At 44.1% G+C, this 72089-nt stretch overlaps 1 long non-coding RNA gene across 1 annotated transcript; it reads right to left on the bottom strand.

The window, feature by feature from the left end:
* Positions 1-20341: 20341 nt before the first annotated feature.
* LOC148540559 (uncharacterized) lies at positions 20342-58255 on the bottom strand. The gene is made up of 7 exons (XR_015869581.1): positions 58179-58255; positions 42292-42381; positions 41258-41389; positions 38755-38892; positions 33019-33103; positions 26632-26876; positions 20342-20787 (listed from the first exon to the last, which is right to left on the bottom strand). It is a non-coding gene; the product is annotated as an uncharacterized LOC148540559 (long non-coding RNA).
* Positions 58256-72089: the final 13834 nt, after the last annotated feature.

The raw sequence follows: 72089 nt of genomic DNA, 5'->3' as shown, positions 1-72089 counted from the left end.
GTGTGGCTAACAGCCAGCCCCTGTATAGATGTGTCCCTCTGTATCTAGGAGGTGAGTACATTTAACTGCAATGTAATGATGTGCTAGGCATATATGCTAGTGTTAGGGACCTGCAGAAAAATGGGGTCCCTTGATGCTGGGCTGCAGGCTTAAATGCTTTGATCAAATCATGACAAAAACCCCTTTGTTTTATTTGCTGTACACATATATAGATTTGTAGTATATTATTGTTAGTGCCGATAGCAAAAGTTTTTCTGTTTTGTATACATTTATGGCATTAATATTGCCATGCTGCTGGTACCATGTATGATATGTGTAAAACCGAGCGCGGGCATATTTCTTTTCTGTTTTGTCATAAATTTTTCTCGTTGCAATATCTTGGCAAAATACCCTTCTGATACCCTACTAATCATTTCTTTGGTGGAACTCAGTGTATATTTATACCGAAAGTGTCTTCCACCCGACCTAGTTGTGCGTAACAGTTCATAATTCATAGGCTCACGATCAGCTCTTAGTGAGAAGGTCATCGTCTGATTATTCCCCGTCACCTCCCAACTTCCTGGGTCATTGGAGTTGGTGATGTTTAAACATAAAAGTGATTTATCTACTTGGTACTGGTGGAGTTGAAAATGAGGTGGTTTGATTTAAGAAATTTTCCATCTAGTGCATTCCCTCTTTTTGATTCTAAAATTTCGGAGACATATAATGAGAATGGCACTAATCCTACATTATGCTGTCCTTGGGGCACGTGAGAGCACACCCAACAATCGGTTTGGTTTAAAATTTTGCCCACCATGGTGTGATAGTCCTCTAAAGGATACCCACCCCAATGCTGGTTATACTTAGGTTGACACTGTTGGATGCAATTCTCATCAATTACGAACCCACAGAACTCACACATACAATAATCCTCAGACGATAAACCTTCACACTGTCTCCGAGTTTCCAGAATAACAGATCTCTTAACAATTACTGTACTAAGTTTGGTCAGACACTCCCCTGATTGGCATAGCACTCCTTCTCTCGACTCCACTCCATCAATACTGCCAGTAGCTCCCATCTCCTCTATCGGTCCCCTGTCACAGAAACCAGAAATCCCCGAACAAAACAGGATGATGGAAACTCTGGAAGAGAATACAAAAATGAACACAGCAGACCAGTCCATTGCCGTAGCAAGGACCTACAAATTTCTTTAGTTCAGATATCTCACTGCAACTTTTAACCCTCCCGGAACAAGCTCGCGATCGACAGGTCCACGTTATCTGCCTAGTCTCCACCTTGTATCTCCACCGTTTGGTTGACCTTCTTACAGTGAGTGGAATGGACCCAGGTATCTCTCTCCGCCACCTTCAATAAGGTTGTACTTGTCAGCAACACCTGATACGGGCCTTCCCACCGGTCAAACAACCTGAATGCAAGAAATCTCTGATCATAACAAATTCTCCAGGTTCAACATCATGACAGTTTGTTTCAGGCATATCATGTGACAATAATTTCAGTTTCTGCTGTTGCTGTTTTAACTGTTTACTCATTGTTATAAGATACCTTACAGTTACCTCGTTGTTACCTTTCATATCTTCCTATTTCAAAGGGGGGACAGATTAAGGGGAGGCCTAGGAGTTGTCCTAATACTATGAAGGACAAGTGGTAGTGCTTCTGGCCAACCTAGTCCAGTTTCTGCCATGATTTTACTTAATTTGTTTTTAATAGTCCCATTCATACTCTCCACCTTGGCACTGGCTTGCGGTCGGTAGGGGGTATGAAGTCGACTATTAATACCCATCAGTTTACACATATTTTGGAAAACATCACCTGTGAAATGAGTGCCCCATCACTCTCAATAATTTTAGGGATACTGTATCTGCAAACAAACTCCTGAACAATTTTCTTGGCAGTGAACGCAGCAGTATTAGTGGCAGCTGGATATGCCTCAACCCAATTAGAAAACACAACAGTGCACACTAATACATACTTGAGATTCCTGCAGGGTGGTAATTGGATTAAATCAATTTGTATTACCTGAAAAGGTCCGTCAGTCGGAGGATTGTGGGATGGTTCGGTAGGGATCCTTTTCCCAATGTTTTTCATCAAGCAGGTCAGACAGGACATTGCTCTCTTCTCCGCTTGAAGAAAAACCTGGTGCACACCAGTATGCTCTCACCAATTTGCACATACCTTGCTTTCCCAAATGAGTCAGACCATGCGCTGCCTCAGCCAGGCTTGGGTAGTACACCTTGGGAGCCACTGGCTTACCTTGTCCATCTCTCCAGAGTCCAGAAGACTCTTGCTCACATCCCTTGGACTTCCAGACTGCCTTTTCCTGAATGGAACACAAATTTTGCATCTCAATTAATTTCAGCATGTCAATCGTTTGAAAAGTCATCATTTGTTCAGTTGGTACATTCATTTTTAACCCTGCTGCCCATTTTGCAGCTTCGTCTGCCCTGTTGTTGCCCAGTGACACCGGATCATCCTCAAATGTATAGGCTTTACACTTAATTACCGCCACTGTCTTAGGCAATTGGATTGCTGTCAATAGTCCTTTTATATGTTTGGAATGTGAAATTGGTGTGCCTGCTGCTGTCTTTTCTCAGACGCCAGAGCGCCAAAATCGTGTACTACCCCGAAGGCATACCTAGAGTCAGTGTAGATATTAGCAGATTTACCTTCCGCTAATTCACACGCCCTTTTTAGTGCCACCAGTTCCGCCACTTGGGCCGAGTGTGGTGGGCCTAAAGGTTCGGCCTCTATGACGACCTCGTCATTTACCACAGCATAACCTGTAGATAACTCTCCAGTGTCAGTTTGTCTATGACAACTCCCATCCATGTAAAATGTCACATCTAAATTTTCTAAAGGTGTATCCCGTATGTCAGGTCTTGCAGTAAAGGTTTGATTCAGATATTCCATACAATCATGTGCATCAATATACCTGCAGAACTCACCTTTCACCAGCGACTCACCTCTCTCCATCCTTTGTGCATCATGTTGCACATATGGTAATACGTAGCTGGGTTTAACGTACTGCACCTTTTGATGGTGATGTTTGCAGGTACTATTAAGGCTAGTTCCCATTTTGTGAATCTAGTTGAGACATGTCTGTTTTGGGCAAAGTTTAGCAAAGCAGATACAGCATGGGGAGTATAGACAATCATATCATGGCCTAGTACCACATCCTCACTCTTAATGACCAATAGAGCAGTTGCTGCTACACTTCTTAAACACGTTGGGAGTGATCTTGCCACAGTGTCCAATTGTGCACTGTAGTATGATACGGGCCTACTGGCATCACCATGTTTTTTGTGAGGACACCTGCTGCACAACCATCAGCTTCCGTACAATACAAATCAAAAGGTTTTTTTATAATCAGGTATTCCCAATGCAGGTGCTCTTATCAGACAATCCTTAAGATTAAGGAAAGTCTGCTGATTCCTCTGTGTGTATGACACGATTGGGCTTTGAGGAAGAGACTAAGGCCCTCATTCAGAGGCACTCGCAAGAAGCTAGCACTCGTTCTGAATGAGGGCGGCCGCTTCATTTTTGAAGTGCGGCCTCCTGGTCGTTAGGTAAGCTGTGGGTTACCACCCACAGCTTAACGACCGACCAGGTTGATGGTCGCGATGGTGAACACCATCGCGACCATCGGGGCTTGCGACGAGACTCTAAGGTGGGGTCTTGGCAGCCGCAAGCCCCAGGGAGCTTCCTACTCTGAAAGAGCAGGAAACTCCCCACTGACATCACTGATGATGTCAGTGCGGCCGCCCACAAAATGGTAGGCATTCCTTAAGGAACGCCTCCATTTTGTAAACCACCCCCCCGGCCCACCTACAAAACGGGGCGAGCTGTCAATCAACATCTACAGCCGCCAGTTTTGTAGAGAGCTCCGGTGTGAGTTTCTCTCTCTCTCCGGGGCTTGCGCACGCGCAGTTCGGCCGCTGCACGTGCGCAGGGCTAACTATCGACCCTGTTGTGAGCACATCAGTGCTTGCGACCAGGTCTGAATGAGACCCTAAGTCCTGTAATGGCAAGTCCAAAATAGAAAAACCTGGGATCCACATTCTGCAGTATCCACACATTCACAAGAAGGTACAAATTTGCTGTTGATTCTGCAGCAGTGTCATGTTCTGTATGGCTTGGATTTTGTCATTTGTCAGATGTCGTAACCCCTGGGTTAGGCAGTGTCCCAAGTATTTAACCCTGGACTGGCATGGCTGTAGTTTGTCCTTAGCAACCTTGGGCCTGATTCAGACCCACTTGCGAGCGGCTGTCCGCTCGCAAGTGGGTCGATGTTCTGCACTGAGCATGCGCACGACGGAGGGAGCTCCGTCGTGCGCATGCGCCAGACGCGACGAGCGAAGGAAAGTCCTTCGCTCGTTGTGTCTGATCAAAGGGGGCGTGCTGTCGATGTTGATTGACAGCACGCCCCCTTTGGTAGGCGTGCCGGGGGCGTGCCTCCCTGACGGGGGCGTTCCCACGGGAACGCCTCCCATCAGAAGCCGGCCCACTGACATCACTAGTGATGTCAGTGGGAGTGATTTTGGCTCTGATAGAGCCAAAATCACTCCGGAGCTTGCGGATGAAAACCTCAACCGCAGGCTCCGGCTCGCAATTTCGATGGTCGCGATGGTCTCGACCATCGCGCCATCAAAATGCACGCTCGTATAGCCTGTGGGTGGTGACCCACAGCTATACGAGCGTCCAGAAGGACGCTCCATTTTCATGGAGGCCGGCCCTCATTCAGAGCGTGCGCTCTGCTCAGAGCGTACGGCTCTGAATGAGGGCCCTTGTGTCCTGTTTGCGAGAGATGAAGCAATAAAAGTTTAGTATCATGTAAACATGACATAAACGAATCAGAACATAACAATAAATCATCCACATATTGTATTAGAACAGATCCATTGGCAGGTTGAAAAGATTGTAAACAGTTGTGTAAGGCCTGGGAGAAGATACTGGGGTGGCTGGAATTGTTGACCATTAAACCCAAAAAAGCAAAGGAGGATAAATTTCAGTGGGCCTTTATCTCAGACTTTAATTCCCAGCATAGGGAAATTGAGAGAGTATTTAAAAAGCATTGGTCCATTCTAGAAAGGGACCCCATTTTAGGGGGAGTTACCCCTCGCTAACCAGTCCATATATAAAGGAAAGCAGCAAACCTTTCCACTAAATTAGTACAGAGTGCACATTTATCTTATGAGATTCCGACAACTAATAGGACTGTGGGCTTCCACAGATGTGGATTATGCCTAGGGTGCAGAAATATAAAAAAACCTGGAAAGAAGACATTTTTAAATGTAAACATTAATGGACAAACTTTTAATATATCCGATTTTATAACATGTAACTCCAAAAAATTAATTTATGCCATTGAGTGTAAATGTGGGTTATTCTATATTGGGAGAACAACAAGATGTCTGAAGGTCCGTATAGGAGAACATCTCCAAAATATTAAAAAGGGCTTGGAAACACACTCATTATCAGCCCATTTTAAGAATAGACATGACTGTTCAATTGAGGGGATAAAAAAGTTCTTGGGACTTAGGATAATTAAAGGATCCATTCGATCCAATGATAGTATAGGAGCCATTGCCAGGGAGGAAATGAAGATGATATATCAATATAAAACACTGATCCCTGGTGGTCTGAACCAAGACTTTGAACTTAAATGGTTCCTGTAATCAGGTTCCTTTGACTTAATGTATTTTTACGTGCTGGTTTTATCATATGGTTTTTAAGAAATTATTCAACATTGCTTAAGATGTCCTGGCTTCCCATAGTTCTTTTATTCTAATTTTATTCTAATTTTTATTGCTTTTTTATGCAAATATTGGTATATATGTTTTATATATTTTGTGTATGATTGAATTTAGTTATTATGTATTGTTGATCAACTTTTATATATACGCTTTTAACTGGATACATAATGCTGGAAACAGGGCTACAATATGGATGCCTGGCAAATGGAGACATCATTACATACATTGTGTATTATCCAGCCTGGGAGCGGAGATACGTCAGGCTCTTGTGACGTGACTTCCGGTTTCGCGGCAGTCACGACGGGAGTTGCGTACAATGTCTGCCGGAAACCACGTGTGTACGCTGTGTGTCACGACCAGGGGTGACAGGCTGCTGAGATCGTGGTGCTTACCGCTCCAGGCGCTGTGGCATGGTGTTTCCAGCAGAGGTGCAGGTTCCTGGAGAATAGCGCTGGGTGCTGTGAGTCTCCGCAGACCAAGGGCTTCCATCTGGAGGCAGGTGAGAGGGGCTGAGACTGGCAGAGCTTCCATGCTGTGACCACTGGGCGCGGCCATCTTGGATTTGGGTCACATGCCGTTTCTGGCCAATCAGGTTCAGTCTGGGCTAGGGAGGCTAGCAACCAATCCTGCACTACCTGAGGGTACTAAAGGGCTGTCCAGAGGCTGTTTAGTTGCCAGTGCAACGTCTATCACAGCGTATGCTGTGAGCTAGTTCTCTGTGCTCCTTTGCTCATTTAAAGTGTCAGTACCAGTGTGTTTCTGCAGACTCCCCTCTCAGCCTTGGTGCAGTTTGCTCCTGTTACTACCTGTCTCCTGATCCCGTCTACCTGCTATACCCAGCCTACCCCGGGTCTCTAAGTTCCGCCAGTGTCTCGCAGCCTGGTTCTGATCCCGTCGCGTGCCACTGCTTCATGAGTCATACTCCCCTAAGGCCGGCTGCCTTCAAGTACCAGCAAACAAGTCCTCATTCCTCATCCGACTCCACTCCGGGTCCAAGCGCACGCCAAGCCGTGATGGATTCGGCCAGTGGACAGGATCTGAGGGCCGACTTGCTCCAGGGTATCGCCAGTCGCCTAGAGGGACTAGAGGCGTCTCAGCGCCAAATGGCTCAGTTCCTGCAGGAAATGTCTCTTTGTCAGGATACGCTGCAAGCTTCCCTGGTTACTGTTAATTTGCCTGCCGCCACCAACCAGCCAGCAGCTCCAGCTGTCCCTGTTCCACCTGCACCATCTCATTTGCACCTTCCGACTCCCAATAAGTTTGACGGGAACCCCAAGTTGTGCCGAGGGTTTCTCAACCAGTGTGACGTCCACTTCACACTACAGCCTGCGAACTTTCCATCTCCAAAATCCAAAGTGGCATATATAGTGTCTCTACTGACCGGTTCTGCCCTGGACTGGGTTTCGCCTCTCTGGGAGAGGTCCGACCCGTTACTAGACAACTACTCTGGATTCCTCACGTCCTTCCGGAGGATTTTCGACGAGCTCGGCAGAACAACCTCCGCGGCGACGGAAATCCTGCGACTTCGCCAAGGGAACCGACCAGTCAGTCAGTATATCATTCAATTTCAAACGCTGGCTTCGGAAATAAAATGGAATGAAGAAGCCCTGACTTCCACCTTTTGGAATGGATTGACAGATCGCATAAAAGATGACCTCGCCACTCGTGATCCGCCGGCTACCCTCAATGATCTTATCTCCCTTTGCAATAAAGTGGATTTGCGGTACAGAGAACGCCAGAGTGAAAAAACTAGGGGAGATCGCTTTAGGTTCCGGCCGACCACTACTCCAACCCTCCCTCTGTCTGAACCTGCGGGTGACGAACCCATGCAGATTAACCGGGCCCGCCTCACGGTAGAAGAACGGCAAAGACGCAGACGAGAAAATCTATGCATGTACTGCGGGGAGACCAGTCATATGGTTGCAGCCTGCCCCCGTCATCCAGGAAACTCCCGATCCTAATCTGTGCCGGAGACACCAGGTTAGGAGTGATGTCTCCGTCTCCGTCAAAAAATGAATCTACCCTCTCCATTACTTTTGAGATCTCCACTGGTTCTAATCTCCTCGATTCAGGGGCCGCTGAAAATTTTATCACCGCTGAACTTGTCCAGAGGCTCCGGCTTCCTGTCTCCTCTCTCGACCACACCATCACTCTATCTGCTGTAGATGGCACTCAGATTACCAACGGAATCGTCTCTCAACGTACCCTTCCTGTGCCAGTTCGTATCGGAGCTCTCCACACTGAACTATCCGATTCCTAGTAATTCCCAAAGCCTCCCATGAGGTCATCCTTGGATACCCCTGGTTACGCAAGCACTCCCCCAATATTGATTGGGGCACCATGCAGATCTTGTCCTGGGGAGAAACTTGTCAAGTATCCTGCCTTCCTCAAATCAAACCCGTCAAAGGTAGTTACATTGCAACCGCTACTCCAATTCCCTACCAGTATCGCTCCTTCTCCGATGTCTTCTGTAAGACCGGAGCCGATATTCTGCCTCCTCATCGGGAGTGGGACTGTCCTATTGAGTTGATTCCTGGCAAAGCTCCTCCGCGAGGTCGTACTTACCCACTCTCCCTACCCGAGACTGAAGCCATGTCAGCATACATCCAGGAGAACCTGCAAAAGGGGTTCATTCGACCATCCTCCTCACCGGCAGGGGCAGGATTTTTTTTTGTGTCTAAGAAGGATGGAGGCCTGCGTCCTTGCATCGATTACAGGGGCTTAAACGATATAACCATCAAAAATCGCTACCCGATACCCCTCATTACCGAACTTTTCGATCGAGTAAAAGGTGCTACTATTTTTACCAAGCTGGATTTAAGAGGGGCCTACAATCTCATTAGGATACGAGCCGGGGACGAATGGAAAACAGCATTCAATACTCGAGACGGGCATTTTGAATACCTGGTAATGCCTTTTGGTCTCTGTAACGCTCCTGCTGTGTTCCAAAATTTTGTGAATGAGATCTTTCGGGACTTACTATATATCTCTGTGGTAGTATACCTCGACGATATTCTGATATTCTCCTCCAACATTGTCAGACATCGATCCCAAGTCAAGGAGGTGTTAACTCGCCTACGAAAGAACCACCTGTACTGCAAAGCAGAAAAATGCGTATTTGAAGTTCCCTCAGTTCCCTTTTTAGGTTACATCGTTTCAGGTGCCGGCCTTGAAATGGATCCCCAGAAAGTTCAGGCAATATTGGACTGGTCTCGTCCGAATTCTTTGAAGGCAGTACAAAGATTTTTGGGCTTCGCAAATTATTATCGAAGGTTTATCAAAGGATTTTCCACTCTCATGGCACCCATTTCCGCCCTAACTTGCAAGGGGGCAAATCCATCCCGATGGCCTCCAGAGGCTGAAACTGCCTTTCAACTCTTAAAGCAAGCCTTCATTTCCGCCCCCATGCTGAGACAACCCAACATTAACTACCCATTCTTTCTTGAGGTAGACGCCTCTTCTGAAGCGGTAGGGGCAGTACTATCCCAGAAACTCGAGGATAGCAAGTTTCATCCCTGTGGCTTCTTCTCAAAGAAATTTTCCCAAGCAGAAAAGAATTATCCTATTGGAGAGCAGGAATTATTGGCTGTGAAACTAGCTTTTGAAGAGTGGCGTTATCTTCTTGAGGGCGCGATGTATCCCATCACCGTTTATACAGATCATCGGAATCTCCTATACCTAAAAAATATTCAGTGTCTGAGTTCCCGCCTGGCTCGATGGTCAATATTCTTTTCTCGTTTCAATTTTACTTTAACTTTTCGCCCAGGCTCACTAAATCAAAAAGAAGATGCCCTCTCTCGATCACTCTCCTCCGACACATCTTCCGAAAGTCATAAGGAAACTCCAGTTCTAGACTCCAGAGTATTCGCTACCACTTGCATTCAACCTCCTCCCGGGAAGACATTTGTGGCCTCAGATATGCGCAAGCAGCTTTTGAAGTGGGCTCATACCTCTCATTTTGCCGGACACCCGGGCATACGCAAGACCTTGGAATTCCTGCAACGATCATACTGGTGGCCTGCTATGAAGTCGGAAATTGAAGCTTTTATCGCCTCCTGTCCACAGTGTGCTCAACATAAAACATCCAGACAGGTTCCTGCCGGCACACTCCTACCTCTGTCAGTACCAACCCATCCTTGGACACACCTTTCCATGGACTTTGTAATGGATCTACCTGTTTCTAATGGGTTTACCACCATCTGGGTAGTAGTGGATCGTTTCTCCAAAATGGTTCATTTCGTTCCCCTCAAGAAGTTGCCGTCTGCTCCAGAGTTGGCTCAGTTATTCGTCGACAACATCTTCCGTCTCCATGGACTTCCAACTGAGATTGTTTCTGATAGAGGGGTACAGTTCGTAGCCAGATTTTGGAGAGCTATATGTTCTATCTTTCAAATCAAACTGAATTTTTCAACAGCTTACCATCCTCAGTCTAACGGGTCTACAGAGAGGGTCAATCAAGACCTTGAGACTTTCTTAAGAATTCACATGTCTTCATCACAAGACAACTGGGCGGACACCTTACCCTGGGCCGAATTTGCCCATAACAGCTCCTATCATTCATCAATGGGGCAAACCCCATTCTTTATAGTTTTTGGACTGTATCCCAGAGTACCAGAGTTTCAAGAATTGCCAGTCTTCGATGTACCAGCAGTGACCTCCACCCTACAGAAATTCTCTCAGATTTGGACTCAGGTCCATTCCTCCTTACAAAAAGCCTCTCTTCGATATAAATTAACAGCAGATAAAAAAAGGAGAGCGGTGCCCAACCTAAAAACAGGTGACTTAGTATGGCTATCCACTCGTAATCTTCGCCTTAAAGTGCCGTCTATGAAATTTGCTCCTCGTTTCATCGGTCCTTTTCCCATCGTTCAAGTGATCAATCCAGTAGCCTATAAATTAAAACTTCCGTCCTACCTCAAAATACCAAATTCCTTTCATATTTCCCTGCTGAAACCTCTCATCCTGAATCGCTTTCGCAAGACTCTGCCACGCTCCCCCAAAGTCTTGACTGAGAGGGGTGTAGAGTTCGAGATCAAACAGGTCCTGGACTCTCGTTTTCGTTATGGGCAACTCCAATATCTACTGGATTGGAAAGGTTACGGTCCCGAAGAACGTTGCTGGGTGAAAGCTGAGGATGTCTACGCTCCTCGCCTAGTGCTTAAGTTTCACTCTGAGAATCCTGGTAAACCGAAGAAGTGTCCAGAGGCCACTCCTAAAGGAGGGGGTACTGTCACGACCAGGGGTGACAGGCTGCTGAGATCGCGGCGCTTACCGCTCTGGGCGCTGTGGCATGGTGTTTCCAGCAGAGGTGCAGGTTCCTGGAGAATAGCGCTGGGTGCTGTGAGTCTCCGCAGACCAAGGGCTTCCATCTGGAGGCAGGTGAGAGGGGCTGAGACTGGCAGAGCTTCCATGCTGTGACCACTGGGCGCGACCATCTTGGATTTGGGTCACATGTCGTTTCTGGCCAATCAGGTTCAGTCTGGGCTGGGGAGGCTAGCAACCAATCCTGCACTACCTGAGGGTACTAAAGGGCTGTCCAGAGGCTCTTTAGTTGCCAGTGCAACGTCTATCACAGCGTATGCTGTGAGCTAGTTCTCTGTGCTCCTTTGCTCATTTAAAGTGTCAGTACCAGTGTGTTTCTGCAGACTCCCCTCTCAGCCTTGGTGCAGTTTGCTCCTGTTACTACCTGTCTCCTGATCCCGTCTACCTGCTATACCCAGCCTACCCCGGGTCTCTAAGTTCCGCCAGTGTCTCGCAGCCTGGTTCTGATCCCGTCGCGTGCCACTGCTTCATGAGTCATACTCCCCTAAGGCCGGCTGCCTTCAAGTACCAGCAAACAAGTCCTCATTCCTCATCCGACTCCACTCCGGGTCCAAGCGCACGCCAAGCGGTGACACTGTGTGACCCATGAGAGGACGCTGGTGATACACACGCGGCGGGCGGAAGCCAGAGGGACTTAGTTAAGTGGCGTACAGGATGCGTCACTTCCGGGGGATATCCAGATCAGCAGTTCTATGTGATCTATCACACCTGATTGATTTAACCATTATAAGCTTAGGCTTTTATATGCATGTATAACCAATACATTGATCAGGATCTATAGTAGATTAATTAGAGACACAGGGTATATAAAGCCCTAGTGTGGGTAAGATTCCTCATACCTTGAAAAAGACCTGCAGTTGACAGGTCGAAACGCGTTGGTTAACAGGGATCTTCTACAATATTGGACTTTATTGTTTATTTGTTCCTTTGATGAGGTGGTGGACTCCTTATCATCTCCAGCCATCAGGTTATCCCTATTTTTTACTTTTTTGTTTTCCTATTTGGATTTATGTTATTTTTGTTTTGTATATGTATTACTCATATTAAAAAGCTTTTTAGCCGCACAAATTATTCCTCTTTTTTATGAGGACACATCATATGGGGCTAAATCTCAAGAATCTTCTGGGGGACTATTGAAAGAAACCTTTATACGCAGAACATAACGTCTGTAATACGTAAGTAGGGTACGCATTATTCTACTGCCTTTGCCAATGACGTGTGATTATAGGAGACCTATTTGGAATCACTGAGTGGGCGGGAAGAATAAAGAAACCTTTTTGGGATTTCTATTATATGTTCTGATGTGAGTTGGGGTACGCATTGATTGCATTTGACTAATTGACGGAATTATGCCATCTGCCCTTATGTTTGATACATAATTATTATCTGGAATACTACATTAGACCATTAAGACGGTCTCTCCTGTTTTTGTATTTTTCCCTTTATATGTGCCAACTGGACTAATCCCTGGAGACCCTAAGGACTATCTACAGAAAGTGATTTATGCGGGGACCTTTTCATCTTTTAAAAAAGATTAAGTATCTTTTCTTTTTTGCTCTACATTTGAGATGGATTTTTACCTGAACTAGTAAAGTGATACATTATCTTTTGGGGAGTGTCCAATATATCCCTCACCTCGTGCGCAACTCTCTCTGGGATATCTAGAAATACACCATCAGGGGTACAATATATGACACATCCCATCTTACATAACAAATCCCTTCCCAGTAGGTTAGTAGGAGCCGCTGCTGCCAGGAGGAAAGAATGCCTGGTATGCAATGGCCCGATGGTGACCTCTGTGGATTTAGTTAAAGGATAATGTTGCACTTTACCCGTTACACCCATTGCTGGTACTGTTTCGCTGGTCACCTGTAAATTAGCTGGAGATTTTATCACTGATCTGGTCGCCCCTGTGTCTACAAGAAAAGGATATTTAGCACCAGCTACATCAACCATCATTACCGGTTCTTCCCTAGTACTTCCCGTTAACCTGACTATCTGTAGACTACAGGTATGACCTGACCCCTAGCGCTGACTCTCACTCTCCAATACAGCATTTACAGCCACAAGTGGAGCTGGTGACTGTTGTAGGTTTCCTGTACTCTGTGTATATCACTTATGGGGATATCCAGGTACTCCCTGGTTAGGGGGTCCTACCTTCTTCACCCTACAGTTCCTACTTACATGTCCCACTTGGTTGCAGTTAAAGCACCTTCGTGAGTGGGGTGGGTGAAAGGATTACTGTGTGGGTTGAGCGGAAGGGAAAGATGATGGGTGTGGATAAGGATGTTGAAGGTAATATGGTGGTTGTGGGTAGTATGGGTTTTGAGGCTGTGTGTGATAAGTGGGGTAGGGCTGTGTTTGTGGTGGTGCAGGAGTGGTGAGGACGTGTAGCTGTGCAGGTGCATGTGTGTCTGGTGGCTGTGATGTTATAGTCATTCCTTCTAGAGCTTGAATACTAACAGCTATTAGCTTCTCGCTCTGGGTCTCTCTCTTTTTGAGGATGTTTTTATCATGTTCAATAGCAGATTCTATGACCGTGTGTACAGTAACTCCTCTCCAGCCAGGTAGTGAGGTCTGAACTCGGGTCTTTAGGTTCTCTTTTAGACCATCCATGAGTACAGTGATGATCATTCCCCTGTGATGAGTGCTATCTTTAATATCCTCTATCCCAGTGTACTGGGTGATAGCCTGCAGAGCTCGGTTACAGTAATCCTCTGCAGATTCACTCTCTTTTTGTTTTATGGTTAAAATTTTACTCCAGTTAACTACTACTGGAAAATATACACCCAATTGAGTTATTATGCGGGTAATGTTACCTTGGTTACTCTCGTCTGTTACAAGACCATCTCTATCCAATACGCAATCCGTGATAAACTTTTTCACGTCGGTATTGTGTGGAAGACAAGCCCGTAACACCACTTGCCAATCTTTATTGGTTGGCTCGTGAGCACTACCCAAATTTTTAAAAAATCTTTGGCATTTGGCTAATTCCTTTTTAGGATCAGGGAAATCATTCATTATGGAATTTAGCTCTGCTCTTGTCCAAGGACAATGTATTGCTACCTCCCTTGTGGGCACTACACCGTTCGCATCCACATTCCCATTCGGAACTGTTATTGTCGGATGGGATGCAGGCCGGCCGCACTGCTATTTTTGACCTTGCTACCTGGCTGGGGATTGAGTCTATTATTGCTACGTATGTGATTAAAAACTTCCTCTATGGGTGCAGTGGATGTTAACACTTCCTTTACTATCACTGATGAAGATGGCGGCACCACTTGTGCTTGTTGTGATGGAGCATCTAACATGTGTACAGCATGGGAAATGGCAGACATAACAACAGGTTCATCATCCGCATCATAAACATTTTCTTTGTGATTACTCAAGAGAGGGTACAAGTTACTTGTTACATTTTTATGGGTTTTTACAATGACTGTACCTGCACCCCCATCCGCACAGGGCGGTGGTGGTGCGTGTGAACCACTGGCAATACCTTCCGCAAAGCTACCTTGCTGCACGTGCGCGCTATCTCGCGGCGCACACACACCACAGTTTAGCGCTGCGTGTGCACTCTCCTGTAACGTGCTCTCGACGCTAGTTTGCGTCGTGTGCACACCTTTAAGCCACGCATCCCCCTCCCGATGCCATAATTTTAAACACTCGTTATATTTTACCTTTTTCATTCGAGAATGCACCATACAGGTGCTATCTCGGACATTGTTCAATACCTCCTTATCAAAGCTACCAATTCTGGGGAAAGATCTAACACTCTTCATTGTCATTTTAAATCATACATCACAGTACTTAATCGCATAAGCACCGTACTTAGGGCCTGATTCAGACCCACTCGCGAGCGGAGGGAGCTCCGTCGTGCGCATGCGCCAGACGCGACGAGCGAAGGAAAGTCCTTCGCTCGTTGTGTCCGATCAAAGGGGGCGTGCTGTCAATGTTGATTGACAGCACGCCCCCTTTGGTGGGCGTGCCGGGGTGTGCCGGGGGCGTGCCTCCCTGACGGGGGCGTTCCCACGGGAACGCCTCCCGTCAGAAGCCGGCCCACTGACATCACTAGTGATGTCAGTGGGAGTGATTTTGGCTCTGATAGAGCCAAAATCACTCCGGAGCTTGCGGTTGAAAACCTCAACCGCAGGCTCCGGCTCGCAAATTCGATGGTTGCAATGGTCTCGACCATCGCGGCCATCACAAAGCACGCTCGTATAGCCTGTGGGTGGTGACCCACAGCTATACGAGCGTCCAGGAGGACGCTCCATGAAAATGGAGCCCGGCCCTCATTCAGAGCGTGCGCTCTGCTCAGAGCGTACGGCTCTGAATGAGGGCCTTAGTATGTATAATATGCCATGCTGACCCAAGCGGCGCTTCCAACAGCAGCACATCATCTAACATGTCTACCATTTGCTTGGCTCCCATTCTGGGAGAACCCTAAGCTTTTCAATAGAGATTTAGACTGGTAAAAGACAGTCAAGATACTTTCACTTACCTGCGGACGATATTAACAGGATGCGCCCACACACCTATGGAAGAATAACCAGGCTGCTTCCACGCACCTAATCCCTTTTTGACTACCTTTCAACTGCTAGCATGTAGGCATTCCAAATACACCTACCCTTTTCAGTGATTTCGTCCACCCTCTGCTCAGTTCACAGTCACAATCACAATTTAGCCAAAACTGTGCGGTTCAATTACAATACTCAAATAACCCTAACTGATCACTGAATACTGCAACCACACTGAAAGCCGAAACTACAACAAAGACAACAACTACACCTGCTTATGTGTATAGACTGCGGTATCCACTACCGAGCCACTAGGCCGACACCAGGCACCTAGCACTTAGGGTCCTACGATACCCTTAACTAGGGAACATGTTACCCCTACCAACAAATATTCACTGTTACACACCCTTTTCTTGTGCAGAAAAATACACATTTTCCCAGACTATGGCAACACTGATCAATGTATTTACAACAATGCTATCTATCAATATCACCGTGCACTCTCAACGGCTTTGTTTAAAACATGTGGCAGCAATACAGGAAATACGTATACGCTATTGTGCTCACTAGTCGCATTCACAATAATACGACTACTCCACAAAACTTATTATTACCCTTACGCTATTGTGCGACTTCCCCTTTTAAACATAAAAATCTATCAATGAAGGAAAACAAACTTTTTCCTTCCTTGTCCCTGGATTCTTAATCAGCGCTCCTTAAGCCACAATAACGGGTAGCGTACTCTCGGCAACAAAGTGGTAGCAGATTTTTGAAGGCACAATGCGTTCTCCTGCTATGGCGCCTCCACCCTTTTGCTGAGAGTTCGCTGAGTTACCAAGTGACTGGTAGTGTGATTCACACTGCAAGCCCCCAACTATGGATTCCTACCTACTGGTATGGATTCCTACCTACCTATACCATCTAAAATTGTCGCTATTTAGCGTAATGAGTCGCACAAGAAATAAAGGCTTTCAGACTTTGAGTGTGGTCCCAAAGCACAAAATTTTTTAATTCAATATAAAAACAGATGGTTACACACTGTGATCTAAATACAATTAGCGCAAATAAATCATACAGACCCAAGGTACAGTTGTTACATACACACGCGCTCTGGACCCAGATACCGGCATCAATATAGAAACCTCCGTCAACAGCAAGGCAAGACTGGTATCCAAGTTTAGAGAGCCCACATATATACTCTTACAAGGATAGGCAATACAATAGAACAGTTTGGCATGATTCCATTGGTTCTTCTTCCTGGTTCTTCTGTTACAGTATAGTTCATAGGTCAATTCAAATGGACACAAACCAGCCTCCAACAGCCCTTTGTGTCCTTTTTCCCGCTGCATACTAAATCTAAGCTGGTTACATTACAGAGTACATTTTAATGTTTAACTCTCTATAGTCCATAGTTTGCAGACACATCTTGCGATCTTCTCACCGATGGTACCGGAAATCTGCAAAGACACAGTGGATCAGTACAACACCAAACACGGTCTGCTTACCATGTACTAAACCTTAGATATCAAATTACATTTATTTCACAACATTAATAATACTGAATAAACCTTGAATATTACACTTTAATACTAGGGAACCTTTTATGTAAGTGTGCAGTGTGTAAGTATTGGGGTTTTGGCAAAAGATGCTAGTTAGCGTTGTGCGACTACGTGTTTGTGGAGTACACCATGGTACATGTTTTGCAGGGTTAATCATTTTATATGTTTTAGTGACTGTCTGTATTTATATGGTGAGGACTTTCAACTTCTTTCTATTGCGTGGGAATCGCACAACGCTAAATAATAGCATCGCCGTATGTACTTATAATGGGCGGGCGGCCAGTCACAAAATAGAATCTCATTGCCATTCGCAAAATGGTGTCGCGCAGATTTAATTTTAAACAGATCTTGTCTCAGCCAATTATCCGGCTTCGACAGGTAGTTCCTGTCATTCACCCTGCAATGGGTCTGCGTAGCCTCTGCGATCGCAGTCCCGATCGCAGTGGCTGTTTAGCGCACTGCGATGCATATGTATCAGTGATCCTTGCTGAATGAGGCCCTTTATTCATACGGGTTGTTTCAGCCAAGGTAAAAAAAAAGAAAAAAAAAAAACATAAAAAAGAAGAGTCTTTGGTTGGGGCACACTTTTTGCAATAAATTACTGTGAAATTGTTGTAATTAGGATTTTAAAATATAACCTTTTGTTAATTCTCCATATAAAATAATGGGGTAACCTAACTAGAATATGTGTAAATAATTGGTTCTAGTCACCCCTAAATATACAAATAATAAATATAAGTTTACTCAATTCAATACATCTAAAAAATAAAAAGTGAAAATCATAGGTAATAATGCTGATTATCACTTAATTCTATTTTTATCAGATAATGACAATAAAGCATCAGGTGTTGAGATCAATTAAATATTATAACAGCATTAGACATCTGATGGTGTAAATAAATTCTCAGATACTACAGTACAATTCCAGCAATGAATCAGTTTCTCATAACGTGCCAAAAAATGCACATACCCAATGACTCACGCACATCTCACATACGACGATATTTCTTAGACAAGACCAGAAGCACTGGTATATTACATATTATGCAGAAAGAACCGAGTAATCACCATGCATATACTGTAACCCTTTCTGCACCAGAGGCTATTTTATCCTCCTTGCATAAATAAGACAATAAGGCAATCAGACAAAATTTGCATATCAGAGTACAAGTTATCATCATCAGCATAAACATACATTTGCCTCTTGCCTGCTAATAGAATCTTCCTTACATAGGGAAAACAACAAAAGTTAGAGGATAATACAGTAGGTGGGTGTGTTCAAAACAGAGATCACTCATTAGCCTTTTTCCAAGGTAGAAATCCTAGCATGTATAATGATGATTGACACAAAAACACATTTACCCTTATCCTCAGCCCTTATGATCTCCTTAAGAGGCAGATCAGCAGCTGTTTGAGGATACCAATCAAGAATGTTCACTAAAGGTGCATACACACGTAACGATTCTTTGAACGATTTGTCGTTAACGACGTCGTTACTGTTCAAACCGTTCAAAAACAGTTTCTGAGTTAGAACGATAATCATATAAGCGCGCTCCCGTTTGTAGTTTATCGTCCATTTCAGACTGTCCAACATAACGATTTTCATTAAGGGAAGGAACATTTTTCGTTCATCGTTGTAAAAATCGTTCATTACACTTCAAAAATTTGTTTACTTTTTCAAGGGAAAATCTGACAGAAAATCGTTGGTTACAAAATCGTTACGTGTGTATGCAGCTTTAGACATTAGTGTTTTAGCCCCTGTATTGGGATGTACGGTTAATAAAATCCTGTTATGTTTTTGGGTATTCATTTATCCATGTAACTTCTAAAATTGTTGTTTATAGGCAAATATTATAGCTTGGAAGGTTCAGAGATAGACCCATAAGTCAATACAGAATGTGATATTAAGGCAGTCCAGGACATAATCATATACAGTAAAGTACAGCATAGAGGTACCGATCCCTTCTGCTTTTCACAGTCTTCAGAGAGCGGACTGTGAAAGAGAGAACTCAGGGACAGTAGCCAATGGAAAGAGAGATAAGTGTGTGGATGCCCAACCTGTCGCGGTGTTAGGTGGCCCCTGTTGCTTTCGCATTGTAGGAGCCAGATTCACTGCCGGAAGTTACACTCGCAAACTGAAAGAAGATACCTAGCTGGTAAGATTGCTTGTGAGTCACTGCTGGTTTCTTTTGCCAGACATGCAGCAAGGAGCCGAGTGTTGCAAAGACAGGACGCACATTTCACCACTGCTGGGCTTGATCACCTGTAACCTGGCTTGGTATCAAATTGGTAAATCTATGTACCATGCGTCAGCCAATCACAGCATCATGAGGTTGATTGATTGTATTATGGTCCTATCAGATGACTGGTAGTTAAAAAACCTGAATAATTTTATTCATTACACAATTATGGAGTATATTAACCCTGCTTTATCTATAATTGTATTAACAAAGCATGGTAGCAGTATTGTATATTGAATATTAACGTACTGCTTCTAATATATCCCTCCAAGAAATGTTAAAAGCTGATCAGTAATTATTGCAGGTAGATAACGAGCTACAATTATTATTATTATCCTTTATTTATATGGCGCCACTAGGGTTCCGCAGTGCCATACATAAACAAATGAGCACACAAGAAAACAGTTATTAACAGTACAAACAATACAGGACAGATACATGATTTATACATTGCTGCATAACACTTAAATAAGCAGCATGGTGTCAGCAACCAAGGGTTGTCTGCTGTTGTAATTTAAAGTATAATTAAGTGAAGGAGAAGCACATGAGTGGGCCTGCTCGTTAGAGCTTACATTCTAAAGGGGAGGGGGCAGACAAACAGGGGTGACACAGATGGGCTGGATACAAGGGTCACAGTAATATAACATCTATGGAAAGGTTAGTCTAAACTTAAGAGGAAAAGACAATGAGTTGAGCAAAACTGCACCAAGCCTCATGATTTGGGGGCCACAACCAAGGTCCATTTGTGGGGTCATCTTGCTGCGTCGTTCGTTATGGCATTGTTGAATTTGTAAATAAACCTTTTAGTACATTCCTGCCTATAACCTCTAAGATTCACCTGCCTAGAACCTCTAAGACAAAACCTGCCTATAAACCTCTAAACACAACGCTAATTGCGTACGCAGTATGACCGCAAATAAAGACAGGAGTGGAATCTGTGGTTCCAACGCACAAGTATTATTCAGGTAAAAGTACAGCCAGTTACACGCAATCTATACATACATAATTTAGGCGTAAAAGGAAATAATACAGACCAAGTACAGTCTGGACCCAGAGATAGACTTCTGACTAGATATCCTCAGTTCACCCAAAATTCAGCATGAACTGCCAAACCAGTGTTCGGACACATATATTTATTCCCCCCCAGACTGAAACAGGACAAAGGGAGAACTTCCTGCTGATCTCATTGGTTCCCAGAGGAGAAGCATATGTAACGACACATTTAACAGGTTGTTTCAAATAGACTTTCCCTGCCTCTAACAGCTGGAGTCTTTCTGGTAACGCCTCCTTTAGCATTCTAACAGTTGAATCTAAAATATACATTTTGGTTGCTTGTAGGTTCTGCGGTCCATAACTCGAGAATGCATAATGCGATCTCCTCACCGATAGCACCGGGAAACTGTGGAAAGAGTATGCATCAGAACAACTCCAAGAATTACATGTTTATCTTGTATAATTCCTTAGTTAACAAATATCTTTATTTCTTAGCATTTAAACTAACTGAACCTTCTTGAATCATACATTTTGATGCTTATGGAACCTTATGTGCGAATATGTAGTGTGTGGGTATTTGGGGTTTGGTATAAGGACGCTAGTTATTAATGGGTGAGATTTAAGTGCATAATCTCTCATACACGAAGTGAACATCCAGCAGTGTGGATGGCTGAGGGTTGTAGTTCTACATGCCCTCTGTCAGCAGGCCCCCACCTGTTGTGTGTTCAAAGGAAAACAAAACCTCTTTTGTTCTCACAGACTCTTGTGTGAAATGCAAATGTATTATCACCTCAAACTGTGGGATTTGGGGCCATCCTGTCTAGGATTCAGGCAAATCCAAATGTGTAGATATTATATTACAATTGCCACAACTATACTTTATCTGCATCCAGGGATTCCCAATTTGTATGTAAAAATACCCATTGTCTCTTCTTATTTACTTTTACTCAGAAAGCTGGTTTTTCCCGTTGCCCTTGGTAGGTTAACAAAAAAATTGCCATCTGTTCTTAGCTCCTGAGTTATAACTTGAATTAATGCTGACCACAAAAATGGTGTCTTGCGATCTCATTTCCAAAATGGAGTCTTGCGGCCATTCGCAAGATGGCGTCGCTGCGATTAAATTTTAAACTGAACTTGTCTCACTCAATTATTCAGCTTCGACAGCATAGTTGGAGTGGATGAACAAATTGCATGGGGAGATAAGGAGGGATGCCAGCAGCATTGGGGATCCAGGTGCAGGCACAATTCATAGGCGTGGTGGAAATGTGGCGGTAGATAAAACAGTCCTTAATAGCAGAAATTGCTGATTTGTTAATTTCTCCTTCTGTTCTCCTCCTGTTTAACTCCTGAATGACTCCGGCTTCAATTTAAATATTCTATTTACATTTTAAACTAAGCAATTAAAATCTAAGCACTGTTGCTAGAGCAGCCTCGGCTATGGCAGCCTAATAGTAACTACAAGCATAATATCAAAATGTGCACATAGACAAGCAGTATGTATGTTTAGCAAAGAATAAATACATAATTAAATAAATAACTAGATTGTAAGTAAGATAAAATCAATGCATATAAGAGAAGGAAGTAAATAGTGCAATCATGACCTTCCTGCTCTGTATATAAAAAAGCGGCTGTAACACTAAAGTAGCGTTTCGTATGCAGATACACCGGTAGTTGCACACAGAACATAAACATGCTGCATATAATTTTAGTCAGCAGAAGCTGCTTGTGCAAATCACTGTGCAAATGAGACACATTTGAAGGTAAAAAGTCACACGAAAATACGCTTCATGCTACCGAGTCACACGGAGCTGCCATGTTGTGACTTGTAGCACATGGATGATAGATGTATGTGGACACATCTGTATGTTATTAGACTCCTCAAAATACCCATTATATGCCATTAGACACCATCCATATATGCCCATTTACCTTTGCGACTGGGACCCATGTAGATAGGTGGTAAAGCATAGTTACCTTGTCGGCCCATTACTGGAGTGCCGTATGTGACCCCCACACTCAGGTCATGTAACAGGCATGCAGGTCCAACTTACAGCACAAAGACTCGATCCTGCTTCCAGCCGAAAGCCAGCCAGTTGCTATGCCACTTAAAAGTGTTCCACATGGCAGGGGTTGCCAACCCCTGATCAAGTCCATCATGAAATATATAAAGCAGCAATTATAGGAGGCAACTCGAGCAACTGCACATATCACTCAGAATTATGGATGAGTAACATTGCTCATTTTGCGACCACAACAAAGTGATCAATGTTGTGGTCACAATATGCTATTATAGATGATTCAACGGCACATCAATAATACACGAGTTGTCATCCCTAGAGCATCAGTTTGCATAATTTTTCTGTTATTATTTGAAGAATGACGTCACAATATGGTGTCCTTTTACAAAGCTTTGGGCTTGCCCTACTATCACATCTCATATTGCTTATTGCAGGTATAGTTTATTAAACTGATGACAAATGGTAAAAAACTGAGTAAGTTCAGCCCAGACAGCATCATCTATGTGCAGCATGGAGCATCAAGAAATAGCAGTTTCTATGGAAACGTAACGTCTTACTAGCCTGTGATGTTAAATTGATCAGCTACTACATACATGCACACAGGCCTGATTCTGAGTCACACGCAGTGCCTATATTCATGTTTTTTAACTTTGTGTTTAAGTTACTAAAAAGTCATACAGGCATGTGTCCCACAGTGTATATGCACAGAGGTGCAGTAGTAAAGACGCGCAGTATACGAAGTGCTTTGGAAATGTGCTGGGCGGAAACTGAGAGGTGCCTATTCAGATGCAAAAATGGTCCATCTTATGAACATGTTATGGGAGTGCCGCGGGCCTGTTGCTGAAGTGTTTGCGTACTTAGATGCTTAGTCGATCACATTGGAGACCATAGTCTGACAGAGAATTTGCGTCTAGCATGGGGCTGTAACAAGGTTCATGGCAGTGGCGGAACTCCCGGAGACAATGGAGTCATTTGCCGCCGGGCGTCAGCCCTGAAGGGGGCACCTGGCTCCATTGTCCCCGGGAGCTGCATGGAGAAGGAGCGCCGCTGATCGGTGCTCCACCTCCATTCGCGTAACTACGGAGGGTGCAAGGGGTGCGGTCGCACCCCTGAATGTGTTACCAGCGGGCGCCCGGCTCCTATCCTCCTGGCGGTAGCTGGAGGACGGAGCTCCCTCCGTCTTCCGGGTCCCGCAGCGCACTATGGGAGTGACGTCATAACGTTACTCCCATAGTCCCGAGTAGCAGACGCCGGGGATGGACGGCAGCAGCACTGGAGCGGGGATAAAGGTAAGTGTTTGTTTTTTTGTGTGTGCGCGCGCGGTGGGGGCCATCACTACTGGGGGCAACTACAGGGGCCTCACTACTGGGGGCAACTACAGGGGCTCACTACTGGGGGCAACTACAGGGGCCTACTACTGGGGGCAACTACAGGGGCCTACTACCGGGGGCAACTACAGGGGCCTACTACCGGGGGCAACCACAGGGGCTCACTACCGGGGGCAACTACAGGGGCCTACTACTGGGGGCAACTACAGGGGCCTACTACTGGGGGCAACTACAGGGGCCTACTACTGGGGGCAACTACAAGGGCCTCACTACTGGGGGTAACTACAGGGGCCTCACTACTGGGGGCAACTACAGGGGCCTACTACTGGGGCAACTACAGGGGCTCACTACTGGGGGCAACTACAGGGGCCTCACTACTGGGGGTAACTACAGGGGCCTCACTACTGGGGGCAACTACAGGGGCCTCACTACTGGGGGCAACTACAGGGTCCTCACTACTGGGGGCAACTACAGTGGCCTACTACTGGGGCAACTACAGGGGCTCACTACTGGGGGCAACTACAGGGGCCTCACTACTGGGGGTAACTACAGGGGCCTCACTACTGGGGGTAACTACAGGGGCCTCACTATTGGGGGCAATTACAGGGGCCTCACTACTGGGGGCAACTACAGGGGCCTCACTACTGGGGGCAACTACAGGGGCCTCACTACTGGGAGCAACTACAGGGTGCTCACTACTGGGGCAACTACAGGGGCCTCACTACTGGGGGCAACTACAGGGGCCTCACTATTGGGGGTAACTACAGGGGCCTCACTATTGGGGGTAACTACAGGGGCCTCACTACTGGGGGCAACTACAGGGGCCTCACTACTGGGAGCAACTACAGGGGCCTCACTACTGAGGGCAACTACAGGGGCCTCACTACTGGGGGCAACTACAGGGGCCTCACTACTGGGGGCAACTACAGGGGCCTCACTACTGGGGGCAACTACAGGGGCCTCACTACTGGGGGCAACTACAAGGGGCCTCACTACTGGATGTACTGCATAGAGGGACCATTACTGGGGAGCACTACATAGGCGGACTACTACTGGGGGCATTATATAAAAGGAACTGCATAAGGGGGGCGGCGGCAGCTGGGGCTGGCAAAGGTGCTGGGGGGTGGTACATTTTAGTTTGGGGGGGCACCAACATTTATCTTGCCTCCGGGCACCTGGGATGAAGTTACGCCACTGGTTCATGGGTGCAACCAATGGTTGCGACTAAAGACGCACCAATCTGTATTTCATAGTCTAAAGATGCTGAAAGTGGGCATCTCAGTCCTTGCACAGTCCGACACACAGCTGTATAACAGGGAAGGGCCTGTAGCGGTATTAGCATAAAGTCGCATACGCAAGACTCAGTACAGTACATACAGTACATATTGGGGATCAGCTACACATGCAATAAATGTATTGATGTCCAGTGGGACACATCTTCAGGTGCCTTGGTCCAAAACCGAGATACATTTGCATTAGGTGTACGTCAGGCTTAGGTAGTGTTTTTACTTGTGCCCCATGAAAGCATACAGATAGCACAGATGTGACATGACAGTGTTAATAGTAAATTACAATATAAGTGTCATGTACTGTACAGTGGTGCAAGTAGAAAAAAATTTCTTAGTGGTCCTTTATGCGCATGCCAAAGGCACGTGTGGAAAAAAAATGGGTGTGGCCACTTGAAATGGGGGCATGTCATGATACCACTGAAGACACTGAAGCTCCCTGGGCAGACAGTGGAAGATAAAAGTATACTAGGAGAGCAAGCAGATAGAGTAAACAGTTTAATAGTCAAATGACAGTATAATGATTAGTCAAAACAGAAATATTTAAGTCTGCAATGTAAGGGCATGTAAGCATATAAATATGTAAAATGGTATAAACACTGGTATTATCACAATATGGAATTAGTTCATATACATACCCCTAAAATTCCAGATGGAAATCCAAACTACATTAGATAAGTTAAAAAGCAACAAAAATAACAAATTGTTGAAAGGGGATCTGCTTGTAGCAATCCAATTGTAACCAATAAAAGAGCTCTTAATTAAAACAGCTGTATCTTGTAATGAGAAAAAAAATAATTTTCATGATCCCACGCCACTGATCAACTCAATACTTGTATAGTGGTTTGATAGTAGTGCCAAACAATAATTTGTTTAGTTGATGGATTTATAAGAGCCGTAACTTGCAGTATTCGAATGAACAGTAAGTCAGTAGCAATTTATGCATTCGGTATGATTTACCGGCAGCGGCAGCCCGACAGAGGAGGAAATCCTGATTGTCCTAAAGGTAAGTATAAACTAACCTAATTCTATCCCCTAACCCTCCTTTAGGGTGCCTAACCCTAACCTCCCCCCCCTGCACCTACCCCTAATCCCCCCACTAAGTGCCTAAACCTATCCCCCCCTTTCCCGCCGCCTAAACCTAAGTCCCCAGGGAGGGTGCCTAACCCTAACCTCCCGCCGGGGGTGCATAACCCTAACCCCCCCTTCCCCTACCCTGACCCTAACCTCCCGGGGGGGTACCTAATCCTAAATCCCCCCCGGGAGCTCTAAACCTAACCCTCCCCCCACGGCCGTCCGCGCTCGGCATCCCTTCGAACGGAATGCCGGGCGCCGGTCTCCTGGCATCGGTAAAATGACAGGCATCTAGATTTAGACTCCTGTCATTTAACCCTCGCCGGGATTAAGCAGTCGGGAAGCCGGTGGTCGGCATTGCGTCCGCCGGCTTCCTGAACGTATACCGCAATTTATATAGCAATACCCTGCAATAATGGCATCAGGCTATAGAAGATGTTAAGAGCAACCGTGTAGCTAGCAGGGAGCTGCTATAAGTCTTGATCAGAGACTGTGCAATCCGCGCTGCAGTATGAAAGCCTGTAGCTGGCAAGGCATTACTCACACGTGGGTGGCAGTGTAGAGATGGCCGGTGTACAGCGGTTGGGAGCAGGTATACAATGAAACCAGAACAGCTGTATATCTTTAGTCCAGTCCTTTCAACAAACTCCGTAGAAGAGGTAGACTAACGTGTTTCTCAGCTGCACTCCAATAGCCGTTTCATCAGTAGCAGTAATCATCAACCTCGTTCATGGGGTTTTAGTACCTTATGTACTAATTGCGCTTGCATGAAAAAGGTGTGAGTTAACCCTTTAGGGAATAGTAAAAAATGGAGAGCAAAGTAAAAGACACACTAATAAAGAAAAACATAGCTGGCATTATATACATTCATTTATTTTGAAACCTAGTGATGGATAAAGGAGAATATTCATACATCATTTTAAAAACAGCACAATAAAAGTATTACAATAAGAAGTGAATATATAAATACATGCATATAAGGACATGTGTAAAAATATATCTATTGATATACAAAAGCACATTGAAACAAAATATGGTTAATAGGGACACACATGATGTATCATAGAAGTGCAAGTATTAGCAGTATATGGAGTGCAGTAAAAAAAAAAAATAGATACATTGTGGTGCAAATGATGAACATTCAGTTATAGATGAGTGATAAGCCAGTGATATAGCCCCGTCAGTGATATATATTTAGACTGAATGACAGTGGAGCATCAGACGACATCACAAAACAGTGCTTTAACATTGGAGTATCTTCATTGACAGTGTGCCTAACCTAGGTGGGGAGGGGGACAAGAGAAGGGGAGGAGAGACTTATGTCTTGCCTGTTAAGTCTTTTTCTTCGACTCCATAGGGCAGTGATTTTCAACCTTTTTCAACTCGAGGCACACTACGCAAGATTTTAAAATTGCCAAGGCACACCATCCATACGGCATGCGCAACCTATGAAAAAACATACATATTGGCTCCCACATAAAAAAAACACACCCACTGGCCTCCACAGGAATAAAACATACTACATTGGCCTCCACAGGAATAAAACATTCTACATTGGCCTCCACAGGAATAAAACATACTACATTGGCCTCCACAGGAATAAAACATACTACATTGGCTTTCACAGGAATAAAACACACTACATTGGCCTCCACATGAATAACACATACTACATTGGCCTCCACAGAAATAAAACGCACATACATTGGCCCTAAAGAAATAACAAACACATAAATTGGCCCCCACAGGAATAAAACGCACATACATTGGCCTTCACAGGAATAAAACACACATACATTGGCCCCCACAGGAATAAAATGCACATACATTGGCCTCCACAGGAATAAAATGCACATACATTGGTCCCCATGGGAAAAAAAAAATAACATTGGCTGCCCTCCACAGAAACAAATAAAGACATTGCTGACCACACAGAAAAAAATATAAACCACATTGCTTCCCACAAAAAATAAAACCATTAGCTGGCCCCCAAAGAAAAAACCCTCATTGCTCCCCCAAAAAACAAATCACACTGGCTACCTCATAAAATATAAATTTACATTTTTCTAGACCTACCTGTCCCGCATCAGCTGCCCCACAGTGCAAAGCAGTCTGTCAGCTGCTTGTGGAGCAGTCAGCGGTGTCCATTAAGGGCTGGCCAGAGGAGCTCAGTGGCAGCACTGCCCGGACCGCAGTTCTTTAATGTGACCGGCGGCTCTCGCACTGCAGCACACTTCACAACCATTAAAAACCTCTGCCATAGGGGACACAGGGTCTGGACACCAAACAGTTAAATACAAATAGCCCAGGCTCCTCACCACTATACCCCTCCCCCAGACAGAGGCCCTCAGTTTCTAGTTTGCAAGCCCACGGCAGAAGCGAGGCAGGGGAGAAGAGAAGGAAGGCCGGAAGACATACAGAGCCATCCATCCCATGGAGAGCACAGTCGGATCGGTCACCAAGGAAACACACCCCAGCAGACAGGTGCGTCAGAGTGGGTGCACTATGCCCCTTATAGAGTTGAAGAAAAAGACTTAACAGGTAAGACATAAGTCTCCTTTTCTTTTTTGTCCACTAGGGGACACAGGGATGTCCCAAAGGTGTCCCTTATGAGTGGGATGCACCTGAGCTACAGTGAGCACAGAACGCCCGAAGGCGGCGTCCGAGGATGCAAAAGTATCAAAAGCATAAACCCTGATGAAGGTATGAGCAGACGACAATTTGGCAGCCCTACAGAGCTGTTCTGCAGAAGCCACACAGCGTGCTACCCAAGAAGTTCCAACTGACCATGTGGAATGTGCTGTCACCACGGCAGGGACAGAACGGTTCAGCAGGGAGTAAGCGTGGAGAATGGTGAGGCGCAGCCACCAGGCCAAGGTTTGTTTCTAAGCCGGCCAGCCCATCTTAAAACCATCATACAGAATAAAGAAAGAGTCTGACTTATGGACATAAATCCGGAGGGCCCTCACCACATCCAACGAAGCTTCTGGTTGAGAAGAATTTGTAGTCTGGAATGCAGGAACAACAATCTCCTGATTAATGTGGAAATGGGATACCACTTTGGGAAGGTAGCCCAGGCGAGTCTGCAACACAGCCCAGTCTGAATGGAAAACCAGAAATGGGGAGCGACTTGAAATAGCGCTCAAATCAGACACCCGCTGGGCAGATGTGATGGCTAGTAGAAAAGCAGTCTTCCACGTAAGCCAGCGCAAATCCACCAACTGTAACGGCTCAAAAGGAGCCGACTGCAGAGCTCGGAGAACCAAAGAAAGGACCCAAGGAGCCACAAATGTTAGCTGAACATGGAGAACTCCTTGGCAGGAGCCTCAACAGCAGGGAGAGACATAACTCCTGAGAAAGAAGTCGAGTCTGAGCCTTGAGGTTCGGGCGAGACTTGATCCATCTTTTCAGAATGAGACCTTGGAGAGGCCTGGGAGTGAAACTGACCCTACTCCACCATATCGAACGTTGAGACCAACGACCCCAGAATCTGCATGCACGAGCGTACGGACACCAGATGCTGACTGAGAAAGTTCGTATTCTGGTCTGTAAGGGCAAAATCTTTTCTTGAGGGATGAATACTCGATGAGCTCTGGAATCCAACACTGCTCCTAGGTGGAGCATCTCCTGGGACAGAGATAGCGTGGATTTCTTCCAATGGATTATCCATCCGTGACACTGTAGAAGCTCTACAGGCAGATGGATGTGCTTTTTGAGAACTGTTGGAGATTGCACCAGTAGAAGCAAGTTGTCCAGGTATGGTAAAATTCTGACGCCCCTTCTGTGCAGATGTGCTGCTATCACTGCCATGACCTTCATGAATACACGAGGGGCCGTGGACAGACCAAAAGGCAATGCTTGAAACTGGTAGTGACGGGTTTGGATAGCAAACCTGAGAAATTGTTGGCCTGGGAGTGAAACTGACCCTACTCCACCATATCGAACGTTGAGACCAACGACCCCAGAATCTGCATGCACGAGTGTACGGACACCAGATGCTGACTGAGAAAGTTCGTATTCTGGTCTGTAAGGGCAAAATCTTTTCTCGAGGGATGAATACTCGATGAGCTCTGGAATCCAACACTGCTCCTAGGTGGAGCATCTCCTGGGACAGAGATAGCATGGATTTCTTCCAATGGATTATCCATCCGTGACACTGTAGAAGCTCTACAGGCAGATGGATGTGCTTTTTGAGAACTGTTGGAGATTGCACCAGTAGAAGCAAGTTGTCCCTGGTATGGTAAAATTCTGACGCCCCTTCTGTGCAGATGTGCTGCTATCACTGCCATGACCTTCATGAATACACGAGGGGCCGTGGACAGACCAAAAGGCAATGCTTGAAACTGGTAGTGACTGGTTTGGATAGCAAACCTGAGAAATTGTTGGAAAGTGGGTCGTATAGGGATATGCAAATATGCATCCTGTATATCAGATTCCATAAAGTCTCCCAGTTCAATGGCTAGAATGATGGACCGAAGGTACTCCAATGCGAATCTGGGAATCCAAAGGAATTTGTTCATGTGTTTCAATTAAGGATGGGTTGAAAGGAGCCGTCCGGCTTCTAAACCGGAAATAGATTGACGTAAAAGCCTACCCCTCTCTGGGATGGGGGAATTGGAATGATGACCTCTGAGGCCAAGAGAGAGCGAATAGACACCTCAAGAGCTTCAGCCTGTTCTGGCTGTGTAGGCAGGCCGGTGGAAAAGAACTGGGAATGTGGACTCTGTCGAAAATTGAGAGCGAAGCCCTGAGACACGACACCTCTGACCCAAGCATCTGTTGTGGTCTGCATCCACACTGCCAAAAAACGAAGAAGCCGGCCTCCCACTCAGAAGTCCCCTGGAGAGAGTCCCGCCCCATCATGTGGCAGACTTGTCTGCCGGCTTGGCAGCTGGATGTCTAGTGGACCAGGGTTGCTTACCTCTGGGCTTGGAGCTTTTAGAAGCAGAAACCTGGCTTCTGGGAAATGACTGACCTCTGTCCGTGCCCTGAGGACAAAAGGAATGAAATGTTGAAGTCTTGGATCTCGGAGTGGTAACCTATGGTAAGAAAGCAGATCTAGAATCTGCTAATGTAGTCACTATCTTGTCCAATTCTGGACCAAACAAGACATCACCTGAATAGGGAAGGGCTTCCAGAGCCTTCTTCTATTCCGTGTCCACCTTCCAGGTGCGCAGCCAGAGTGCTCTTCTGGCTGCTACTGCTGAAGCAGAAATCTTCTAAGTTAAAATTTCGGAATCTATGGCTGCTTGGGAGTGATAAGAAGCTGCTTCTCTCATGTGCGTAACCATAGTAACTAAGTCACCTCTGTGTGCACCTGAGGTAAGACCTTCCTCCAAAGTGTCTGCCTAGTGGTCCACAGCTTTAGCCACCCAAGTCGATGCAAGGCCTGGACGAGCCAGAGCCCCTGCATTAACATTAATGGTCCTTAAGAAATTTTCCAGTTTCCTGTCCATGGGATCTTTAAGAGATGTTGTGTTAGGGATAGGTAGAAGGGATGACCTAATAAGCCAAGTGATGTGTATTCACCAGGGAAGGAGACTCCCACTTAGCACTATACGCTGCAGGGAGAGGGTAAAAGGTAACAATATGCTTGGAAACCTGAAAGCATCTGCTAGGTTGAGTCCACGCCTCTGCTAGGAGGTCTTCTAGCTATGCAGACGGATGACGGAAATTCCGCCACTATCTTTTTCTGTCATTTAAAAGACAAGTGCCTTGGATCTGGGATGTTGCTCTGAGTCCTCCACTAGAAGGATAGCTTTGACAGCCCTAATGAGAGCCTCTACGTCTACTGGAGACATAGCTTCCTCAAGGACAGAAGACGTCTCCACATCAGATGCATTGGAAGCACTAGCCTCACCATCAGAAGAAACTTCTGAATCCGAACCTCCGCCAGATATTGGAGTGGAGTTTTGCGTGAAGTAGGCCTATGCCTAGGAGCCCTATCCTTATCAAGCATCTGCTGAAAGGATATGGATATCTGAGTCAACCCTTGCACTGACTGGTCAAAAGTCTGCATCCAGGGTGGCTCTATGTCCCAGGAGAGTGCCAGCTGTGGCTTGCGGCTCCAGTGTAGTGGAGACCACGACTAACGTCACTGACCCAGTTGCCAGTGCTGCAGTCTCCGGTGCTGGTGCGGTGGAGTAGCAGTGGAGGAGTCCTATAGGACGCCTGCCACTGCACACTCAGTAAACACACTTACATAAAAATAAAATAAAATGAGCTATAGGGGACCACCTAAAGCAGCCCCCCCAAAATCTGGTGCCCAGCTCCTACCAGCATCATACTCAAAACTGAGGGCCTCTGTCTGGGGGCAGGGTACAGAGGAGAGGAGTCTGGGCTTTGAGGGTATTTGTATTTAACGGTTTGGTGCCCAGACTCTCCTCTCCAGGCTTTACACAAAGTGTCATCCCTGTGCCCCCTAGTGGAGGAAGAACAAAAAACCCGTATCCCAGTGCGGGACCAGATCCTTTAGCCCTTAGGGACCTAAGGTGTCAAATGGAAAATATGGGAAATATTAGATGTTATTTCATTTGACTGTGTCATTCATATCATGTTAAGTTAGAGTATGTAATTTAAAATTCCAAAAAGCATTTCTTCTGCATAGCAAACTATATATATCTCCACCTCTAAATGTAGATTTGATCTTCTCAATGGCCTTAATGTTTAAACCTGTAATATCATTTTTCTGACAAGTAGCTAAATGATGTGATAAGCTAAGGGTGCTGTGATAAGGGCCACTTCTTATGGCCCTAAAGAATGTTACGTCTGTGTTCTAAAAACCTAATGTGGAGGCTACGGGGTAAATATACTAAGGTTGAATTACATTGAATGCGGCTAAATCACACGTTAAATGCATATTCCAAATTCACTAAAGGTTAAACTCTGATGACTTTGCTCCATTCGATATCTAAAACTCTGCTGACAATACCTGTAACTTGGCCGGTAACATGTTTTCGGACACATAGAGCATCGGAAACAACTCGGCAGCAGTTTGCCATAGAAAGCAATAGGACCTGCAAATTTACTAAGAATTAAAATTTGTTTTAATGGATGAAATATAGTGCAAATCACTCGCAAAACACACAAAAAATAACTCAAACAGAACACCTTTTTCTATTCCAGTTTAATATCTGAGCCTACACAGATGCATGCATGGATCAAGTAGATCCGTGATACATGCATCTGTGTATAAATAAATAAACACAGAAGCATGGACGGGATCAGTGAGATCCGTCTGTGCTTCAGTTATAAAAAAATTAAAACCTGTGTAAATTAGAAAAAAAAAAGGTGTGACCCCCCTCCCCCCCAAAAAAAACAACCAGCTCTCCAGGCCTGTGCTGATAGCCAGGGGTGTCGGGGATAACCCTAGGGTGCCCTGGAGAGGGGGACCCCTTTATTGGGGGGGGAGGTCCCAGCTCCCCAGGGATCCCAGGCCTGGGCTGACTAGCGGTCAGGGGTAATGCTTTGGCGTGGGACCCGGTGAAACGGTTTCCCTGGCTGTGGCATTACCCCCCCCACTAGAAACAGTCCGGTGCTAGTTCTAGAATTTACAGGTGAACCCTGTGCATTTTTCCCCCTGTGTTATCAGAACCAGGACCGGCTCAGAGCCCAGTGCTGGATGCACTTAATACAGGGGGACCCCTACGTCATTTGTCCCCTGTATTTAGCACAACCAATACTGGGTCTCCAAAGCCCGGTGCTAGTTGTAATTTTAGGGAGGGAGCCACATTGTTTTTTTTTTTAATTTTAGAAACGGACTTGGATGGTGTAATGTCCCTTTGTGTAAAAAGAAAGCTGGGGGCCAGTTTATGTTTCAAAGTCAATACTTTTCTAAAAAAAAATAACCCATCCTCTCTTAGGTAGAAACGGTTCCAAAATTTATTGTACTGAAGAAGAGATGAGTTTCTCACAATAATTCTACTAATATCATTTTCAGATTAATTATATTGTGTAATGAAAGCAAGAGATCGATCTGTATTATGCAAAGGTACACATGTATTCTTTGACTTCACAGTTTGCCCTCATGACATTGGGTTAAATAGTAGTGATGATGTAGAACACAAAGAATCTTCTTTTAGAGCAGGGGTGGGCAATAAGCAGCCCTCCAGCTGTTGTTGAACTACAAATCCCAGCATGCATTGCAACATTTTTAGCATGGCCAAATAGCAAAACTGTGGCAGGGCATGCTGGTATCTGTCATTTTACAACATCTGAGGAGCCGCTTATTGCCCACCCATATTTTAGAGCTTTATTTATGAGTAGGATAACACTGTCTCACAAACGCAGAGTACATAACTTTACTTTGTGTGTTTAAAGCCAAATCAGTGGAGCAGTTTCTTCTGAGACAATGGAATTGTCCTTTAGGTATATTATTTTTCTAAGGCCTGTGATGGCTACTCGTATAATGTAGGCATTTATGACAGACCACCTCCTTAGTATAAGTAGCAGAATTCATTTTCCCATCAATAATGGAAACTGTGATGTCAAGATAGTAAATACTTGTCGTGCTAAAGGTGTTTGTAAATTTAAGACCAAAAATGTTACAATTCAAATAATTAACAAACATCCCCATTCCAAATAAAAAATAAATCAACGTATCTGCCATAGAGGACCAGATTCGCCCCAAAATCACCAGTGCAAATATAGTGTTATTCGAACAGACCAATATATAGATTGGCATTACTGGGGACAAATCTGATCCACATGCCTGTAAATTAAACTGTGCATCAAATAAAAAGAAATTGTGTTTCAAAATGAATCTAATAGAAAATAAAATAAAGTTACGTGAGGCCTCTCCTACTTCTAAATCCAAGCTCAAGTAATGATTAACGGCCAATAAACCAAATATGTGTGGTATATTGGTATATAAATACTCAACATCGCAAGTTAATAGTATATAAAAGCCCTTACAATCGACGGTCTCTAATTTTTGTAAAACGTGTGTAGATCCCCTGATGTAAGAAAGGAGAGATGTCACGTAACCCTGTAAATGTGTATCCACATAGGCGGATATATTTGTGATGGGCGTCCTGGTGGAAAACATAGTGTTTTGTGTACTTGTGGTAGGTGATAATAGATAGGAATCACTGGATGTGAGACAAACAGAAATTGTAAGTCCTCTTCCGAAATAGCATTGAGTTCAAAAGCTGAATCTAATAGAAGTTTAAGTACAGTGCTTCTTGAAACATGGAAGTAGGATTGGCTGAAAGTTTGGAATAAAAATTAGTATTCTCTGTCTATGGTCCTCTAATAAAAAATCTTCAATATTCTGAATAACTATGTTTCAGCCTTTGTCTGTGCTTTCTAATAATACATTAAACAAATAAGGATAATTAAGGATAAAAGTAAGTCTTTCTGATTTGGTGAGGCTCTCTCTGTAAAAGTGACTACCTGATCTAGCACATAGATTTTTAAAATCTCATCGTGGTAGTGAAAAAACTCTTAATAAATGATCATCTGTGTTGTAAGGGATCAAAATCATGGGCTTTGGAGCAGAGGGGGAGCAAAGGGAGCGACCGGCCCCTCAAACGGTTGAAAGGCGTTAGTGGCTGCAAACGGTCAGGGGCTGTTCTTTATAGCAATAGGCTACACGGCCCCTGCACCGCACGGAGGAGGAGGCGTAATGTGCAATCAAATTCAGATGCTTTTTTGAAAGATATTACCAGGTTTATTAATATCAAAAATCTTTATTTCTGAATCTTTCATATCACCATTTTCCGATAGACGTGATTCTAGGCTCTGAAGAGACCGCTGATCCTCTTCATTTAGAAGAATGAGAGAACCTTCAAGTTTTTGTTTGCATAGATTTCATGGCAAAATACCTTTTCCGACTCAAGGCCTGATTTATCATACTCACAACGAGTGGTAAAACTCATTGCGTATGATAAATGATGCTTCAGCCAATCAGCTCCCAACTGTCATTTTTTAAACAGATGACAGTTAGGAGCTGATTGGCTGGAACACCATTATCATATGTAACAAGTTTTATCACTCATTGCAAGTGATAAAACTTGTTGATAAATAAGGCCCGCAGTGTTTAAACATACTTACTGAGATCCACAAACAGATTAAATAGATTTGGCTTAGCATGAAGAGCGAATTTGAATCCTCTAATACGTAAAGAGTTTCCTGTGGCATTCAGTTTTTTTTGTATGACAAATTAAAAATATTCTTAGGGGTTAATTCCATTTAACTTTTTTATTGCATTTATTGACTCGTCTCCTACCCCTAAACTCTCATTTCTTCTTCTTTTTGATGTAAACAGAGGCCTGTGGCTCCCTCTCGTTACATTGGAAGCAAATCTTAGGGAGAAAGATTTCTCTCCTCTATAAAAGAAGAATCTGATGAATATTTGTTCCTAGTGCGACCCTGTGTCTCACTTTTATCCTTCTTGGTGTATCTAGTGAGAGTCTCTTCTCTTTCACTGAGGGATTTGTATTTATTTGGATGTTCAAAATCGCTCCATGATTTTCTCCTGGTTATCCCAATTTTTTGTTGGGGTGTTTGTTTTTCCATATAATAATCATTATTATACTGCTTCCTATGGGAACTGTGCAGTTGTCTTTGTTCTCTTGGGGTGCGATATGCAGTAGGATGCATTTGAATTAAATCTCCTTGATGTCGTAAAAGGTGTATAGCTCCTTTTTTTTGTGATAGGGTGGCGTCTTATTGCATCTATTAAAGGTGCGTACCTGATCTCTATCGTAATCATTTCTATCTCTAGATAATTTATTATCGTTAAATTGGATCAAAGATTTCTCAAAATCTTCAATCTTTCTATTTAAGCTGGACATCCACTATACAATTTTCTGTCAGATATCTGTCCAATCTGGCTGGTTGGAATGAAAACCTGGTAATGTATGGGAGCAAATGACAGTCGATCATATGGTTTCAAATACTGAAAAAAAGGACAAAACAATTTGTTCAAAATAGTTAAATTTGTGTGTTTTAACCAATTTGTCTGAACGACCATTTCTGGCTATTTTCCAGTGTTTGTGAGCAAATGGACGATTGTCATTTGCTCCCATACATTACCAGGTTTTCATTCCAACCAGCCAGATTGGACAGATATCTGGCAGATAATTGTATAGCTTTAGTTTCAAATCTCTATTCTCAAAATCTTGATGTTTAGAGAAGGCTAAAACTGCTTGTTGTATTTTCTCATTCTGATTTTGAATGAGACCAACCTTATGTTCTCTATGTTTTATAAGTAGCTGCATAAGTGTTTTGGAACAATGATCTAGTGCTGTGTTCCAATCTTCTCTAAAGGAAAGGTCATCCTTAAAGGAGAATGATTTAAAAATTATAAGGCCTTTATTATTATTTATTTATTAACAGTTTCTTATATAGCGCAGCAAATTTCATTGCGCTTTACAATTTGAATCACCATTAACATTATACTGGGTTGTAAAAGACATACATACATACATAAAAGACATACATAAGGGTAAGAGGGCCCTGCTCGCAAGCTTACAATCTATAGGGAAATAGGTGTTGATACACAAGGATAGGTGCTACATATTGCAAATTGATCCAGCCCGATTGCAGATGTTCTTGGTGGGCTGTATAATCCAATCATACTGGAAAGTTGGCCTAGGGTTAGGAGGATGTTAAATTGAAGAGAGAGAATATGTGATAGGTGTTTACTATAAGAAGAGAGTATTAGATAGGGAGCTATAAAAGGTTAAGTGGGCGGTCCTGGAATCTGATAAGCTTGTCTGAAGAGGTAAGTTTTCAGAGAACGCTTGAATGTTTGGAAACTAGTAGAAAGTCTTATTGTGCGTGGGAGGGCATTCCACAGGGTGGGTGCAGCCCGAAAAAAGTCCTGTAACCATGCACGTGTACAAGTAATGCGCGGGGATGAGAGACGCAGATCTTGTGCAGAGCGGAGATGTCGGGTTGGAAGATATTTTGAGATAAGTGAAGAGGTGTATGTTGGTGTAGTTTGGTTAATAGCTTTATGTGTGAGTGTAAGTATTTTAAATTGAATATGATAGAAGACCGGCAGCCAATGGAGGGACTGACAGAGTGGATCAGCAGACACTGAACGTTCGGTGAGAAAGATCAACCTCGCAGCTGCATTCAAAATGTATTGTAGTGGGGAGAGCCTGTTGCGGAAAATAAAGAGTGCGTGTATTAGAGTTTTTGCAGTGTCTTGTGTAAGATATGGTCGAATTTTGGCTATGTTTTTTAGATGTATGTAACAGGATTTAGAGACAGATTGAATGTGGGGAACAAAAGACAATTCAGAGTCAAGGATGACACCTAGGCAGCGAGCTTGTGGGGTGGGGTTGATTGTCGAGTTGTCAACAGTAATAGAGATATCAAGTTGGTAATTACTATTGGCCGGTGGAAATATAATTAATTCTGTTTTGGATATATTAAGTTTGAGGTGACCATTGGGGGGGTTAGGCACCCTGCGGGATACTTAGGTTTGGGGTGTGGAGAAGAGGGGTTAGGCACCAATGGGGGGGTAGGTTTAGGCACCCCCCCAGGTAGGTTAGGGTTAGGCACCACAAAAGGAGGGTTATGGGGGTTGTGGTAGAGGGGAGGGATAGTATACTTGCCAGCCAGTCAGGTTTCTGTCCTAGCCGGGCTTCCAGGGTTTCCGGGCATCAGCCACCGGTATTTCATACGGATTCCCCACATAATGCTTTCCCCTTACCACATGCTGTCTTTGGCTGCGGTCCAGGGTGAGCAGCTGGGAGGCGAAGGCAGGTCCATCCTGTGCATGCGTCGCCTGCTGAGGTCAGGGGAGACTGCAGTGGCTGCTAGGACTTCAAGGTAGCGTCGGGTGCCGGGACTGCGGATAAAAGACAGGGCGGTAACCAACTTCTCTGCCCGCTTTGTGACAGTGTTCAGATTACGCTATCCTGAGAAGGTGAATCTGAACACAAGTAGAGATGCGATTCATTCACAGAGTGGGGGTGCCTCTGGAGAAGTAATGAATTCCTCCGCGATAACCCACTCATAGTGCTTCCCCCCCCCCCAACACCCATATCTCACAAAGTGTTTCCTCCTCCCCCCTAGGCAGCCAGGGCACTCCCAGGCTACACTTACCTATAACAACACTTGATAGAAAGCGAAAGGCACCCAGGGCTGTCTTCTGTGTTCATCACAGACTCAGAGAGAGTCCTGCTTCCTGGCTGTTGGCTCCTCTGAGTCTGCAACTCTGCATGCAGCTGCTGCTGAGCATGCTGAAGTGATATCCTGTCTTGTCTGCCGCTGCCGTGGACTGTACAGGGCTAAGGTGAAGGCAAGGCTGCCTGTTAACTCCTCGGATCTCTTAGCCAGTGATTTGAAGAGTCTGAAGCATAAAGTTAAAATTACAGTATTTTAGACCCCTCGGATCACCAGCTGAGATCTCCGAGGAGTCATCAGACAGCCCTGCCCCCCACCCCAGTGCTTAGCCTGTACAGGCCCTGGCGACAGACTGATGCTGATGCTGGATGGTTCCCCTATGCTCATGGCCGCCCCTGCATGTGTGTGCAGTATGTGACTGCAGACAGCTGGAGGCCCTCCCAGGGCTAAATTGGTCCGGCCCAAAGTGCAGATGGCACCCTGCCTGCAGCCCAGCCCACCCCTGCCTCTTGGCGTGCCATGTCCTGTGTGATTCTGCTTGCGCCGAACGTCTTTCTTTGTGGTTGTTTCAGCCAAAAATGTATCTTAGTCGAAATGAGATGCGCCAAGAGACTGTGCTGATTAATTTGATATGCAACACTCTTATATCTGTGTGCGACTGAGTCTGAACATGTATACGAAATGCTACAATGCAGTGGTCGCAGCTTTTTTCCACGCAAAGTTACTTTGTGCTTCGTTTACAGATTCAGTCACACACAGATATCTAAGTATTGCATATCAAATAATTAATGCAGTCTCCTGGTGAATCTTAGTCACACCACATTGTGACAAAGATGCATTTTCGGCCAAAAAAAGACGCTAGGTGCAAAAGCAGAGTCGCCTGGGACCTGGCAGCTTACTCGCGCCACATGGCATATTGAGGCTAGATGAGGATACATCAGTACTTACCAGACAGCATGTAGATGTCTGTAACTCCTGATCCATTACTGTGTTCCGCCATCCCTAGCCATAGGACCTGCAGTCTCTGTGACATATTCTCACACAGTACCCTAGCCCCCACCCCTTATGCAGTCCAGACCACTTACAGACGCACCCTCTCATACAAACTAGTAACACCTAACAACATATGCCTGGCGCAAATTCAACTGTTTTTGACCTGGATGTCTCTGAATGAACACACATATTTTTCCTAAGCACATATATATTCAGCTCAAAAATTAACCACGCAGGGTTTCTAGAGAAAGAAATGACAGTCCTATAACATTTATTAGAGAATTGTGTATACAAATTCTTCCACATGGAGTACAAGGTTGCATGTATGTCAATATACAATGAGGAAAGATGTAACGCGGTAAGGTAATAGTGGATTTAATTACTAAATTAAAACACGTAAATGTTACATAAAAGAACAAATTCTTTAGTGATTTAAAGACTTTATTTAATAAAAGGCCAGTTGTATAATAATCAAAGTATTAAAGAGAGGTGTAACAGGAGAGGGAGGTGAGCAGGGGAAGTGTCCTATTATTTCTCATCTCTAATGGTGCATACACACGGTCAGATTTTTCCTTCAGATATGAACGATAACGATTTAAAAATCGTTCAGTCGTTCATATCTGATGGAAAATCGTTCATATCTGACATGCCTGAACGATGGACGATCAACGATGCGAGTTCCCGTTTGTCAGATAACGATTTCTGACATCTGATGTGTTTGCAGTCAGACTTGGACGATTCCATTCATTTTAATGCAGTCAAAAATCGTTCAATCGTTCATCTGAGAAATCTGACAAGTCTGACAAATCTGACCGTGTGTATGCTCCATTAGATGTGAGAAAGTAAATGACAGGAGAATACATGAAGCTGCCAACCACAATATCAGTAATTTTCACATGCTTTGCTGCTAGAGGGAATAGATGTCGCCCCTACATTATATTACATCATGTTTCTCTCCATTACTAAAGATTTTATGTACTGTACAGTACAGTAACTGTCATCATATATAATGCTACAGATCTGTTTCATGCAGACCTTTTATAACTTCATGACTCCTATTTTATACATATATATTAGAAATTAGAATTACTCACCCTGTCACCATTAACAAGACGTTTAGTAAGATTATATCCATCCAAAGTGACATTGGGAAGACGGGCTCCGGCTCCGTACAACTGCTAATGTGGGCAGGATGTCCAGGGTGCTGGCCAGCTCAGAGGTCACTCCTAGACATCATTACAGATGTAGCTTTGAAAAATGTAGATTTTGGAAAAACAATATAGACACAAAGGAAAATTCAGAGATAAAACACTTCTGGATTATGGACCTGATTCATTACCGATCGCAACTGCGATTACGCATGCAGACGGCCAATTTTTGTAGTATGCGCATGCGTACACATCGCAGCGTGCAAAGGCTCCACTGCAATTGGACTGTGATCGCAGTGAATATGCAGACCCATCGCAGAGTGATTGACAGGAAGTGACCGTTTGGGGGGTGGTGACGGTGGGGTGGTCAGCGAAACGCAGGCATGACAGTGCTTTTGAACGCCGTTCCAGAGGCGTGCATAAATTAGCCACTGCAATGCCTTACGCACCTTGGGCTTTCACTGCGTGCAATAAGGTTAGCAATTCCTGAGTAAGGTCAGACCTTCTGCAAGTGTGCATGAGGCTGCAATTGTACTCAATTTTCCTGATTGTTTCGCAGACTTGCAAAGTATAACGGATGTGTGTAAGGTGAAGTGGGCGTCCTTATGTTAGTCTGCGACAGCATTGCGATTGCAATCATTAACAAATTTTACATTAACAGTGGGACTGTGTGCCTAATAACAGCTTTGATCGCAATAGCGTACCGTAATGAATCAGGCCCTATATTATTTTGCTGTTTTTATGACTACGGTATATTTTTTATCTATTAATCCCTATGCTGAGCTATGTAGAGCAAATACTTAGTTTCAAAATCATAATTAATAGCAAATGTAAAATCAAGGGCTAATGTTATACTAGAAAGAAACAGAAAATATGTACTAAATAAAAAAAGTACAGTCATGCATAAAGTATATGAATGCTATACCATGATTACTAAGATACAATTTAACTAGAACTTTGTGAAAATACATTGATGTTACCTGGTTGTATCTTCCCTTCCCAGTACAGTATAACAGGGACTCGGCCTCATTCGTAACTTGTACTTTTGTCACATTTCAGGAGTCCAGAGCCTGGTATTGAGAAAATCCAATCATTAAAATCATATAATTTTACACTGCACTTCAAAAAAACAGACCAAAAGTAAAGCCCCCCATACACCAGTGACTGACTGTCACAATTCTGTGATCCCCAGATTACAGGGTCGGAGGATTGGTGAAATCCAACATATTGGTGATTTGCAAATCGATAACATGTAGAATTTCAGCTATCTTCCGACGAATGGAGGATCTAGTAATCTTTCGGTAGATTTATGGGCCCCTTAAGTCTGATCGACAATTACCATTACTAATGATTGTGATCTCAGCTGCTAAATACCTGCTTCTCCACAGCACACTCCTGGTTTTCCTCATATGATTCTATACAGTTTATTTATTAAAATGATGCCATGTGAAAACTCTGCTGTAACGCATAGCAATCATTAATTTGCTTGCTGTCATTTTAGTGCAGTATGTAGTGCAGGATGTAATATAAAAGTAATGTGAACGATTTTATTAAAAAGCCCTTACCACTGAATAATTACAAATGATTTTTTGGCAATAAAATCTAAATTTTGTTCATTATTTATGATATTTTATTTCTGTGGTGCCACAAGGTGTCTGCAACGCTATTCAGAGGGTAACAACACAATTATACATTAATACTGTATAAAAAATAGATAAGTGAAGCTGAAGCTGTTTTTTTTTGTGCTGGGGCTCAAACTGTTCTGTACTTTTTTGTGGGTGTAATGGTCAATTTTATGCTTTACTCTGTGGTCACAAAGTAGATGTACGTCACAGTATAAGGCAGGGCTTGACAAATTTTTCTAAAATCTAGGAGCCAGAAAGTGTAGGGGCCAGACCACCGTCCCAATATAATATAAAAAATATATATTTTTATAATATATTTTCCCCAAACCAATAAGGACATGTAATCATTGGACTAATTAAGCTATTTGGAAACTTCCAATTAGCCTAATTACACAGGTGTACGAAATTTAAGGTATTGAAAGCTTTTTTAATAATACTTTTATATTTTTAATTATACTCCTGTGTACATCAAAAAATAGTATATTAAAATAAATTACATCATATTTACCTATAAGGGTTTTACATACATTTTTAAGAAAAAAAAAGTAGTTTAATTGTTTTTGACATATTTATTGTGAAATAAGAAGTTTAGATGATATCACTGCGTTATTGGGGCCCATTTATCAAAGTGAATTTGAGGTAAATTCCCCGAAAACACCTGTTTCGGGGGTTTACCTCAAATACTAAGTATCCCCCGGATGTATGAAGAAGGGACCGCAGCAGGTATCTCCGATACCTAACAGAAAAACTTTTGCTATCGGCGCTAACAATAATATACTGCAAATTTATGTGTGTGCAGCAAATAAAACAAAGGGGATTTTGTCATGATTTGATCAAAGCATTTAAGCCTGCAGCCCAGCATCAAGGGACCCCATTTTTCTGCAGGTCCCTAACACTAGCATACACACCCAGCACATCATTACATTGCAGTTAAATGTACTCACCTCCTAGATACAGAGGGACACATCTATACAGGGCTGGCTGTTAGCCACACCCAACTAGGCTTTTTATAGCCTTAATTGAAAGCTGCCATGATAGCACAAGGCAAAATTTTGAAACAAAACAGAAAAGAAATATGCCCGCGCTCGGTTTTTTGTATCTAGGAGGTGAGTACATTTAACTGCAATGTAATGATGTGCTGGGCATGTATGCTAGTGTTAGGGACCTGCAGAAAATGGGGTCCCTTGATGCTGGGCTGCAGGCTTAAATGCTTTGATCAAATCATGACAAAATCCCCTTTGTTTTATTTGCTGCACACACATGAATTTGCAGTATATTATTGTTAGCGCCGATAGCAAAAGTTTTTCTGTTTTGTATACATATATGGCATTAATATTGCCATGCTGCTGGTACCATGTATGATATGGGTAAAACCGAGCGCGGGCATATTTCTTTTGTTTTATCTCCGATACCTGCTGCGATCCCTCCATTGCCGCTAGCAGCCGCCTCCCCCATAGGTTTTTTATGGGGGATGTGATGCTGCCAAATGTATCAATATCGGGAATGCGAAGCATTTCCGATATTGGCCCCAGCAGCTAACGCTATCTGAAGATAGTCTATGGGGACTTACCGCATATCAGCCGGCAGAGGGATCTTCCAGATCCCTCCGCCGGCAATGGGCGCCGCTCATGTGCAGTCCGCGGGACTGCGCATGCGCAGAAGTCCTGACTGCCCTCCGGAGACATCGCAGGGAAAGGCTCTTTTCGGAGCCCGTCTCCCTGCATGTCCCGGATAATACATCCGGCAGATAGGATCGCATTTTGCAATGCGATCAGGGGCGGTACTGCATATCCTGATCGCATTGCAAAATGCGATCATTAATAAATGGGCCCCTTTGTCTTAATTACATAATAAAATAACAATAAAATGAAACAATAATAGAAACAAAACCATATTTATTGAAAAAATCATTAATATCTTGTTTTTTTGTCTTCAAACTTCATTTTGTCGCTTTTTGCTTTTAAGCTTTTTCTGTGTCGTCTCTGTGTATCATCCAGCAGTAGTCAGCCATTATGCTGATGTCCCAACGACCCTGGTATCTTCTTTCTACATCTTTAACGTCTTGGTGGAACCGTTCACCTTGTTCCTCACTGTAGTCTCTGAGATTATTCGGGAAATGCTCAATATGGGAATTTAAAAAATTTACCTTTAAACTCATACTGCAGCCAGGGTTTCTGTAACTATTAAGCATTTCCCAGACAATTTCTTTGTAGTTTGGATCCTTAACATTGCCTAAAATTTTTGAAATCACTTGTTTGAACGAAGTCCACGCTGAACGTTCCACAATATTCATTACACGCCCAAAATGTTCATCCGTTATTAACTTTCTAATGTCAGGACCTGTAAAAATGCCTTCCAGTTTAACACCGGATAGGTTAGGGAATTTGGTGCTAAGATATTTGAAAGTTTCACCATCTTTAGGCAGTGCTTTCATCAGTGTGTACTGTATATGTACTGTGTGTGTGTAGTGTGTACTGTGTGTCTGTGGTGGTAGGTAAGGGTTAAATGTGCCAGACAGGGCAAAACTGTGTTGCATCTGTTGTATTTGGTTGCACCTTCGCCAGCTCACCTTGTAGTTGTAGTTGCTGTGTGTGTGCAATGTTCCTTTAGACAGTATGGGGTTTAGGCCCTTTGTAAATTTCAGCTCCAGGCCCATGTGGACCTTAATCGGGCACTGGGCGATGGGATGTTTTATGACGAGAACTGAATTGCAACGTTCTATACTACCGACTGAATTTATTTAAGACAATGTTTTATAATAAATGTAGTCAGAATACATGTATTACTTTAAAGAATATGAAAAAAAATGACATACATTTGCAGAAAAACGTGATGTGATATGCAAAATCGGGAGTCATTTTCGTGTTCAGAAGCCAAAAATCTATAAGTATCACAAAAATTTGTTAAAAAAGCTTTTTCATAGCAGACCTGTGTTATTCATTAGGGGAGTGTCCAGGGGGTTCTGAATCAAGTCCTGATATCTTTAACTCAAAATAAGGATTTTCCCTGATTGGTATTAAAATATGTGAATGTATTAATATTCATGTTTATCTATTAAAATATAAAGGATGCCAGTGTTAGCCTTCTCACCCACTCCCCTATTCCAGCAATATGCAGCCTCCTCCTCTACCCTCATGCCAGCCACCTCACTCACATCCATAATGCCAGCTTCAGCCTCCTTACCACTTCTATATTCAAGCAGTATGCAGCCTCCTCTCCCTTCATGCCAGCCTCCACTCCCCTATACCAGTATGAGCCTCATCACCTAGTCCTCATTCCTGCAGCCTCCTCCTCTCCCAATACCATCTTCCACATCCACTCCCCTTATGCCAGCACCAGCCTCATCACCCACTTCTCTATTCCAGCAATATGCAACCTCCTCCTCTCCCTTCGTGCCAGCCTCTACACCCACTTCCCTATGCGTGCCTCAGCCTCCTCACCCAGTCCCCTCATTCCTATAGCCTCTTCTCCCCTTATGCCAGCCTCCACACCCACTTCCCTATTCCATTCTCAGCCTCCTCACCACTTCCCTTATTACTGCAGCATCCTCCACACCTCTCATGTCAGCCTCCTCACACATTAACCCTACCCTTATTCCAGTCTCAGCATACTCATTCACCCCCCCCTTTTCCAGCAGCATCCCTGCTCTTCCCTAATCTGCCAGTCAGCCTCCTCACCCACTCCCCGGCTCATGGCAGCCTTTGCCATCTCAACCACTCCCCACAGCAGCCAGGCTCCTCTCCCCAGACTCAGTCTCCAAGTCCTCTCCTCCTTCTGCTGGTCAGTTGTTGGCACCTAATTCTCTCAGGCCTATCAGGTGCGGTGTCCTTCTGTGATTGTGGCTTTCTGGGCGTCTTTACCCGTGGGGGCTGCATGGTTAGGCGTCCAGACCGCGATGCTCCTCATGGTGACCGCATCTACCTCCCTCCCTCCTGTCTGTCCCGGTGGCTGCATGCCAGTTGCTGCTGCTGGGCTCCTCTACACTGCACAATGTCATGTGCGTGCAGAGAGCCATTTAAAGATCACCTGCTGTAGGCGGATCTGGGCTAATCAATCATAGCCGCATGGACTGACAGCCGTCAGCCTCCTCCTGTCGGCAGCGGCAATATATAGTAAAAAAACATATATTCTCCACTAGGGCTGACGAGGATCTGCTTCTTCCCATCCTAGATTATCTGGTCGCCAGCTAGCAAAATCTGGTCGACATGGCGACCTGGCCCCCGGGATTTGTCGAGCCCTGGTATAAGGCATTTTTGAAAAGGGTCAGACTAGCTCAGCAGTTCGGGTACTCCTTTGTGGACTGGAAATGGAGGATAACCAATATGGTAATATACAGGCGCTCGTTAGGGCTGTTGTTCTAAAGCAGCTGCTAAGTAACAGGAGTAGTCAACTCCAAACAATTTAGAAAATATACAAAAGATAGCAGTACTTTAATGAAAATGTTTTTACCAAGTAAAATGCATAGATTACACCATAACAATAGATATGTTCTGCAAGAATGGTTCAATATTTAATAACAATAAAAGGTATAGGTTCTTGATAATGAATGGGGATGAACACTGATGCATTTCACTGCTGTCCTGTGCAGCTTTATCACCCGAATCAGGTAATCATTTGTGGAGGTTCGATTTAATTAGGGGTACCAAAAAAATGACCAACACTACCTGCAAGGGTATATGTATTTTTAAGAGGACATTATAAAAACTGTAATTTACATCTAAGATATTTTTGTTGGGACCAGTGCCCAGGGCTGAAGGGAGGGTTGTGTGAGTGCTGTCGGCATGACCGGTGACAGAAATCTTGTGACCCGTTACACGGATATCTCTGGGGGCTTCCCTCCCTTAACCTTCCCCGACCCCTCCTTCACCTGACCCACACATCCCTCCCAATTCATGTATCACCAATACACATATATACAAATAGATAGATATAGATGCATGTAGGCTACATGCATCTCTATCTATCTATATCAATGTTTTTCCCAAAATACATGTTAGCCCCAATTAAACAATTGTTCTAGTTGTTTGGATCCCCGCATATTTTCCGGGGTTCATTTCTTTATTTAAATTTGCTTACGCATGTCACTGCATCAAGCCTATCATAACTCTCAAGAGATTTCTGGCCCTGTCGAACACATGACTCATACACTAACCAATAGAATTGGTCCTGTTAATTTCCAAAATACATTAGCCAATCAAATTTTTTTTTGGTGCTTTATTAAAATTAATTTTTTAAAAATACACCATTGCCATCATGAGAGCTGCCGCATTCACCAGGCGCGAGCTGCTGGTGCTCACGGAGGTGATGGACAGGCGGATCACCAGGCAGCCTCCACCCATCACAAATCCACGAAAGCGTTCCGCATATGCGGAGGTACGTCGCCACCTGCGCTCCTTCGGCTCACGCCGACATATCGGCCAGCTGGAGCGCAGGTGGTCGGACCTGCACCGGCGGACGCCCCGCTTGCTGGCATGCTTTCGCATGCAGATCGCGGAAAGTACGTTTTATGGACTGTGGTTTTCATGTTTATCTTGTGGGCCCTAACTGCGTGTGCATGTTTTCATGTCTGTCCGATTTATTCATTGTACTCATATCTGCATGTGCATGTTTTCATGTCTGTCCGATTTATTCATTGTACTCATATCTGCATGTGCATGTTTTCATGTCTGTCCGATTTATTCATTGTACTCATATCTGCATGTGCATGTTTTCATGTCTGTCCGATTTATTCATTGTACTCATATCTGCATGTGCATGTTTTCATGTCTGTCCGATTTATTCATTGTACTCATATCTGCATGTGCATGTTTTCATGTTTGTCCTATTTATTCATTGTACTCATATCTGCATGGCCATGTTTTCATGTCTGTCCGATTTATTCATTGTACTTATATCTGCATGGCCATGTTTTCCTATTTGTGTTGTCTTAAATGTTTTGTTTTTTTTTGATTCATGTTGAAACTAACCACAATTTTCTTAACATCTTTTAGGGGCACAGCAAAGACTACGGCATCATCGGCAGACAAGACGCCGGTCACGGCCCCTCTCGCCAACCCCCAATTCCTCAATTACCCCCTCCTCCCCAGACCCTGTGGCCGAGATTTCGGGGCTACTTCCCCTCCAGCCCAATTCCCCCTCTCCTCCAACCACCCCTCCTCCAAATACCCCCTCCCAGGATTCAGCCAACACCCTGCCCCTAGGTTTGGGGAATGTAGCCACCTCCGAGGAGGTCGAGGGAGTGGCTTCTCGCTCTGGCGTTTTGGCGAACGGTATGTTTTTGGTGTTTTTTTTTGCCACCACAAACTGATTGTATGTAATCATGTGTCGTCCCCTTTTTTGTGGGCTTTTTGTCGCCTTTTTGTTTTTTTTGGGGTTGTCTTTACCTGTTCCTGCTGATTTCACCATACACATATCACACCTGTGGGCATTTTTTTGGGCCCTTGTATTTTTGGCCGACAACATTTTGAGGTGCTGGGTTTTATCCGTGTAATGATGGTTTTTTTCACAAGCTTTTAAGTTTTGGTTTGCTTGTTTTTTGTTGTTTTTGAATGTGGCTTCATTATTGATGTATTAATCCCCAAACTTTTGTCACCCACAGAGGAACAGAGGCGTCGGGCTGAAATCTGTCAGTGTGTGGCCCATATGCGGGAGCAAGTCAACGGGCTGCTGCAGGGCCTTGACCATCTGGCGGTCCTCCTTAGGAATTAGTTTTTTTTGTGTTTTTTTTTTAATTTGTTTAAAAATAAATCAATTTTAATTAACGCTCTGTCTCATGCGTTTTTTGTAAATCAAAGATTCTTTACACTGACATAAGTAGACTCTTCAAGCAAGGATTGCCAATTATTCTCACTAAAGATTGTGTGTTGTATTTTGAAGGCAAACAGGCACAAGAAACACCTACCAGTACCAATGTCATTTTTCTTTTTTGGGGTGGGCAACATTATAGTTTACAACATTTTACAGGTTCCTATTTGGTGTGCAAGCTGCTTAGGCCGATCTTATGAAGCCAACTGATTGTACAGGATTCCTTGGTGTGTTGGTTTGTACCCCGAAAACATATTACATTTTAGCTCAACTTGCTTCATTACTGGGTGGGGTTAGGCAAATGTAACGTTTGTGAGCCTGGTTACACTTGCTTCTAACGTGCCCAAAAAGGAACCAAATTACACTCTCAAAAAATTTATTCACAACATAAATCAAAAAACAAAGTGGTCACTCACAAACAAAACACACAGTGATAATCAGAAATACACCACATACCAAAAACAGGAAACAAACACACAACAAATCAAGAACTGGTTGATGAAGGTCCATGCCCACATGATTCCACAAATATGGCATTGCAATATGGATTACATAATATATTCCACAAGTTTCCACATAAAGGTTTTTGAAGGGTAGCAAGAAGTAGTCATCGTGGGAGTGCCAAAGATTATGCAAACAAACAGAAGATGGGGAAAAAATTAATTAAAAAAAAGATGAACGCAAACAAATCGTAACACATTGGGTATAAACACTGTTGTTTGGTCAATAATTACCTAAAAAATCTGGCCACCACATCATCGCGTATGGCCCCCCCACATACTGACCTCCGACCAACCTCAGGGGGGCCATCCTCAGGTAAGGCATCCTCTGGCTGCATTGGGACACCACTCCTTATGGCGATGTTGTGAAATATCCCACACAGGACCACAATTTTCGAAACCATATCTGGCAAATACATGAGCTCGCCACCAGAGCGGTGGAGGCATCTGAATCGGCCTTTTAAAAGGCCGATACAGCGCTCCACCACTTGCCTGGTGGCTGTAAGTGCGGTATTAAACTCACTTTGTGGGCCTGGTGTGGGAGCCAAATAAGGAGTGAGCAGCCAGGGCATGCAAGGGTAGCCACTGTCTCCTGTGAAAAAGAATAGACAACATCAGGATCACTGTGTATCAAGCTTTACATTGTTATGTACTAAAGGACTCCACTTACCCAGAAGCCACGCATCACCAGCTTGTAGGTTGGTTCATTTGTGCCATATCCCTGATTGCCGGATGACGAAGGAGTCATGTGCACTTCCTGGTAATTTTGCATTCAGGGACAGGATCTGGAGGGAGGCATCACATACCACCATTACATTCAGGGAGTGATAGTGTTTACGGTTGCGAAATATGGCCTCCAGCCGTGCTGGAGGCTGAAGTGGTATGTGAGTACCATCCACAACCCCTATGATGTGTGGGAAGCCAGCTATTTGGTAAAAATTGGCCTTGGCCACACTAAGGGCACCCATATCCAAAGGCATTTTAATAAAATGATGGAGGTGCTTGAAAAGTGCCTCCATCACTGCCCTCAGGATCCTGGAAAAGGAGGATTGTGAGATGCCCGCCACTATTCCCACCGTTGTTTGAAACGATCCTGAGGCACAGAAATGTAACACCGCCATAAATTGCGTAAGTGGTGGTATTGCTGTAGGACTGTCAATTTGCCGCTCAAGATCACTCTCTATTAATGAGAGAGTGTCTATGATGATTTTGGGAGGAAGACGGTAGCGTCTTAAAACCTCATCATCAGGCATTCCAAAAAGGGTGACACGTGTTCGAAATATCTGGGGCCTTGCACGCCTACGATGCCTACGCCTGGGACGAGATTGAGGTTGGTCGGCTTCCGGGAGCATGGCCAAAACAATCCGACCCAGATCAACCTGAAATGGCAAGATTTGAATGTAAGGCTTCTTACCCACCCGAAAATAATATTAAAACAACTTAGCTTGATGATACCATCCATTGCTGCTTTACATGCCGGGGTATTGTCATGATACGTCCAAACTGTAAATATTCCCAATATTTAAAAAAATCTGTTTAGTCTGTGCATTTATGTTTGTAAATTTGGTGCAAGACAAAACATAAAATAGGCGAAACACACATTTGGCCAACGAGCAAAACGACATTGCACACAGTATGTCAAATTGGGTTCCAATGTAAGCAAAAAATGCTAAAGGGAAAACACAAACAAATTTACAGGATGAATAAGCATTTAAAAATGCGCAAATTAGTTCGCCAATACAAGTCACTATACAAACAGATAAAAATGCGCTAATTAGTTCGCCAATACAAGTCACTATACAAACAGATAAAAATGCGCTAATTAGTTCGCCAATACAAGTCACTATACAAACAGATAAAAATGCGCTAATTAGTTCGCCAATACAAGTCACTATACAAACAGATAAAAATGCGCTAATTAGTTCGCAAATAGAAGTAAACAAATGGACTTACCAAGAGCTAATATATAAGATTCCCGATCAAAAGGTCTTTGGGGCCGAAACAAATAAAAACCTAACAGAGAGGAAATTAGGAAAAAAAAAACTTTAGAAAAATATGAAAAAGAAGGAGACACAAATTGAACCAAAGTTAGACTTCCCAAAACTTACCAAATCAAGAAACGAGGCCAAAAAAAACACCAACAAAAAAGCGTCCGGAAAATAAAAACGCAACTATAGCAAACAAAATAAACTCCCAACAACGCCAAATCCAAAATCCGCAAACCAGAAACTCCGACCAAGGTATCCTCCAACAATCCAAAAACGCCACCTCGACTCGAGACACACCAAGCCATAAATAGTGTTTAGTTTCCCGCACAAATTAAGGAGGGATCATAGGAATGCACAATCAATGATGTGGCCGCAAAATAAGGACGCATGTATAAATACGTCACGAAACACAATTAAAATTCTGGTGTATTTCTTGTTTGGAGCTCAGACATGGCTACAGACCAGGGAAACAATGGCCAACAGTCAGGCGGTAAGTATTTCATGCATTTTGTCTCAATGATTAATTTGAAACATAATATTGGGCAAGTTGTAAAGTTAAAAAAAAGAAAAGGCAGCCACAATTCACAAGAAAGGAGATGGAGGTTTTGATACAGAAGTGTGTGGACATCCTGCCACAGGCAGACAGGAATATGAGTACAAGCCAGAAGTGGAGAATGTGGGAAGAGGTAGCCGTTGCTGTCAATAGGGTGGGTGATTATGTCCGTCTAGCCCGGGATGTCAAACGGCGGTAAGTAAACACTTACCCCCCCCTAAAAACAAACCCCATTTTAAACAAAAGGATAATGGTTCCAATTTTAACCCACAGATGGGGCGACTTCAAATATCGCCTAAAGCAAAAACTGGCGGACAGGGCTAGGCATGCAAGGGGGACAGGTGGGGGTCCCACCCCTGTGTAATTGGAGTTGACCGATTTAGAAGAGCTGGCACAGGGGTGTGTGCAGCCTGTGGAGGTGTTTGGCGTGTCCAACATGGATACGGACATGCCAGACTTTGCGGCTCCTCATGTTGTCCCAGGTAAATATTGTGATGTCACCAACTCTGAAATGTTATTTTGCCAATATGTAGATTCTAATGTGACTCTTTTCTCATTTTTCCAACAGAGACACAGGCGGATGAGTCTGCTCCAGAGGGGAGCCTTGGCCGCAGAATTTCTGCTGGCTCTGCAGGGGAGGAACCAGTACATCCGGCTGAGGACCTTGCAGAAGCCAGTCCAGGGCAATCCCCCTCGCAGGCAGTGGCCCTCCTCACAGAACTCAATTTCAAATCGGATTTCCATACGGAGATTCTGCAGAGGATGGACGCCAGTCTGATACGGGTGGCTGAGGCCCTGGAGCAAAATGCGGCGGCCAACGTGACCATTGGTCAGGCCCTGGTGGAAAATACCAGGGCCAACATCCGCATCGCCAATGCCCTGGAGCAGCTCGTTCGCCAGCACATGGTGGAGCCGACCTCCCTTCCTGCCGGAACATCAGGATCCTCCACCTCTGGCACAACATCAGCCAATCCTCCAAATGTGCCTAGCCCTGTGCCTAGTCCAGAGGCCACAACATCTGCCTCTGGACAGGCCAGCCCGATGACATCCCGGACCGGGTCTGGCGCCCTCCCTCCCCCAGCCAAACAGGTGAAAAAACGGTGACAGCAATGGCTACTTTTCCCACACTCCTTCTGTGCTTGGCTCATATTCCTTTCTGGACAAAACTTCCCTCTCCTTTCTTGTGAATTGTTTTTAATTTTGTGTTTTACGTTTCATCAAACTTTTCTGTTGGCCCAATTATTGTAACTTTGGGAATGAACCCTGCAAAAAATCTTTTTCTACAATCTGTTTTTTATTTTAGTTTTTGTTGGAGCAATAAAATTCAAAAAAAAGTCTGAAATTGTATTCTCACATTATTGTCAAAATGGGTTACATTTAATCCTGGGCCAAAAGGCAAAAACGTGCAAAAACAACATTTTACATTAATTAACAAAAAGGGCTCTTTAAGGAACGTTTAAAAATTTACAACGATGCAAATTCACCAGGCCAAAAGAAAAAGGTAAAAACAAAAAAAAAATGATGACATTATTGTTACAATAGGCCCAAACCAACAAATTGAGGCCAAAATAAACCCTCCAAAATGTACGCAAATTGATTGTGTAATCCTGACATTAGCAGCTATGATTTCCACCTGCGTACGCTTTGTGCTAACCCAAAAAACTGCTTTCAAAACACATACCAAGCCGGTTTTCAATCCAACACTAATTGCTGTTCTGACCACCCGCGATTAATCGCTGCAACATCGTGGAGTGCCGGGACGGAGGAGAAGGCCTACGCCAATGTGGTAGAGTAATCCAGACCCTAAGCTGTGCGAGCATTTTGAAGGGAAAGAGGATCATCCAGTGACGTATGAGTCGGTCCGAACACATTTTACGTTCGCATCTGCTAATGTATGTACGCCCCAAAAACGCCTCGCCGCGCCTGCGTTTTTCCATCTCCACCCCCGTCAACACCCAAAAACGCCCTGTTCTGTCAATCACATTGGACATGTCACTTCCTGTACGCTATTGTACGAGCGAGTCAAAATAAGCTCGCAATCTGCCGTACGCACATGAACAGTGTTACATCGACGCATGCGCGGTTAGTCAACATCGGAACGCAACAAGCGTACTGCTGTTAACGAACGGCTCTGAATGAGGGCCAAAATCTCTTGGCTTTAGGAGCATACTTATCAACAGTCTGCCTGCAGACAAGATCACTTTATACCAGTTCTACAATTGTAACTGCTCCCTTCTAACATCAGTAACTAACACATTGTCACAGGTGAAGATGAAGAGGGTGTTGTTCTGCATCCCCATTTCCCTCACAGACTCAAGCAGTTTCCCCACTGTTCCATGAAATTCCTCTATGAAAGAGGTTGATAATCTGTTTATGCCATTACCCAAGAGAAAGAAGTGGTCAGGAAGAAAGCAGAATAGAAAGGACCAGATGATCTGAACCAGAAGAAGAAACAAGGAGGTTTCACAGCCTGTTGGGGAAATCAGGAAGAAAGAGCCAAAAACTGCTGAGTGTTATAAGGAAGTTAAAGTCAAAGAAGAAAGAATTCAGCAACAAATGAAACTCTTACATATACACTGGGGAGGAGAGAAATTGAGCACACTGGAGTAGCTGTGGGAACAGTAAGTAATTTCTGACTAGAAATATGAAACACACTGACAGTACAGCTAAAATAGGGCATCCTACAGTACAAGTATAGTTGCAGCAACAGTAGACCCAACCAATTTACAGGATTAAGGGTGTGAATCTGAGTCAGACGCAGCGGCGATGTCGGATGCAGTGGTTCGATGTTTTCCACCTGCACATGCATCTGAATCACAGCACACAAGACCCGATTCTGTTGGAACAGAGTCGCAGAAAAATCTAGACGCACAGTACCAGAAATGTAAGAGGCATTCCTGGACAGTGACTGGGAGGTAACAGTGGTGTAGCTAAAAAGTTGCATCTTAGGGAATCCCGCAAGCATGTTGCAGGCATGTGGCTGAAATTGGTTGCGTACAGAGACGCACAAAGGTTCACAAAGGAGGCCATACTCAGATGGAGAAACTGCACCATACACCAGACGGTAATGCAGAGTCTATGGAGGCTGCAAGAGAGCCTCTCAGTCCTTGCACATTCTGTCGCATAGATGTACACCAGGGAAGGGCTTTGTAGCGGCATTAGCATAAAGTCGCAGACACAACTGAGGCAAAAGACACAAGGTCAGAATCAGGCTCTAAATTTCAGAACTGGAAGCACAGAAGAGAAGATGAACAGTATGAGTAATAGTTGGAAAAACTGATGAGAAAATGGGCAGTGGCTAATCGTGTGCATGGGAAGTGATATACACCTCACCAACAGTAAGTTGAAAGCAGATTTACTTTAAAATAATCTTACCACTGGCACTAACATGAAATAAAGCTATTGTATGTTAAAAAGGGTTGGGTATGAAATCCCGGCTGTTGGGATGCCGCTGTTCAGAATACCGACAGCCAGAATCCCGACACCCATAGAATGGCACGTAAGCATTTTCCCTACCCCTACCCTAACCCTCCCTCACCGGTGCCTAAACCTAACCCCCCCTTCCTAGTGCCTAAACCTAACCTCCCTCTCCCCTCCCCCTAAACCTAAGACTCCTCCCCAGTGCCTAAACCTAACCTTTCCCCCTAGTGCCTAAATCTAACCTCCCCCTCCCCGCACGGTAATCCTAACACTCCCTCCTCGGTGCCTAACCCTAACCGTCACCCTAATGCCTAACCCTAACCTCGCTAGCTAATGCTAACCTCCCCCTAACACCCTGATACTTACCTTCGGGATGCCGATGGTCGGGATACTGGTGCCGGGATTCCGACCTGTCAGGATTTCGGCGCCTGTATTTGTACTGTCTGCAGCCCGCACGCCGGGATGCTGACTGCATCCCATTAAAAAGTCTTAGTTTACTGGGTGGAGACCCTTTACAACTATGGGATAAAGTAACTCACTGTTCAAGACCATTCTGGTTTATTAATTTTAACATCTATCATTCTCTCCATTTGGTATACCATTAATTTTAATTACAGTAGATTCGTCCTCCTTACCAGTCGGTAATCCAGCTGCCAATTCATTTAATTTACTAATCACATCAAGGACATTAGTCTGGTATATGAATGCCTTGCTAAATTGTTCAGTAAAGCTCACCGATTGCTGCAGGATCCTTTCATCAGTGAACGCAGGCATAGGAGACTCTCCTAAGGTACATGACCCATAGCAATGTATGCTTGGGGAAAACAGGGGCAGTGCAGAAATGCATGTAAAAATAATATGTATACATATAAAGCGTTGCACTAATAGCATTCATTTAGCTTTGTTAGTAGTATGTTCCTAAGTAATTTGTATCATCACTAGCACTCTCTCTCTCTCTTTTTCTGGGGCCTATTTATTAATTATGCTGATAATTATAATTCTATAATGTTTTATCAATGTTTATTATGGCAATAGCAAATTAAAGTTTACCCGAATGTATTAGAAAATGACATCCAGGGATGGGGCCTGTCCCTGTGATGTGTAAAAGTAAAGTGATAGATAATGAGATACAATTAGATACATGCTGATTTGGGGGGGCTTACCTTGCTACTGCACATGTGCGGTCATCATACCTCACTTGTGTGAGCAGCCATTGCCAGGGTAACTTTTGCAGTGTGTAGCCTATAAGCTACAATGGCTAACAACATCTAAAGATGGCATTTGCTACTGGAGCCAATTCCGGAATTCAAAATTTCACACTACAGTATGCCTCCACAGAAACCTGTTACAATTAGAAATGGAGGAACAAGAGCAATTATCTTTCTGCTAATTGCTGCGGTATCCCTTACATACATCAGGGAAATGCTTACATTTTAGACTATACAAGGGAGCTGAGGGGGCGGGGGGGCTGATCTAGTTACGGTCCACCACCGTCCCCCTGTCTCTTTCTTACCTGTCAGCAGCCCGTGTCTCAAGCCCAGAACACGCTGCTGTGTGCTGGGCTGCAGTGGAGCCAGGGAGGCTGCTGCCACTGAGCTGCAGCAGCAGTCTCCTCTGCCTGTGCAGGGGAGGGAGTGATCACACTGATTGCGCCCCCCTGGATCTGCCCCTGGCTGAGGGTCTCACAGTGCCCTCTTCCTCAGCGCTGTAAAGAATTTTGTAACTTTTTTTCTAAGATGGTATCGATTCCTACCTATCTATACACTCTAAAATTGTCGCTACTTAGCGTTATGAGTCGCACAATAGAAATAATTGCTTTCAGACGTTGACTGTGGTTCCAAAGCACAAAAAGATGTTGTTTGGCAAACTCTAATCTGTTTTTGAGGCTCACCAATGGTTTACATCTTGTGGTGAACCCTCTATATTCACTCTTGTGAAGTCTTCTATGATTGTTGACTTTGACACATATACACTTACCTCCTGGAGAGTGTTCTTGATTTGGCCAACTGTTATGAAGGGGTTTTTCTTCACCAGGGAAATAATTCTTCTGTCATCCACCACAGTTGTTTTCCGTGGTCTTCCGGGTCTTTTGGTGTTGCTGAGCTCTCCGGTGCGTTCTTTCTTTTTAAGAATGTTCCAAACAGTTGATTTGGCCACACCTAATGTTTTTGCTATCTCACTGATGGGTTTGTTTTGATTTTTCAGCCTAATGATGGCTTGCTTCACTGATAGTAACAGCTCTTTGGATCTCATATTGAGAGTCGACAGCAACTGATTCCAAATGTCACACCTAGAATCAACTCCAGACCTTTTACCTGCTTAATTGATAATTAAATAACTAGGGAATAGCCCACACCTGTCCATGCAATAGCTTTTGAGTTGATAGTCCCATTACTTTTGGCCCCTTAAAAAATGGGAGGCACATATAGAAACCGTTGTAATTCCTACACCGTTCACCTGATTTGAATGTAATTACCCTCAAATTAAATCTGAAAGTCTGCAGTTAAAGCACATCTTGTTTGTTTCATTTCAAAGCCATTGTGGTGGTGAATAGAGGCCAAAATATGAAAATTCTGCCAATGTCCCAATAGTTATGCACCTGACTGTAGTTTCAGAGAGCCTGCATATATACTCTAATAGAGATAGTCAATACAATAGAACAGGTTGGCATGATTCCATTGGTTCTTCTTTCTGGTTCTTCTGTTACAGTACACTTCATAGGTCAAGTCGTATGGTCACATTCCAACCTCCATCAGCTCTTTGTGTCCATTTTCTCACTGCATAACAAAGTAGACTGGCTGCATTACAGGAAACATTTCAATCCCTAACTCTCTTATGATCCATAACTTGCAGACACATGTTGCGCTTTCTTCCCCGATGGAACCGGAAATCTGCAAAGACAGTGGTTTAGAATGACACCAAACATGGTCTGCTTATCATGCACTAAACCGTAGATATCAAATAACATGTATTTCACAACATTACTGATAATGAATAAAACCTTAAATATTAACTTTAATGCAAGGGAACCTTTTTATGTAAGTGTGTAGAGTGTAAGTATTGGGGTATTAAGAAAAGATACTAGTTAGCGCTGTGCGATTACGTGTTTTGTGGAGTACATGGTACGTGTTTTGCAGTGCTGATCATATAATGTTTTAGTAACTATCTGTATTTATATAATGAGGACTTTTAACATCTTTCTATTGTGTGGTAATCGCACGACGCTAAATAATAGCATCGCCGTATGTGCTTATAATGTGTGAGATTCGCTAAAATGGCGCTGGGCGGCTAATTGCAAAATGGCGTCTTCCAGCCATTCACAAAATGGCATAGTGCAGATTTACTTTTAAACAGATTCTGTCCCAATTTTCCGGCTTCGACAGTCCACCCTTTGATAGCAAACAACATGCTATCACACTCTGATTTTACAATTAATTTAATTTAGGCTTACATTATGACATATTATTTAGTATTATATTATGGGATGGCTCAAGGTGGTTCTTAAACCATCAATAATGTGTCTCTAGGAGGGGACATAAAACTACCCTTATACGCACACCGCTGATCTTGGGAGATTATGGGAAAGATGTGGGGATGCACCAATCCTATAAAGGAAGTCTTGAAGGAGATAGGGACTTACATGATTTAAGATTTTTTAAAATAACATTTTAATAACACATTTCATACATGTCTAAATCTTATACATCATATGGTGGTACCTTCTAGTTCAGGGTTGTACATTTACCTCAGTATTCATATTGTTACTACTGACCACATTCATAATTTCACTCTTTCGGTTTACCTTATCTTTACATGTTCCACATTTCAACACAGCAGGAACACACTTGACACATAAGTCAATTACTATGATGATAACCAGTATGAGGATCAGGAGTTTACCTATACTCGCAATCATTTCCTGGACCCACTCTCCTAGACCTGAGAACCATTTCACTGGGTTCAACCATGAAACCCATTCTTCTACCTTCTCCTCTACTTCAGCCACTGAAGCATTATGGTACTTCCGAAATTCCCATTTCAGCTGCAGAATTTCATCCATCTTCCGGTCTATCACCTCCTTGCAGTCACTAGTATCATTTGTAATGTATGTGCAACACTTTACACCAAATTGGGTGGCCAAAGTTACGCAATACCTTCCAGTGACAGCTGTTAAATAATTTAAAACTAATCTGTGTTGCACCAGTTCTTTCTTGTAGGCCTGCAACTCCTTACCTGTGTACCTAAATGTGTCATCATACATCTCGGTGATATTATCTATTAATTTAGCAAGATCTTGGATATATCTAAAATTTAGTATACCCCGAGCAATCCTGGTGGGATCCAATGCTACCAAAACTTGAAAGCCAGTTGTCTTACTAAGTAACTGTGTAGCTTTATGTACGTCACCAGGTATCATATTTCTTTTGTCTCTGTGTTCGTACTGTGTGTGAAGATATGGTGATGGTGTGTTTTTATGAATACCAAGCATTTCACCATGTGTAAGGGTCATAACCCCAGGAATTACTCTTCCCAGATAACACAAACCTTCGGAACTCGGAGAGAGCCACTTATACGCTTTTCTTCCACATATAAAATATACATCATCAGGGAGAACATAAGGAATAGAATGCATCATGATCATCCAGCACATTTCCCTAACAAATGATCCTATCTCAGGTTCTCCCATCTGGCTAATACATGTTTCTGGTTGTATAACCCTAGCACAGTACCCTTCTGGTACTCTGCCAACCATTTCTTTGGTATTACTTAGTGTATATTTATACCAGAAGTGTCTTTCACCCGACCTAATTGTGCGCAACAGTTCATAATTCATAGGCTCATGATCAGCTCTTAGTGAGAAGGTCATATCTGGTTATTCCCCATCACCTCCCAACTTCCTGGGTCATTGGAGTTGGTGATGTTCAAACATAAAAGTGTTTTATCTACTTGGTACTGGTGGAGTTTAAAATGGGGTGGTCTGGAGTTAAGAAATTTTCCATCCAGTGTCTTCCCTTTTTGTAATTCTAAAATCTCAGAGACATTTAATGGAAATGACACTAACCCTACATTATGCTGTTCTTGGGGCATGTAAGAGCACACCCAACAGTCGGTTTGGTTTAAAACTTTGCCCACCACGGTATGATAATCCTCTATAGGATACCCACTCCAATACTGGTTATACTTAGGTTGGCACTGTTGGATGCATCTCTCATTGACTACGGACCCACAGAACTCACACATACAATAATCCTCAGACAATAGACCTTCACACTGTCTCCGAGTGTACAGAATAGCAGATCTCTTAACAATTACTGTACTGAGTTTGGTCAGATACTCCCCCAGTAGATTTAGCACTCCTTCTCCTGACTCCATTTTATTGATATCACCATCAGCTCCCCTCTCCGTCCTCTGTCACAGAAACCAGAGATCCCGAAACAACCCAAGATAATGAGGACTCTGGGAGAAAACACAAAGATAACCACAGCAGACCAATCCATTGCTGAAAACAAGGACCTACAAATTTCTTTAGCTCAGGTATCTCACTGTAACCTTTAACCCTCCCGGTACAGGCTTGCATTTGACAGGTCTACGTTATCTGCCTCGATTCCGCCTTGTTTCTCCACCGGTTGGTTGACCTTCTTACAGTGAGTGGAATGGATCCAGGTATCTCTCTCCGCCACCTTCAATGAAGTTGTACTCGTCAGCAACACCTGATACGGACCTTCCCACCGATCTGTCAGACAATCTGAATGCAAGAAATTTCTGATCATAACAATTTATCCAGGTTCAACATCATGATCTTGTTTCAGGCATATAATGTGACAACATTTCAGTTTCTGCTGTTGTTGTTTTAACTGTTTACTCATTGTCATAAGATACCTTACAGTTACCTCGTTGTTACTTTTCAAATCCTCAGGTGGGCTTATAATCAAATGAGGTTGTCCTACCAAACAGTATTTCAAAGGGGGACAGATTGAGAGGGGTCTAGGAGTTGTCCTGATACTATGAAGGACAAGTGGTAGTGCTTCTGGCCAACCCAGTCCAGTTTCCACCATGATTTCACTTAATTTATTTTTAATAGTACCGTTCATCCTCTCCACCTTGGCACTGGCTTGCGGTCGGTAGGGGGTGTGAAGTCTACAATTAATACCCATCAACTTACACATGTTTTGGAAGACATCACCTGTGAAATGAGTACCCCTATCACTTTCAATAATTCTAGGGATACCGTATCTGCATACAAACTCCTGAACAATCTTCTTAGCAGTAAATGCAGCAGTATTAGTGGCAGCTGTGTATGCCTCAACCCAATTAGAAAACACATCAGTGCACACTAATACCACCTTGCAGGAATCTCAAGTATGTAATTGGATTAAATCAATTTGTATTACCTGGAAAGGTCCGTCGGTCGGAGGAATGTGGGATGGTTCGGTAGGGATCGTTTTACAAATGTTTTTCCTCAAGCAGGTCAGATAGGACATTGCTCTGTTTTCCGCTTGAGCAGAAAAACGCGGTGCACACCAGTATGCTCTGACCAATGTGCACATACCTTGCTTTCCCGAGTGAGTCAGACCGTGCGCTGCCTCAGCCAGGCTTGGGTTGAAAGCCTTGGGAGCCACTGGCTTACATTGTCCATCTCTCATGCCCACATCCCTTGGACCTCCATATTGCCTTTTCCTGTATGGAACACACATTTTGCATCTCAATTAATTTCAGCAAGTCAATCGTTTGAAACATCATTTGGTTAATTGGCACATTTACTTTTAACCCTACTGCCCATTTGGCAGCTTTGTCTGCCCTATTGTTGCCCAGTGACACTAGATCATCCTCACATGTATGGGCTTTACACTTAATTACTGCCACCGTCTTAGGCAATTGGATTGTTGTTAGTAGTTTTTTAATATGTCTGGAATGTGCAATTGGTGTGCCTGCTGCTGTCATAACATTTCTCAGACGCCATAGAGCCCCGAAATCATATACCACCCCGAAGGCGTACCTAGAGTCAGTGTAGATATTAGCAGATTTACCTTCTGCTAACTCACACGCTCGCCTCAATGCTACCAGCACCGCCACTTGGGCTGAATGAGGTGGACCTAAAGGTTCAGCCTCTATGATATCTTCGTCATTTACCACAGCATAACCTGTACATAACTCTCCAGTGTCAGTTTGTCTAAGACAAGTCCCATCCGTGTAAAATGTCACATCTACATTTTCTAAAGGTGTATCCCGTATGTCAGGTCTTGCAGTAAAGGTTTGATTTAGATATTCTATACAGTCATGTGCATCAATATACCTGCAGAACCCACCTTCCGCCAGCGACTCACCTCTCTCCACCCTTGGATTTAACGTACTGCACCGTTTGATGGTGATGTTTGCAGGTCCTATAAGGGCTAGTTCCCATTTTGTGAACCTAGCTGAGGAGACATGTCTGGTTTGGGCAGAGTTTAGAAAAGTAGATACAGCATGTGGAGTATAGACAATCATATCATGGCCTAATACCACATCCTCACTCTCACTGACCAATAGAGCAGTTGCTGCTACACTTCTTAAACATGTTGGGAGTGATCTTGCCATAGTGTCCAATTGTGCACTTTAGTATGCTACGGGCCTACTGGCATCACCATGTTTTTGTGTCAGGACACCTGCTGCACAACCATCAGCTTCTGTACAATACAAATCGAAAGGTTTTTCATAATCAGGTATTCCCAATGCAGGTGCTCTTGTCAGACCATCCTTAAAATTAAGGAAAGCCTGCTCTGATTCCTCTGTGTGTATGACACGATTGGGCTTTGAGGAAGAGACTAAGGCCCTCATTCAGAAGCGCTCGCAAGAAGCAAGTGCTCGTTCTGAATGAGGGCGGCCGCTTCTTTTTTTAAGTGCGGCCTCCTGGTCACTAGCTAAGCTGTGGGTTACCACCCACAGCTTTAGCGACTGACCAGGTTGATGGTCACGATGGTCAAGACCATCGCGACCATCAGGGCTTGCGACGAGACCCTAAGGTTGGGTCTCGGCAACCACAACACCCAGGGAGCTTCCTGCTCTGATTGAGCAGAAAGCTCCCCACTGACATCACTGCTGATGTCAGTGCAGCTGCCCACAAAATGGCAGGCGTTCCGTTAGGAACTCCTAAGTTTGTGTAGACACCCCCCCGCCCCGCCTACAAAACGGGCGAGCTGTCGATCACCATCGACAGCCGCCCATTTTGTAGTGAGCTGCAGAGAAGAAGGTACAAATTTGCTGTTGGTTCTGCGGCAGTGTCATGGTCTGTATGGCTTGGATTCTGTCATTTGCCAGATGTCGTAACCCCTGGGTTAGGCAATGTCCCAAGTACTTAACCCTGGACTGGCATGGCTGTAGTTTGTCCTTAGCAACCTTGTGTCCTGTTTGCGAGAGATGAAGCAACAAAAGTTTAGTATCATTTAAACATGACATAAACGAATCAGAACATAACAATAAATCGTCCACATATTGTATTAGAACAGATCCATTGGCAGGTTGAAAAGATTGTAAACAGTTGTATAAGGCCTGGGAGAAGATACTGGGGCTGTCTATAAAGCCCTGGGGCAATCGTGTCCATGTGTATTGTACACCCCTGTATGTAAAAGCGAATAGGTACAGAGAAGAAAGCAGAACCGAGGTCAATGACAGTGAAACAGGTTGCATTTGGTGGGATCTGCATAAGAATGACAGCTGGACTTGGTACAGGAAATTGGCTCTCTACTACCTTGTACCAGCCTATAACCCCTCCCACCACTTTTCTTCACAGGGAAGTTTGGATGGTTGGCTACACTTGCTGTACGGACTAAAATTCCCTGCTGTAATAATCACTCAATTATGGGTTACACCCCTATCTCTACCTCCTGTTTTAATGGGTACTGGGGAATTTTTGGAGCTTGCCTACCGCTTTTTAGATTCACCATTATGGGAGCTACATTTGCAATCAACCCATTGCTGGTACTGTCTCGCTGGTCACCTGTAAATTAGCTGGAGATTTTATCACTGACCTGGTCGCCCCTGTGTCTACAAGAAAAGGATGTTTAGTACCAGCTATATCAACCATCATCACCGGTTCTTCCCTAGTACTTCCAGTTAACCTGACTATCTGTATACTACAGGTATGACCTGACCCCTAGCGTTGACTTTCACTCTCCAATACAGCATTTAAGGCCACAACTGGAGCTGGTGACTGTGGGAAATTTCCTGCACTCTGTGTATATCCCTAATGTGGATATCCAGGGTCCTACCATCTTCACCTTACAGTTCCTACTTACATGTCCCACTTGGTTGAAGTTAAAGCACCTTCGTGAGTGGGATTGGTGAAAGGGTTGCTGTGTGGGTTGAGAGGTAGAGAAAGATTGTGGGTGTGGATAAGGATTTTGAGGGTAATTTGGTGGTTGTGGATAGTATGGGTTTTGTGGCTGTGTGTGATAAGTGGGGTAGGGCTGTGGTGGTGCAGGATTGGTGAGGGTGTTTAGCGGTGCAGGGGCATGTTTGTCTGGTGGCTGTGATGTTACATTCATTCCTTCTAGAGCTTGAATATTAACAGAGACGCTCTGGGTCTCTCTCTTCTTGAGGATGTTTTTATCATGGTCAATAGCGGACTCCCTAAGTGTGTCTACAGTAACTCCTCTCCAGCCAGGTAGTGAGATCTGGACTCGGGTCTTTAGATTGTCTTTAAGACCATCCACAAGTACCGTGATGATCATTTCCCTGTAATGGGTGCTATCTTTAATATATTCTATCCCAGTGTACTGGGTGATAGCCTGCAGAGCTCGGGTACAGTAATCCTCTGCAGATTCACTCTCTTTTTGTTTTATGGTGAAAATTTTACTCCAGTTAACTACTACTGGAAAATATACACCCAAATGAGTTATTATGCGGGTAATGTTACCTTAGTTACCCTCGTCTGTTAAGGGACCATCTCCCTCCAATACGCAATCTGTGATAAACTTTTTCATGTTGGTATTGTGTGGAAGACAAGCCATTAACACCACTCGCCAATCTTTATTGGTTGGCTCGTGAGCCTTACCCAAATTTTTCAAAAATCTTTGGCATTTTGCTAATTCCTTTTAGGGTCAGAGAAATCATTTATTATGGAAATTAGCTCAGCTCTTGTCCAAGGACAATGCATTGCTACCTCCCTTGTGGGCACTACACCATTCGCATCTGCATTCCCATTTGGAACAGTTATTGTCCGGATGGGATGGATACCACACACACTGTTACCTTTGACCTTGTTGCCTGGCTGGGGATTTAGTCTACTATTGCTACGTATAGGGTTAACAAATTCCTCTACGGGTGCAGTGGACACTTCCTGTACTATCACTAACGAAGACGGGGCCACCACTTGTGCTTGTTGTGATGGAGCATCTAACATGTGTACAGCATGGGAAATGGCAGACATAACAACAGGTTCATCAAATGCATCATAAACATTTTCCTTGTGATTACTCAAGAGAGGGTACAAGTTACCTGTTTTTATGAGTTTTTACATCGACTGTACCTCCACCCCCATCCGCATAGGGCGGTGGTGGTGCGCGTGAACTACTGGCAATACCTACCGCAACGCTACCTTGCTGTACGTGCGCGCTATTTCGCGGCGCGCACGCACTGCAGTTTAGCGCCGCGTGTGCACTCTCCTGCATCGTGCTCGTGACGCTAGTTTGTGTCGCGTGCACACTGTTAAGCCACGCATCCCCCTCATGCTGCCACAACTTTAAACACTAATTATACTTTATATTTTTCATTCGAGAGTGCACCATACAGATGCTATCTCGGACATTGTTCAATACCTACTTATCAAAGTTGCCAATTCTGGGAAACGGTTTTACACTCTTCCTCGTCATTTTAAACCATACATCACAGTACCTAGTTGCATAAGCACCGTACCTAGTATGCATAATATGCCGTGCCGACCCAAGCGGCGCTTTCAACAGCAGCACATCATCTAACATCTCTACCATTTGCTTGGCTCCCATCCTGGGAAAATAACCCTAAGCTTTTCAATAGAGATTTAGACTGGTGAAAGAACGTCAAGGCTACTTTCACTTACCTGTGGACGATATTAACAGGATGCGCCCACACACCTATGGAAGAATAACCAGGCTGCTTCCATGCACCTAATCCCTTTTTGACTACCTTTCACTGCTAGCATTTAGGCATTCCAATAACACCTACCCTTTTCACTGTTTTCGTCCACCCTCTACTCAGTTCACAATCACAATTTGCCACAACTGTGCGGTTCAATTACAATGCTCAAATAACCCTAACTGATCACTGAATACTGCAATCACACTGAAAGCCGATACCTACAACTGCAGTACGTGCGCTCCGCAAAATAGCGCGCACGCACAGCAAGGTAGCGTTGCGGAAGGTATTGCCAGTGGTTCACGCACACAATCACCGCCCTATGCAGATGGGGGTGGAGGTACAGACGATGTAAAAACTCAGGGTCCTACGATACCCTTAACTAGGGAACATGTTACCCCTACCAACAAATGTTTACTGTTACATACCCTTTTTCTGCGCAGAAAAATAAACGTTTTCCCAGATTATGGCCACACTGACGGAGATATTTACAACAATGTTATCTATCAATATCACAATGCAATCTCAACGGCTTTGTTTAAAACACGTGGCAGCAATACAGGAAATACGTATACACTATTGTGCGACTGCGACTACTACACAAAACGTATTATTACCCTTACGCTATTGTGCGACTTCCCCTTTTAACATGAAAATTCTATCAACGAAGGAAAACAAACTTTTTCCTCCCTTGTCCCTGTATTCTAATCAGCGCTCCTTGAACTCACACAATAACGGGTAGCGGGCTCTCAACAACAAAGTGGTAGCAGGTATTCGAAGGCACAATGCGTTCTTCCTGCTTATTGCACCTCCACCCTTTTGCTGAGAGATAGCTGACCGAGTGTTACCGTATGACTGGTAGCGTGATTTCACACTGCAAGCCCCCAACTATCGATTCCTACCTATCTATACACTCTAAAATTGTCGCTATTTAGCGTTATGAGTCGCACAATAGAAATAATTGCTTTCAGACTTTGATTGTGGTTCCAAAGCACAAAAAGTTACTATTCAGTATAAAAGCAGATGGTTACACGCTGTGATCTAAATACAATTAGTGCAAATAAATCATACAGTCACAAGGTACAGTCGTTACATACGCACGCGCTCTGGATCCAGATCCCGGCATCAAAGATGAAACCTCCGTCAATAGCAAAGCAAGAAGACTAGCATCTAGTTTCAGAGAGCCTGCATTTATACTCTAACAGAGATAGGCAATACAATATAACAGGTTGGCATGATTCCATTGGTTCTTCTTTCTGGTTCTTCTGTTACAGTATAGTTCATAGGTCAATTCATATGGTCACATTCCAACCTCCAACAGCTCTTTGTGTCCATTTTCCCGCTGCATAACAAATTAGACTGGCTGCATTACAGGAAACATTTCAATCCCTAACTCTCTATGGCCCTCATTCAGAGCCGTACGCTCTGAGCAGAGCGCACGCTCTGCATGAGGGCCGGGCTCCTTTTTCATGGAGCGTCCTCCTGGACGCTCGTATAGCTGTGGGTCACCACCCACAGGCTATACGAGCGTGCATTTTGATGGCCGCGATGGTCGTGACCATCGCGACCATCGAAATTGCGAGCCGGAGCCTGCGGTTGAGGTTTTCAACCGCAAGCTCCGGAGTGATTTTGGCTCTATCAGAGCCAAAATCACTCCCACTGACATCACTAGTGATGTCAGTGGGCCGGCTTCTGACGGGAGGCGTTCCCGTGGGAACGCCCCCGTCAGGGAGGCACGCCCCCGGCACGCCCACCAAAGGGGGCGTGCTGTCAATCAACATTGACAGCACGCCCCCTTTGATCGGACACAACGAGCGAAGGAAAGTCCTTCGCTCGTCGTGTCTGGCGCATGCGCACGACGGAGCTCCCTCCGTCGTGCGCATGCTCAGTGCAGACCATCGACCCACTTGCGAGCGTACAGCCGCTCGCGAGTGGGTCTGAATCAGGCCCTATGATCCATAACTTGCAGACACATGTTGCGATTTCTTCCCTGATGGAACCGGAATTCTGCAAAGACAGTGGTTTAGAATGACACCAAACATGGTCTGCTTATCATGCACTAAACCTTAGATATCAAATAACATGTATTTCACAACATTACTGATAATGAATAAAACCTTAAATATTAACTTTAATGCTAGGGAACCTTTTTATGTAAGTGTGTAGAGTGTAAGTATTGGGGTATTAAGAAAAGATGCTAGTTAGTGCTGTGTGACTAAGTGTTTTGTGGAGTACACCGTGGTAGGTGTTTTGCAGTGTCAATCATATAATATGTTTTAGTAACTGTCTGTATTTATATAGTGAGGACTTTTAACATCTTTCTATTGCGTGGTAATCGCATGACGCTAAATAATAGCATCGCCGTATGTACTTATAATGTGTGAGATTCGCTAAAATGGCGCTGGGTGACCAATCGCAAAATGGCGTCCTGTGGCCATTCGCAAAATGGCATCGTGCAGATTTAATTTTAAACAGATTCTGTCTCAGCCAATTATCCGGCTTCGACAGGGTGCATGGCCATGCCTCCTGCTATTAGGCCACACACGCTGTGAGTACTGGGGCCCGGCATGGCTCTCTATGGGCCTGCGAGTTTACCCCCCAAAAAGTGTGTGGGCTGGGAATTTCCCTCAGTATTACTAATTAAATATGTCACTCTATGCTGTGAGCACAGAACACTCACTCAAAAAAAACATACACAGCCTTCAAACTAGCCTTTTACCTGCTTATATACATAGGGAACAGCCAAGAAGTGCTCAAATCCCTTTCGCGTGGGCAGGGAACTTCCATTTTGCACAAGGCCCAGATGCCATTTGCCTGCCATGGCTGTAGCATATCCATGCAATTGTAGTAGCTCAGCAACTATTAACTCACTTAGAGGAGGCTCATCTGAGCTGGGGTAGAATACCTCAGGGTACACTCCGAACGAGGCTAAAAGCAACCTGTCAGAAGACTGGCTCTGCAAGAAACCAAAAAAGAAAATTCCTCCCTGCATGAAGAGAATCAGGACTTGGCCTTGAATTTTAAAACCCTTCAGTGATATAGATACATTTTCTCATAATGTACATTAAAAGTGCTAAGGACGAGTCACAAAGGGAGGAATTCTTATCTAAAAGCAGTGACGTCACAAGGGGGGGGAGCGGTCTCCACCCGGGTGTCACCCGCCGAGGGGTGACACCAAGGTGCAGACTCCCCCTCACTGACAGGAGCTGGGTGCTGCACTGTAGCATTAAGTGCGACACTCGGCTCCTGACACTGAGGGAGCCAGTTGGGACCTCCTGCACCCCCCCCCCCAAGTAATAGGCACGGGGATTCGGGCCGAGTGACCATGCCCCATTCCAGTGTGGTCACGCCCCCTTCCCGCCCCTCCCCGCACCGGGTGACACCATAGGGAGGGACGCCACTGCCTAAAAGTCTCCCCTGCTGCAATTTATTGTCAGAGAGGGGGTGGGTCACTCTTGGGTCTTATAAAATCACCCTCTGATCACCAGACTCCAACCATGTAAACTACAGAAATCTTTCTGAAGTCTAATGCCTAGATCTGCTACATCCCACATTTCGGTAGGAAGTGGGTGGGATGCGGAGGGATACCTCCTCTGCCGGGAGTCTGAGGGCTTCCCTGAAATTAAGGAGCTAGGAAGATATGGTACAGGGGGTAGAGAGTGAGAGAAACCCCAGCAGCAAATTGGTTAAAACTTAAGGGGGCCGGTATACTTTATATGTGAAAGTACATTTCTACACAACTTTCAACCACTGTAAGAACATAAAATACACATAATTTCATAACCATTCCCATAGTTAATTTATGACATAACTGAGCTTGAACCAAGTAGTACAGTATTTTAGAAAAAAAATATAAAGTTTGAAATGATTGAAATCTTTATAGTTGCAGTAGTATGGCAACTCGCACTGAACCAGTCAGACTGAATTCGCATCTCTCCATTCGCACCTCTCTGAGGGTGAGAGATGGAAAGTAAAATCTTTATTTTAAGGTTAAAATGTCGGTATACTGTGCTGAACCCCTTGGACACCCCACCTAATAACTAATTAGGCAATTGGAAGTTTCCAATTAGCTTAATTAGTCCAAGAATTACATTTCATTTTTGGGCTAAAAAAAATGTTCCTCAAATTACCCCAACATCTATTTTTTTTTGTAGTTTAGGCACCCCAAATTTTATTACAATATTATCTTAATTGAAAAAAAAAATTTTTTCATTCTTTTGGTGCCCTCAGAGTACCCCAAAATCACCTTTTTCTCTGCTTTTTTTTTTGCATTTTTCGTTTAATTCGTTTGAGATTAAACTAAAAAAAGTTTGTTTTTTATCATTTTCTTGCATCTTTAAAAAAAAAACACAAATCAGCCATTTGACACCATTTAAAAACCTACAGTACCTTCCTAATGCCCACAAACAACCTTCTATACGGTCCTGCTAACTAAATTATCCATTTTGGGGGGTCCAGGATGGTCTCCCCACTTTTCATGCACTTCTCTCACATCTCATTTGGCAGTCAATTCGCACCCCTCCGTTGCAAGTAGTGTGAATAGTAATTTTTAATTGGAAGCACTTCGATGCGAAGTCTACGAGTTTCAAAAAACAAACTTGCTACTCGCAATTTGCACCTTATTGGATTGACCTCAATGCATTTATGCTGCTAGACACAGTGGGTCTGATTCTAAGTTGCATACAGATGCACATACATCAGCGTCTATTGGTGGTCGCCTGTCTGCGAGTTTATGCAAATGCTGCTACAATCTCCTTCGCTTGTGTAAATCCATGCAGTTCAATGTGCAAGGACTGAGAC

The sequence above is a fragment of the Taudactylus pleione genome, unplaced genomic scaffold, assembly GCF_031769625.1.
Source record: "Taudactylus pleione unplaced genomic scaffold, aTauple2 ptg000019l, whole genome shotgun sequence".
Lineage (NCBI taxonomy): Eukaryota > Metazoa > Chordata > Amphibia > Anura > Myobatrachidae > Taudactylus > Taudactylus pleione.
This window is presented reverse-complemented; position numbering and strand designations above follow the sequence as displayed.